The sequence below is a fragment of the Telmatherina bonti genome, assembly GCF_933228915.1.
Source record: "Telmatherina bonti genome assembly, chromosome: 7".
Classification (NCBI taxonomy): domain Eukaryota; kingdom Metazoa; phylum Chordata; class Actinopteri; order Atheriniformes; family Telmatherinidae; genus Telmatherina; species Telmatherina bonti.
In genome coordinates this window covers 35282322-35354410 of record NC_136625.1, presented here as the reverse complement: position 1 = coordinate 35354410, position 72089 = coordinate 35282322, and the positions used below count along the sequence as shown (strand labels likewise).

Genomic DNA, 72089 nt, shown 5'->3' with positions numbered 1-72089 from the left:
AGAGCTTCATTCTGTACATGAAAACCACCAACTGGGCCAGAAATCTGGAGGCAGTGTTGGACTCAGAACTAAATGTTGGAAAACACATTAAAGGAACAACAAAATCAGCTTCATGTCACCTGAAGAATAGAAGAAGGCTAAAAGATCTGATCATGTGGGTTCTCTCTGGGTTCTCCAGCTTCCTCCCACCCTCCAAAGACATGCAGGTAATGGTTACTCTAAACTGCCCATAGGAGTGAGCGTGAGTGGTTGTTTGTCTCTGTGTGGTCCTGTGATGGACTGGTGATCTGTCCAGGGTGTACCCTGCCTTTCGCCCAAAGACTACTGGGATAGGCTCCAGCTTCCCCGCGACCCTTCATCAGACTAAGCGGTCAGGATGATGAATGGATGAATAAATAAAAGATCTGATGTCCCAGCAGAACCTGGAAAACTAGACCAGGCTTTCATCCATTGGCTTGATTACTGGAACAGGGTCTTTATGGGTCTTCCTAAAAAAATCGGTTGGTATTGTAATTGTTATTTTATTTATGCATTTACTTTTTTTTTGTTTGTTTTGAATATTGTCACTATTCTACTTATGTCTTGTTGTATTTCTGTAGTACTTTATATTGTTTTGCGAATACTGTAACTTTAGCAGCTTAGACACACCTTTCTTTTCTCTCTTTATTTTTCTCCCTTCATCTTTTTCCCTCTTACCCTGCCAGGTCAATCCCCTGCCATATCAAGACTGATGATGATTACAAAAAATAATAAAAATATTCAGATTATCAAGGGCAGCTATATACATGAGATGTCTCCCTTGACAGAGCAAATCTGTCTGGCAAAAATATGGCACGCAGATTGCTGTTCTGTATGCTGAGATGCTGGACAGGACAGGTTAAAAGAAAAAAAAAAAAAAACCTGCAACCAAATTCAGGACTCTGCTGCTCCAGTCCTCACAAAGACCAATAAACTGGACCACATCAGTCCAGTTCTGAGGTCTGCTTCTCCATCAGGATAGACTTCAAAGTTCTGTTGCTGGCCTGTAAAGCTCCGAATGAACCTACCAGACCCCTTAAGTCACCTGGATCCGGTCTTTTATCAGTTCTAGAGTCAGGATCAGACCTGGAGAAGCTGCATTCAGCTTCTATGCTCCACATCATGGAGCATAGAAGCTCCATCTGAGGCTCTCTGGAGGAAAACTCCCAGAGAGCCTCAGATCGGCTGAAACGGGTTAAAGACCCTTCTGCTCTCAGCTGCTTTTCACCAGTTTTTATTTTAAGTCCAAACCTGCATGCTTCTTCTAAACTGGAACTAATCAGGATATTTAATAGTTTTTCTGATGGTTTTTCCTTTCTTTGTTTTATTTTTAAATGATGCGTCTTGTTTTTTTATGTTTTAACGTCTACATAAAGCGCTTTGAATCACCCTGTTGTTGAGTCGTGCTGCCTTGCCTAAAGGTGCTTTTTGCAATGTTTTAGTGAAAATAATTTCAACAAAAAAAAAGTTAGGTCCATGGGGAAAATACAAATGGAATTTTAAGTTTTTTTTCCCAATCTAAACACACCATATTTTCATTCCCAACATCACTAACAGAAACACTGAAGCATTTCATTTAATGGAAAACAGGAGCTTTTGAATTGAATGACAGCAACACATCTGTAAAAAATGGACACAAATAGGCTGCAAAAGTAACTATTATAAATATAAACAACTGGAGGAACATTTGTTTCTAAACAATGTTAACTGGCAACAGGTCAAAAACATGATAAACGGAGCATTTCAGAGAGGCAGAGTCAGATTATAAAATAGAAAAGATTATAAAATATTAATTCATCTGACTCAAACTGGATCTAAAGTTGTTCTTCAATACATAGAAAAGTGTTTCTTGACATAATATTACAAAGACTTTGAAGAGGCCCTCACTATCATCACATATCAGGAGGAATATGGAGGAATCTCTGTAGACTGGGGACATAGTAAGGGTCTAAACTGGATGCTGGTGATCTTTCTGTCATCAGGCAGCACTGCATAAAAAAAATCCCGGCATGGACTCAGAAGACTTCCAGAAATCTGCTTGTGGACACAGTTCACCCTGAAATCCACACATCTGGGTCAAAGCTTTGTCATGCAAAAAAAAGGAAGCCATGTGTGAACAGGATCCAGGAAAACGACGTCTTGTCTGGATGAAATCTCACTGAAATGACCCCCGGTAAAGATGGATGAAAATGTGAACTGGCCTGAATTGAGCTAAACAGAGTTTCTGTTTGTAAACTAGCCTGTAATGAGTTACCCTGAGGATCCGTAATACAGCCACACAGGGAGTTCTGGACAAATGACCAGTTTATTGGTGAAGGAGTATGAACAGAAGATCAGTCCGGGGGAATGGTCTGCAGAAGAAACCAGGCAACAGCTGGGAGGTAAACAGGATGGCAAAATACTCGTCCAGGCAACGACAAGGCTCAGAGATCCAAAGACAGGCAGGGTCGGTAACCAGAAGAGCCGAAAAGTTGCGGTGTCCGTCGAGGGCAAGGCAAGGAGGGTAATCCAGGGGCATGAAGCAGAAGGTCGGCAACTGAGGATCAATCCGTAGAACGCTGGAACAAAACTAGACATAGGTCTGATTATTATCTGGCAGAGAAGGAGGGATTGGAGGGAGCTTAAGTAGGCAGTGAGAGAAAAGGAAACCAGGTGAACTGAATGAGAAAGCAGAGGCAATTAGGAAGCCAGCAGGTGGATCGAGTAACCAATGATGAGCGCCAGGAAATCAGGATGGCAAAAAACATGACAGTACCCCACCCTCAAGGTCCGGCACCAGACGGACCACCAGGCATGTCAGGATGGCGGAGATGAAAATCCCGAACAAGGGACCCATCCAAAATAAAACGAGCAGGAACCCAAGAGCGCTCCTCCGGCCCATAGCCCTCCCAGTCAACCAGGTACTGCAACCCACGGCCCCGCCGCCGGGAGCAGAGTAGACGACGAACAGTGTAGGCAGGCCCCCCATCAATGAACCGGGCGGGAGGAGGGGGCCCGGAGGGGGGTGCAAACTGGGAAGAGAACACAGGTTTGATACGGGAGACATGGAAAGTGGGGCAAACCCGCAGGGTCCTAGGCAGTCAAAGACGTACAGCCATGGGGTTAACCACCCTGGTTATAGGGAAAGGGCCAATGAAGCGAGGGGCCAACTTGCTATTCTCAACCCGAAGGGGAAGGTCCTTGGTTGACAACCACACCTCCTGCCCCACTTGATACTCCGGTGCAGCAATCCGCCGACGATTAGCAGCCCGTGAATACACTGCAGACGTCTTCAACAGGGCACAACGAGCCCTCCGCCATACACGCTGACATCTCAGTGCTGCTGAGTGAGCCGAGGGGACTGTGATGGCAATCTCCTGTAAATCAAAGACTGGCGGCTGGTATCCATAAACAGTGTAGAACGGAGAGAGCCCTGTGGAGCTGGAGGGGAGCGAGTTAAGGGAATATTCCACCCAAGGGATGTTCTGTGACCACATGGAGGGATCCCGTTCCCACAACATACGTAGCTTAGTCTCCACCTCCTGGTGGACCCGCTCCGTCTGTCCATCTGTCTGTGGATGATACCCAGAGGAGAGGCTCACTTGGATCCCAAGAAGGTTACAAAACTCCTTCCAAAATCGAGACAAATTGGGGACCTCTGTCAGAGACGATGTCATCCGGAAGTCCATGTAAACGAAATACCTCCCTGGCAAGGATCTCCCCTAATTCCTTAGAAGACGGCAACTTGGCAAGAGGAATCAAATGAGTCATTTTGGGGCGGCTGTAGCTCAGGAGGAAGAGCAGTTGTCCTTCAACAGGTAAGTTGAGGGATCGATTCCAGGCTTCCCCTGAAATGCCGAAGTGTCCTAGGGCAAGACACTGAACCCAAAACTGCCCCCCGATGTGCCTATCGGGGTATAAGTTTGTAGAATGAGTGTGTGTGTGAATGGGTGAATGTGACAAGTAGTGTAAAGCGCTTTGAGTGGTCTGTATGACTAGAAAAGCGCTATAGAAGTACAAGTCCATTTACCATTTTGGAGAAACGGTCAACTATGGTAAGTAGTACTGAATGATTCTTGGAATTGGGCAGACCTGTGATGAAATCCATTGACAAATGAGACCAAGGACGACGTGGAATTGGGAGCGGACGCAGAAAACCAGCTGGCGGTCGATGAGAAGACTTAGCTTGGGAACAGACACGGCAAGCAGCGATAAATTCCTTGACATCCTGGACCAAGGTCTCCCACCAGAAGCGACTCTGTACCACTGACAGAGTCTTGGTCACACCTGGGTGACAAAATAAACGAGAACAATGACAAAATGACAGTACCTCTGGGACAAGGTGCACTGGAACAAAGAAGCGACCCTGGGGACAGTTCTCAGGAATCTGGTGTTGTTGTTGGGTCTCCCTTATCTCTCTCTCTCCAAACCAAGTCTGACGACACCCAGCCGGACAGAATGGGGAAGGATGTAGTCATGTTGACCATCGGACTGTCCCTCCTCCAGAACCTCGTGAAGCCTTGAGAGAGAATCTGGCTTGGTGTTCTTAGTTCCTGGTCTGTAGGATAGGGAGAAGTTAAATCTGCTGAAGAACAGGGACCATCTAGCCTGTCTGGGATTGAGTCTCTCAGCAGATCATAGGTACTCAAGGTTCTTATGATCCGTCCACACAATGAATGGGTGCTTAGCCCCCTCCAGCCAGTGCCTCCACTCCTCGAGTGCCAGTTTAACCGCCAAGAGCTCGCGATCTCCCACATCATAATTCCTCTCGGTTGTGGAGACACCTCTTGAAAATAAGGCACATGGATGAGTCTTGCCATCAGAAAACCTTTGACTTAGAATAGCACCCACTCCTGAGTCAGAGGCATCCACTTCAACAATAAACTGCCGATCAGAATCCGGTGCATGGAGGACAGGTGCCGAGGTGAACAAGTCCTTTAGGCGAGAGAAGGCACGGTCCGCCACTGTGTTCCAAATAAGCCTGTTCTTAGATGAAGTAAGAGCATGCAAAGGTGAGGCGATGGAACTGTAATTTCTTATGAACCTGCGATAGAAATTGGCAAAGCCGAGGAATCTCTGAAGTTGCTTGCGAGACTGGGGAACCGGCCATTCCTTCACCGCTGAAACTTTGCGGAGATCCATGGACATTCTGTTGGGCGAGATGACATAGCCCAGAAACGATATAGAACTTCGGTGGAACTCACACTTCTCTGCTTTTACAAAAAGGTTATTCTGTAAAAGACGGAGAAGGACAGTGCGGACATGGCTCTGGTGCGTGGGGAGGTCTTTGGAAAAAATCAAAATGTCATCAAGATAAACAAAAACATATAGTCCAACCATATCTCTGAGAACATCATTAATTAGGGACTGAAAAACTGCAGGGGCATTGGTTAGGCCAAAAGGCATGACAAGGTACTCGTAGTGCCCTGTGGGTGTATTGAATGCAGTCTTCCACTCATCTCCCTCTTTGATGCGGATGAGGTGATAGGCATTCCTGAGATCCAGCTTGGTGAAGATGGTGGCACCCTGAATGAGATTAAAAAGCAGTGTTCATAAGGGGAAGAGGATAACGGTTCTTTATAGTTATGTCATTTAGTCCTCTGTAGTCAATGCATGGTCTTAGAGTTCCATCCTTCTTTCCTAAAAAAAAAAAACAAAAAAAACCCTGCAGCAGCAGGAGATGAAGAGGGGCGTATTATTCCAGTCTTAAGTGTCCCTTCAATGTACTCCTTCATGGCATGAGTCTCAGGTCCTGACAAGGAGTATAAACAGCCCTTGGGAGGGAAGGTACCGGGTAAAAGATCAATGGAGCAGTCATAGGGACGATGTGGAGGAAGAGAAGTTGCCAAGTGCTTGTTGAATACCTGCTTGAGATCGTGATACTCAGGAGGAACCTTAGAAAGATCTGGGTAGGTCTCTTGACAAACTGGTTCAGCGGAGAGTGAATTAGCCGTTAGAAGACATGTGGAATAACAAGAGGATGACCAGCTCAGGACCTCACTTGTCCTCCAATCAATGTGCGGATTGTGGTGAAGTAGCCATGAAACACCAAGAATAATGGGTAGCTCAGGGGAATGGATGACAAGGAAGGATACCATCTCCTGGTGATTTCCTCCTACAATGAACTTAAGAGGCGCAGTCTCTTCCGTGATCTGGTGCAGCACATGACCATCAAGTGCAAATACTTTCTGCTTTTTAGAGGTGGGTAGTAATGGAATGTTAAGAGATCTTGCCAAGCCTGCATCAATGAATTCCGTATCAGCCCCAGAATCGATACATGCCATAACCTGCTCAGGAAGACCATTTATGAGGAGTTGTGCCTGTAACGAGACTAAAGAGGATTTCACCAACCTCTGACTCAGTAGGAACCTCCTATCTCCTACTGAGCCTGGTCTTTTAATGGACACCGGTGAACCAGGTGACCGCTCTCCGCAATAGAAGCACAATCCCTCCTTTGAACGTCGTGCCCTCTCTTGTGGTGTCAAGCGGGTCCGTCCAATCTGCATGGGAACCACAGGGTCCCCTACTGGAGCTGGAAATACAGGAGATTGTGCCAGGGGATTACATTGTGACACGGGCCTTGATGCAGTGCGAAGGCTGTTAGAGGTTCGGCTCCTCTCCACTCTGCGTTCGTGAAGCCTCTGATCGATCCTGGAGGAGAGCATCTCCAGCTGGTTCAGACATCTCGGAGCTTCCCGGGTAGCCAGTTCGTCCTTAATCTCCTCATTAAGTCCTTGATAGAAAGCGTCACATAACGCCTCATCATTCCAGCGGCTTTCTGCTGAGTGTATGAAAATCTATTATATAGTCAGTAACCCGCCTCTTGCCTTGCTTTAGAGCTAACAGACCCCGGGCAGCTTCTCTCTCAGGTGGGACTGGGTCAAAGACTCTGATGAGCTCCCTTGTGAAGTCCTTGTAATCATAGCAGATGAGCGAGTCTCTCTGCCATTCAGCCGTTCCCCACAGCTTGGCTTTCCCTGAAAAAAGTGAAATCATATAGGCAATCCTAGCCCGTTCTGACAGGAAGGAAGAGGGCTGCAATTCAAAGTGGATCTCACACTGGGTTATGAAGGGCCGACACTGACTCCGCTCACCTGAAAATACCTCTGGAGGAGTCAGACGTGGTTCATGGCGAGGTGAGACTTGGCAAAGAGACGATGATCCAGTAGCTTGGACAGAGGCACCTTCCAGTGGAGCTGTAACTGAGGAGAGGTTAGAGAGCATAGTCATCATGTCCTGCATGCTTGATTCCAATTTGGTGATGGACTTCTCAACACATGAGCGCCAATCCTGTGTGGACGATGGATCCATGTTGGCCAGATAATACTGTAATGAGTTACCCTGAGGATCCGTAATACAGCCACACACAGGGAGTTCTGGACAAATGACCAGTTTATTGGTGAAGGAGTATGAACAGAAGATCAGTCCGGGGGAATGGTCTGCAGAAGAAACCAGGCAACAGCTGGGAGGTAAACAGGATGGCAAAATACTCGTCCAGGCAACGACAAGGCTCAGAGATCCAAAGACAGGCAGGGTCAGTAACCAGAAGATCCGAAAAGTTGCGGTATCCGTCGAGGGCAAGGCAAGGAGGGTAATCCAGGGGCATGAAGCAGAAGGTCGGCAACTGAGGATCAATCCGTAGACCGCTGGAACAAAACTAGACATAGATCTGATTATTATCTGGCAGAGAAGGAGGGATTGGAGGGAGCTTAAGTAGGCAGTGAGAGAAAAGGAAACCAGGTGAACTGAATGAGAAAGCAGAGGCAATTAGGAAGCCAGCAGGTGGATCGAGTAACCAATGATGAACGCCAGGAAATCAGGATGGCAAAAAACATGACACTAGCCTCTTTCACCTCAGACCTAATTACCAGTAAAACATTCATTTTGTCGGAATTTCCAACAGAAAACTTCCCCTTCCCTTCAAAAAATAGTAAATCTTTTGATAGATTAACTTGAACTCTGGATTCCATTAATCTATCACACATAATTTGCTTATTACATTTTTCTAAACTGGTTTATTTCTGAATGATTTCCTCCCCAGTTGTGAGGATTTGATTTAAAGTCTTCTTGCTGCGTTGCTCATAGTTTTCCATTTTCCTCTGGACGTTTGTTTCATGTGTGAGAGTGCATCGCTGTCAGCGTTTCAGAGGAATGTTTGCACCGTAAAACATGACAATGAAAGCTCTTTGCTCAAACAGGAATGTTGGTTGGAATCTTACATAACTTTGTTATGTTTACCACAATATTTGGCTGTGGATATTTCCACTTTCTATGTGATTAAAAACTGTGTGAAAAACACCTTTTTCCTGCCGTTATAATTTAATCTTATCTATATTTCTTCTTAGTTTCCATATACAGGCTGGTTCAGCCTATATAATTTCCATGCGGTTCTTTTAAAAACATGTTAAATATAATGTTAACTAACACTAAATCTGACATTTCAGTGGTGTACATGTTCACTGGTGTCCTTGCGTGACCCTCCTGTGACATATCTGCAGTCAAAGACAATGTTTCTTCAGCGACTCACCAGGGTGAGATAAGATAAACGCTTTGCGTCTGCAGAGATCATGAGTTAGTGTGTCTAATGCATGCACACATCTGGATTGGTTGCTGCTCAGTGTGTTGGTCATATGACTGAACCCACAGCATGCGCTAATGGCAACCAAACTACAATTAACAATATTAGCTCTTTGCTCGCTGCCAGCCTTATTTCCCCCCGAGCACAAAGTGGCTTCTTGGGCATTTTGCACGCTCGAGTGTCTTTTGATGTTTTGGATTCACTTAATAGTGATAAAATATGAAGAATACATCAATTTTCCAGCTGGAGATGCTTTTTTTTTTTTTTTTTTACAAACAGGATAAAATCCTGGTGGGTCTCAGAGGAGGCCACCTCATTATAATGATGCACTAACATGGGTGTGTTCATGTACACACCGCTGAAGTGCTTAGGGAGCAGGTACAATAGCATGCAGGTAATACAATCCCTCCTTTCAGCAGGTTTAACGGTCACTTTTTTGTCCTGACAGAAAGGAGCTGATTAAACTGGCCTGAATATTAGCTGGAATTTCACTGCTCTGGGTCACACTGTGTTGTTAGGTGGTCCAGTTTACCATAAAACCTAAACTGGTATGGTCTATCCTTACAGACAAACCACATGTGCTCCATGTGTGCATGCACATGTGATCCACATACGCAAACGTGTGCTTTTGGAACATTTTCATGGAAGTCACATGTAAGTCAAATATCAAATATCAACCTTAAAAATAGAATATCAATATCAAATATGGCACAACAGAGCGACTAGAGTGAGGTAGTTTGTAAAAATACATTAATGCAAAAAAAATGGTAGATCAGACTGTTAAAGGGTTAATTATTCCTGCATGAAAGGGTCTATTTCAATCTAGTTGCTATTAATACAAATCATATATGCGTTTTTGTGAACTTTGGAGAATAAAACGTAGAAAAAAAAATTAACATTGTGTAAGAATTACTCCAATCTAGCAAATAACGGGTTCTGTAGGATTCTACCTTCTCGAACAAAAACGGAAGCCATTGTGTAGCAAAAGCCTTGACAACGCCTTGGAGCGTTTGCTTAGGTAACAAGGGTCCTGATTTTATTTATTTTTTCTTACTAGTCCTGTCCAGCAAGCAGAATGGTAATCTGGCACCTGTGTCGTGCCAATCCCGAGCAGAAGGTTGCCTCACGTGCGATGATTCGCTGTGGCGACCTCTTTAGACGGACACGCTGAAACTGAACTCCAGATGCTGTTGTTTTGTTCTGAACTTTAGATGGAAATCGCAGAACATACAGCTGTTTACATTGATACATTCTGTGTTGAATTGTGGTCTCTGCAGTGAGTCGTGAGGACCGTTTAACATCCAACTTGAAACCGACTAATTTCAGTAAGGAGACCTCGCTACGCATACCATGTATCGGCGTGTTACTCTCACAAACCAATCAACATGCTATATTTAGCAACACTAGTCTATAAAGGAGGGACTGACCAAGTTAACAGTGATCTGCTGTACAACGCCAGCATGCCGCGACCAAAACGCTCAGTACTGGAGGTCACCACTTGGGGGCAGCACACATCACTAGGACTCTAAACTAGTGAAATCCACTGGTAACTTTCTTTTGTATTTCAGTAAATAACAACATGTTGCTAACTGTTAGGCACAAGTTTTTATCACTAACTAGTATAATAACAATTATTAAAATGTCGATAGTTGCAAACAAGGCCAGAGAAGAGCTCTTCGAACCAATTGTGCATTGTGCTTACCTCCAATCTCTTGTTAGCATGAGCGTGTGTCTCTAGCGCTTATGAAATGAAATGAAATGAAAAATACTTTAATGCCCAAAGAGAAATTCAATATTGTAGTATATAATAATAATTAATTTGAGGAGGTCTTGTTCCGGAGGTTGATGGCTGCTGGCAGGAATGATCTTCTGTATCTTTCAGTCTTGCATCGGACCTTATGTGCGTACGTATGTGCCAAACGTACGCTGAGACCGCGTGTGCACCATGATACATACGTGGATGCATTGCCAGCAGCAAGTATTTCCCAGATCATGGTTTAATTGATCTCTCTAGACTCCCTAGAGTGTTAGTAGGAATGTTGTTTGTTGCCTAGTAACAGCAGGTATAGAAAATGGATGGATAGAGCACTCAAAATATTGTTTGGTCAGCATATTGATCTCATATCAGCAATAATCTAACATTCACCAGTTTTACTGCATACTGTAAATAACATGTCCTAGACAAGGGACTGCTGTCTCCTGTTAGAACGCTGATTAATGACAATAATGAATAATTTTTTTATTCATTTTGGAGTTACTGGCAGCTGTTTGAATCAATCATACAGACAGCTTCTGCAGCAAGTTCCTGCTGCAAAGCAAAAACCATTCAGTTTATTCAAGTACCGCAAACCAGAAACCATCATGTGTGTTGAAAGAGAATCAACCTTTACCTCATTCAGCAAACTAAGATTTATACAGTTTAAACATTTTTTTATATGTTATTTCTTTATTCTTTGTAAAGCTAACTGTTAAAGTTTGCCATGTAAATTGTGTGGGAATTGTTTAAAAAAAAAAAAAAGGTCCACTTCGGTCTGAAACTGCTCATATTTCAGCGGCAGCTTTACACAACTTCCAGCTTTGTTTTCTGTTTTACTTTCAACCATTAAAGAAACCAACCAAACAGGTTTTTGGCATTTCAGCGGTCCCGTCAGAAGACTGTTGGGGAAACAGAAGGAAATTTCAACGCTCCATGGCAATGAGAAGTGACCTTTTTTTGATCAGACCTCACAACTGCTGTAACACTGAAAACTGTAATAAACCTTACAGTAACGTCTGCGCTATCTGAATGAGGTCGTATGCATTTCATGTGTAGCTGATTGGTGTGTAGTTGCTGGCATTTCCTTCTTCCCATGTGCAGCAGATATGGACTGAAAGGGTGTGGTACGTTAAAACCATGGCAGATATGACTGTGTAGTGCAAACTTATTGTTTCTGTATGTTTTTAAATGCCATGATATCAACTTTTTGTGTGGGAATGTTTATTCTTAATCTTTATGACTTGGTTTTTATTTTGTAAAGCACTCTGTGTTGCCTGTGGCATGAAAAGTGCTGAAGAAATAAAGTTTGATTTGGTTTGATTCTATATGGTTTGGATTTTTTTTAAATGAGACCAGCGTTTCACAAATGTTGTATGACAGAAATTCTTGACCAGGAGAGTTTGTGGTTGTTTAGTCCCATCATCCTGTCATGAAACTTCAGATTTGAAGTGAAAGACAGCAGTTCCCCTTCATTTTCCCCAACTGTCTAGGTCAGGGGTCTGCAACCTGCTCTTTGGACCCTCCACAAAGCCTTTTAATATCATTGGCTCGAAAAAATAAGTCAATAACCAGCAAATATTTTTCAATACAAATATAAAATTAAGCAGGTTTTTAGCTTCATTGAATAATTGCTTTGACTAACAATAACACAATGACTCAGATCTTTTCTTTTTTTTTTTCTTTTTTCTTTTTTTTTTTTACATATTTTGAATATCAACAACTCAATAACTCGGATTTTTTTAAAATATATTTTTACATAGAAGAAAATGTCATCTTTTTTTTTTTAAAATTTTTTTAGCAAAAGTGTAATTTTTATCTTTATGTTAGAACCTAAAATAGAAATAAAATTGTGGTTCTTCAAAACAGCAAGTTTCCTATAGCAAATATTTATTTAAAAAATGATAAGTTGTCTTTTTACAAATGGTCATTTGTAGCTGTGAAGAAGTTTTATTCAGCTGGGCTGAGGGCCAAAACGGCTCTTTGGATTGTAAAAACTGCAGATTCCTGCTATAGGTAAATTTCCAGCACTCAAACCACCAGAGAGTCATTGCATCACTAACCTGCTTCACTTTCTCACTCTCTCTCTCACAAACACATGGATACAACCACAAAGTCATACACAAACACACACAACTTGTTTCAGTGCAGCCATCCTCCACCCCCGAGGCTTTGTTGTAAAACAACAGGGGAATCTGGCATAGTGACACTACATACCCTGGTACTTTTCCACGGCTAATACTGAGAGAGAGGCTGAGTGTTGCAACAAGTGTTTATAATGACTTCACTCATTTATTGCCTTGCATTCCATATAGTCAGGGTAGACTATGGTTAATGCTCTCGTTAGTGGAGCTGTTTTGTTCTTTACTGAGTGCAAGTTGGCTACTTATCAACATCTGAAGTTTTCCACTCTCTGTATCATGACAGTCATCGTCATTCCCAGGTGCACAAAACAGGTTATGAAATGATGTACGAGGTAAAGAAGAGCAAATGACACTAAAAAGATAAGATTTAGAAGATTAAAACCTTGAGAAAATAAAAAGAAAAAAACTTCACTGTTGATGACATTTTGCTTTAATTATTTATAAATCTTTGTCTGGTTAATTCTGTTAACGGAGTCCAAGCTCTCAATGTTACGATTAATGTTACGATTACAATACACTTTATTGTCCCCATTGGAGAACTTGGCTTGGAACCATTCTGCTATTTATGCCTCCTTGTTGACATCAATATACCACTTGACATAATATCAAACCCCTGTAATCTACAAACAACCTTCAGCTACCCAGAACACATCGGAGATATGTTGAGCAATACTCATTTGGGATAAAAACAAAAAAAAAAATCATTAAATAAAACACAAATAAAACTAAAAGCTATTGCACAACCCCTACAGCCCAAAAATAGATATTTCACACTCTATGGCAGCGTTTCCATTACTCCTAGAGTTGCGTTAAGACTGAAAATCACAATTTAAAAAATGCTAATGAAAACGCCTACAATTAGAAAAAAAAATCACTAAAAATGCTTACGCGCTCATAAAGTGGTTTTTTCATACCATTCAGTATAGAAATAAATCTTAAAAGTGAAATGGAAATACTTTTTTCACATTTATGTGTCTCCAGACATGAAGTGGGGGGGGGGGGGGTGTGTGTGATGAGTCTAAGAAAAAAAAAAACTCCTTTTGTACAGACTGCTCACAAATAACTTCATGTACATTAGGGGAAAGTTCATTCTTGGAAGCATATTTGATTTTGGTGCAACAAAGCCGCCATTCATGACCAAGCCCCCCCCCCACCCCCCCACCCCCCCACTTTCCCGAGGCATTCTGATAAAGCCTGTCCTCTAGTGACCCAGGAGATGATCCAAATAATGTGATCTATATTTGGTTGGTGTTGAAGAACATTGCAAATTTGGCCTTGTGCCTGCGTGGACTCGCTCAGTAGCTCATTGTCCAGCACTGCATCAGAACATGTTTTGATGATTTCTTACCGTTAAGTCAGCTGGTGAAATGTGACATCTTGTTGTTTGTAGTTTAACGATGGATCCTTTGTTTAGGATGTGACTTAAATGCTCTCAGAGTTGAGCTCTGAATCCAAAAGAAGACTTCAACTTTGACAAAAGTAGCAGTAAGATGAGGAAAATTCACTGATCATGATGGTAAATAAGACAAGTTTATTTAAACAACACATTCAAAACAACTACAGTTGCCTCAATAATAAAACAAATTCTCTGGCGTCTCGTCGTTTAGGTATGTCGTTACCACTTCCAAAGCTGCGGAGGGTCACAAATGTGAAAATGTCAACATCTTGCATAATTTGGAGTGTCCAGTCAGGTGATGAGGTACAGGACAATACCTAGTTCTGTTTTGTTATTGATGCTGATTAGTTACACGCTGTCCTTTATGTATTTGGTACCAAGCTACTGCTAACAGCTAATGTCATCGCGCGACTAGAGGGAGGACATCAACCCCACCCCCCTTGACAAATCAGTTGAAATAGATGATAAAACATGAGGAAAAACTCTGGGAAAATCCATCAGAAAGAAAGAAGTGCACAGTGGCCTGCTGGTACGACTTCAGTGCAAACTGCCTCAACGGAGCTTTTCCACTGCCGGCTAGCTAACAAATTAGCATCTCTGCCATTTTATACAGGAAGGAACAGTAACTGATGCGACTCAAATGGGAGGATAAAGTAGCTGTTTGACTACCTGCCCTGTTTTTAACATAACGCCAAAATAAACTTCACTGTTAGATAAAATTACCTTACCGGTCCAGCAGAAAGCTGTGACCTTCATCTCAGTTCTGAAGTCCCTCATTAACTGTCTCCATCTGGTAAACGCTACACCCCCGCAAACTCTCCTTTTCTCCCAGTTATTTATTTTATTTTATCTTTTCTTTGCCATTTTTCCAACCCTTTTGGGGGGCAAAGTGTATGGATGTGCCTCCATTTCAATGAAAAATTATAAGTTGAATGATCCGCTGTTTTTGCTTGTTTCTCCATTGATCAAGGAGGAAGAAGAAGAAGAAGAAAATGGAGCTCACTGATTGGCCAGGACTGAAAACAGCTCACTCATTGCAAGAAAACAATGGAGCAACAATACATCTTTTTACTTTTGGAGTTCCTGCTTCTATTTGCTGTTTAGACCTAATGGATTTTCACAAGAATCTGTCAGTAGAAGAGGCAGTGAGCTATCCGACATATTCCTCGTCTGATGGCACATCCTACATCACTTCCTCTTTTTAAATCATTGGATGGTACTTTTCACGCTGTACAGACAAATCCAGCAAACAGTAAATCTTCTGCCATTACTGAGGTGGCATTTCTGTGCATACCTGAGCAGAGCAGATAAGAATCAGATTATTTTCTTAACAATGTCAAGGAAATGTGGAAGAACTTCCACATGGTCATTCTAACAGCAACGGAAAGCTTTAACTGTTGTTAAAAAAACATAAATCAAAAGGAATTTGAAGAACACAGAGCTTTATTTCAGATTGCTGCTGTCTGTGTGACACTGGGAGGAGTTGTTGACACTGTCTTCTGATGGCAGCGTGTTAGCATCAAGGACTAACAGCGGCCAATTAGAAAGCAGAGGAGAAATGACAGGTTGTCATGGCAGAGAAAACACTGGATTTTATTCCCAACGACAAAAACACGCACATAAAGGTAAACAATCAGTGAAACTAAATTATATGTTTCTATGTTGCTTTCCAGATTGACACAACATGCTATGTTAGTTAAAGCTAACGGAGAAAGAGACAGGGTGAAATGATCGGAGAAAGGACCCAAAAGCAGCACAAGAGATCTGGGCAGATTAACAGTTTTTATTTCAGCCACTTGGTGAGGTTCGATGCTGGAGTTGAACTCTGGTTCCCAATGAGTAGAGCAGAGCAGGGCAGAGTAACTTTCCTCTGGGCCGACAGAGTGGACACCTAGCACAACAAGGTGAGTGAAGATCCACAACTCACGGTTGGGGGTCCTCCAGGACAGAAACCCAGTAACCACTGGGGAGCAGGCTCCAAGGGCAAGGCAGGAAGCGGAAGTCGGGGACAGATCAGGTCGGTAACGGGCAGGCAATTGCGGTCGGAGTGCTGGAAGGTCAGGCATGAGAGCAATGACAATCTGGCAGTGAGTGAATGGTGGAGGCTGCATATATGCGCAGGCTGAACTGATGGGGATTGTGAACAGGTGGCAGAGGCAGGTGAGAGCAGTGAACTGATTAGGGGTGTGGCAAGCAGCAATGCTGGAGGAAGCAAGGCTGATTGTGACACAGGGGGTTACAATGGTGTCCTCGTTATAATAAAACTATGCCAAACATTTGACTAAATAAAAAATTAACAGCCTCTGAAACTATTTCTTTACCCACTTTTCAACAAAAAATTATAAACAGATGTGCGTTAATGCATTATCAAAAGCTATTTCTGTTAAATGTACCGTAGGTAAGGATTAAACAACGAAGAGCTGTGCATTAAACGGTTATAATGCATGACGCGGAGTTTAGAACATCACGACGCACAGCAGAGTGCATTATAACCATCTAATGTATGGGTCCGAGTTGTTTAATCCGCTTGTATCATGGTCCCACAAAGTAAACATTTTTGAAAAAAACTGTATTTCTTTTTTAATAAACTTGCTAGATATAAAGTATAGGAACTATTTCATGCTGTATCGATGTACTTTTTATGCCAAACAACCGCTGCCAAGCAACAGTGTGCTTCTCTCGTTCACCTGTCAAAAACTTGCTTATCGGAATCAGATGATTAACCTGTTGCTCTGGCGAAGCCCAATAATGGAGTGATATTACAGTGATTTAACTCGCCAAACTACGTGTGCGTATATACAAAAATAATGCACAGCCATTCGCATCAGATTTATCACTGACCATGGTATAACTTACATTAATGCACCACTGTGTAGCTGACATGAATTATTTTAAGATCTCCAGTTAAAATACCCGCATCAGTAAAGGTAAATCACTGTCCAACGTCATCAAGTCCAAATACTGCTACTGTCCATGGCGACAGACAGCTGAGAAAATGCCAGAAGGATTTCACCGACCCGACTCGGTTTATTTGCCTCCTCCTATTGAACAGCCGAGAAACAGAAAACTGTTGGTGGAAAATGTTGTGGATAAAAAAGCCTTGGATCACGCAAGGAGCAAAAACCAGAGGGGGAGGAGCCAAGGAGCTACTTTCACATCTTGCTAGCTCCCCAAAATTACCTACCCCAGATTTATTACTTATTTTCATTCTGTAACCTTGTACCTCTTTCTTCTTGCCCTGTCAGCTGTGACTCAACATTTTTGGGTTTTTCACATTTGATTGACTTTATCAAAAAACTGAAGTCACATCTATTAATTTAGACAGATTTAAAAGACAGAACAAGTTATCCTTCTTTGTTTACTTACTAACATTGCCCCTGCAGTGTCCCCAGGGGCAATGTTTCCTGAATAAATGCAATTGTACATGTTGATCTGTCTTTCATGTCGTCTCCACCCCAACCAGTCGATGCAGATGGCTGCCATCCCTGAGCCGGGTTCTGCCTGAGGTTTTCTTCCTGTTAAAGGGGAGTTTTTTTCCTTCCCGCTGTTGCCTTGTGCTTGCTCAGGATGGGGGATTGGATCCAAGTCATGATTTGATGCAATCAGTTGGTTTCTATTATAGGAAATGTATGAATTGGCTTGAAATGATGTGTATGTAAAGCGCCCTGTGACAACATTGTTGTGAAGTGGCGCTGTACAAATGTTTCCCCAAAACAAAAAAATCAAAACTCTAGTATAGACAGTGGAGGGATGATTAAGCTTTGGAAAACTCAATTACAGGCTCTAAAGAACTAACTGACTTATATCTAAGATGGACTAATGTTAAATGTCTCACACGTGTGCAGGCATGAGGATCTAGTTGTAGATCTTTGAGTTCTCCTATCAATAATTAGCCATAATTCAACAGAGGAAAAGAAACGGCTTGCCTGGGGGTATCTAGCTGCTACTATCATCTACTTACTGTAAGTGGACACAAAGAAGAGTAAAAAGTAGAAGAAATACAGCTATGCATCCATGGTGTATACAGCTGTTTGTTTGCATATCTGCGAGGAAATAGCGAAAGTATGTTCCCTCTGACTTCTCTGCTGCAGAGCGAAGCTCTGAAAGCCACAGATATGTGAACCATAAAAAGCGGGATTAATGTTTGATGCCAAACAAGCAAACTGTACCTACATTCATTTTAATGTCAGACTTGTGTCTTACGTCTAACCTTGACAGACCAAACCAGAAGTTATTCAGACAATAGGTTTATTCTCAATGTTCTATTTTCCATGTTATACCTTTGAAGATTATTTCTTTACATGAAAATGCAGACATTTCTATCAGTCAATTAAGTACTGATATTTTCTTTCAACATTTTCTTTTTAATTATTTTAATTATTTAATTACTTTCTAAACTCTTCTTTCATTGAAATTAAACTGAAAATGACAACAAATAAATAATTATGAGCAGATTGAAAAAAACGAAGACCTACATTTTCCAGGTTTTGGTTTTTTTTTCAGTAAAATCTGTGCTAATTCTTTCTGAATTCAAGATTTTAGCTATATTTAGCTATGCATTTCTGATAGGAGATGGATCTGGACTGCAGGAAAGTCAAATATACACATACTGTCTCCAATTCCACGTCTATGCTTCTGGCTCAAAATGTCACTGATGGCAACAATTGAGTACAATGCTGCAGCTGAGGCTACATGAATGGGTACAATGAACTTTTTCCTCACAGATATCAGAAAAATTCTTCCTGTTTATCAGCTGTAATGTACCACATGAAGACTGTAACTGACAGCAACAACCTGCAGACAAAAAGAGACAAGATCTATCGATTTCGCCATCTCTAAAACAGCTTGTGGTTCATGCTGATTTAGGCTGATGTAACGGTCATGTGCATAATCATAACTTAAATGATTTATATCAGAAAATTATGATTGTCAGGAATTATGGTCCAACAATGTCTGCAGGAGGCCATGTACTGCCATCCGTTCATGTTGTCATCATTATAGGCGTGTTTTTTTTTATGATAGTTGCAGTAAAAATGATTTAACTGACCTGTTTTATGTGTACCCACATGATGAGTTTGGTATAAAATAAATTTGTGCCACCGTAAGTATGAAGTATAAAAGATTTCAAGCAGCTCCAGCACTGGTTCACAACCAAAACTGGTTTGGTTTTTAGACTACCAGAGAACCACCTCAGAGCCTTGTCATTATGCCTCCTGGAAAACTTGTTTCACTCTCAGCTCAGTGTGTTTTCTGTACAAATACGACAGCATTAGTTTCACCTGCAAAGTGTTGTTTCAGTATCACCAGTGCAGCTTTAAGACGCTTCGATGGCGTTCATAGATGCTCTTTGTAAAGTTAAATGACATTTCCAAACGCGAACCAGTATTCATGTAAGACAATACAAAGAGAATTTATAGAAGATATTTTGACCTTCAAATAAAAAACCCCAGCAAACTGTATGGCTGAAATGGCTTAAAATGAATCTGCATGGTTTATAAATGCAGCTTTACAACAGGACCATAGACCGTATATGAAAGATGGACGGAGTTAAAAGTGAAGCCTATGCGGAAGTGCATTAAACTGCAGTTCCCCCTTCATCCACTAGGGGCTGCAAAACAGAGAGAATCCCCATAGACTCCCATGTTAAAAAGACCAACTTCACAGCAGAAATAAACTTGTTTACAGCCTGGTTCAAAAATCCATTTTAGGTTTAATAGGTCAGGTTTACCTTCATGACAACTGTGGGGGGACTGAATTTTTTTCTAACTTGCTCAATTAAAAGTAACTAAATCTCGAAGTTCGTCATATTTAGGGGCGTGTCCTTTTGATTGACAGGTATCCAACATCCTGCTTCAAGTAAGAAGAATGTAGAACAACCGCGGTTTTTAGCCGGTTAACAACGTGACTTAGATTTAGCCCGCTTACCTCCGTCAGCTAGTTAGCTCCTGTTATCTCCAGGTTAGCTCGGCTAGCTCCTAGCTACAGGCAGCTCGGAGTTTGCTCGATGTCAATCATCCACCATGACGCTCACAGTCCCCCTCTCAGCTCCACCTCTTTGTCCATATTTGTATTTTCCGGGCGAGACGACACGCATGACCCTGCCAAGATGGTGATGGTAGGAACCGCCCACCGAGCTTCAATTCAGCTCTTCAGAAACCTACGGGTGATGTCACGGAGGCTATGTCCATTATTTTATATACAGTCTATGAGTAGGACGCATCAGGCAGCGATCAAGACACAACTGGCCCGCAGAAATGATGAAATGGCAGAAAAAGGGGACTAAATCCAAGCTCGTTTTTTGCTGCTTTAACTTCACATCTATTTGAAGCTCATTCATTCATTCATTCATTATCCTAGCCACTTAGCCCAATTAAGGGTCGCGACGAAGCTAAGCCTATCCCAGCTGTCTTTGGGCAAAACACCCTGGACAGCTTGCCAGTCCATCGCAGGGCTATTTGAAGCTCAGTTTTATCTTTTCTTTTTATTCATTCTTGAATTAATGAGATTAAATGCTGCACACGCGTGTGTTGGAGTTGGAGCTCAGCAGTTAAAACAGAAAAATATGTTCTAAAGAGCTCATTGCAGATAACATTGCAGCAGCATTTCTACACATACATTATGGCTTCCTACTGTTAGTCTTGTTTACATGAAATCAAATTGAAATGATTTATACGGGTCTGTTCATACCAAAGAGCAGTGCAAAGTGATTTACATAATAACAGCAATGCTTAAATATATAATTAAAATAATTTAAACATCAAAATAAAAATAAGCCTTCTTGTACCCAAGCATATAACCAACCAAATTAACGACACAGCTCTAAGCATTCATCATCTCTCACCCAGACAAAGCTCACAAAATGCCCCCACACCCACCCACCAGTCCCTTTTTACATAAACAAACTTCCGTCCCTGACATCACTAATATTTGACCATCAACATATTTGGGACCAATCAGATAATTGTAAATAGCAACAACTGATATTTCTAGTGCTAAAATGCTAAATTTGAAACATTTTCCAATCCATTTTTAAATTTCTTTCAGGGTACGTGCATATGTACGCAAAAATACGCACATATGTAGCGATGCAACTTTTTAGTTTTAAAACATGGCCTTAGCATTAGCTTCTAATGTGGGAGGTTATGAACAACAAATCTGAATAAGTCTTTTAATTAGTTTATTTCCAACTTCCCACCACGGCTTCCGACACTTCTTAATGGAATTGTTGGGAAATGGATGTGACTCAGTGTTTTTACACAAACGCAAACGTAAACGATCTAAATAAATCAGGCTAATGGTTCCAGGTTACATTTCTGGATGCAGCAGCAGACTGTACTGAGTTGGAAATGGTTTTCCAAGGAACTCATTAGCCCACTTGGCTGTGTTAAACATGGAGACGTAACAGTTTCTAATGACTTGAAGGTGACACTTTTGGAAAAGTTTCCAAACATTTTCAAACTTTTTGTGTTGAACTTTGACCGTTTGTTGCCAAGAAATATATTTCCTGAAACTGATTCATTTTTTATGAAGTTTGGCCACTAATGGTGAGCTGCAATCCACTCTTAGAAAGATTATGTCTTTGATGACTTCTACTTTTATACTCAGTTCTGGCACCCTCACCAGTCGTTAATTATCTGGGTTACTTGTATATCTCAAAACTTTTTTGTTCTTTGCCTCTCTCCCAACTTTTTTCTCCTTTTTCATGCATTGCCAGCATCAGATGCCTTTAATTTTTTTTTTTACATTTTATGGTTAAAATGAAGTTAATTTGTGTCATATTTTTCTCTATACTTGTGTCCATTGTTGTACTTTTGGTAAACACTGACTTCTTCCGGAAATGGCAGTTGTAGTTTCTGTGCATTTGGAAATAACTTTTCCTTATCTGCGCACACCAACACATTATCAGTAACTTGACATACTATACTTGATACATCAGGGTCATCTGAAGTTCACTTATTACCACCTGCAGTTTAAAAATATACTTGTTGAGTCTCACATGAACTAAAGCAGTTCAAAGTTCACTGCTTTGCTCAAATAGACCGTGAGCAGAGTTTTCATTGGTTGCCGGCGGTGTTTTTAACCACCGCTGGTAAACACAACACAGACATAAATTATGCTATAATAATTTATTTTTCTGTCACTTCTACATGTTAATATCGCAGGTTTTTAGCATGAGCGTTGGGAACAGACTTCATGTATGTTGCCAAGACAGATTTTTTTTTTTACTGTAATGCATGCTACACCCCAAATTCAAGTGCATGTTGCTAGTTCAACAGGCATGAATACTTTGCTCTTTTCTCCTTAAAAGAAAAAAAAAGGGGGGGGGGGGCAAAGACTGAGTAGATTTCAGAGTCATATTTTACTGACATGACCTTTGATCCCTGTCAGGCAACCATGTGCCTGGATCATGTTTTGGGACAGGCATGTTGCTATCCGTCTGCGTCTAGGCCCCAGGTCAGAGGAGTTCATGAGAGGGGGTGGGGAGTACTTGTTAACACACAGTGCAGCCTCTTTAACTGGCCGAGCAGGAGAGAGGAACAGATTTGTTCCAGGGTTGGCTGGAAAAAAAAACTCTGAAAAGTGCTGTTTTCATGACACGCACTGCATTCTTTAGCTGGATCCTGCAGAAAGATTAGAGAGGAGAGAGGTTTGCTTGATGAAAGGAGAAACTAAATGCAACTCATGATGTTTAGAAACAAGCAGCATGTTTATTTCATGCTATTTATCTTTTTTTCACTCACTTTTACAGGGCAACTTAACCTGTTTCAGTGATAACAGTCTGTCATGGTCATTACCACTCAGTCATTGAAAATCGTTGTGAAATACAGTTGTTGCTTCTGGAAGACCTTTTACAGAATAAATATGATGACGTCATAAGGATGTCATCATGGCTATTTAAGACGAGGATAAAAGTTTACAACAGAGTGCTAGTTTTAAAGCACAACAAGGCATTTACCAGAGGTCCAATGAGAGAGGGAGTCATGCTGCATCATGGGAAACACATGATGAAGAGGATGTTTCATGTAAAAGCTTAAATAAACCACCTTTCAATCGAAGCTCAAGTGCAAAGTATGCATTACAGTAAAAGCAACGATGCTTTTTTCTGGTGCAGCAAAATGACAACTTCCTTTAATGGGGAAAAAAAAGACAGAGGTAGATTTTTACCCTGCAAAATAAACAAAATCTGCCATGTCTGTGCGATGCTATCGTGTCTGATAGCTGCTTGTGCAGATGACTACGACACGCAGCGTTTGGTCTGCTTTCACAAGCTCGCAAAAATCCTTCATCTGAAGCTGAAGATGATGTGCTGATATAAGCAAGCAGGCTGGCTAATCACATCTATGTGCATCCTCCTCGCTCGCAAGCAACCACATCAGATGTTTATATTTTCCAAAAGTTCGACAGTCGACTGACCAAGCTTAGTCTGCTCTTATTCAAACCGGAAAATACAGCCTGGTGTAGAGGATGTGGAGATGAAAAACCCACAGAAACTCGGGCCACTAAAGATAACCACAGGGACAAGAGAAGAAAAAAAAACTCTCAGTGGTAAAAACATGAACTAGAAATAGACCATTTTGTTGCCATAGCCACCTGAATTTATACCTGTAGAGCTGCGCTGTGGATTTATTTCAACCAAAAGAGTTGATCTGTTTTCTCACACGTCCTTATGTCCTCCTAAATGATCCTTTATATCGTCATCTCCAAACGGCTCGTGCACTGCAGGCCATACGTGTGAGCTTGCCGGATTTAAAGCTGCACTAAAAGCATGCATGAATATCTGAACTTCAACATCAACTGAACATCAAACAAGCCATTTTTATACAATTTAATTGTATTAAAAAGGAAAGTCAGTCACATAAAGCGATCATGTCCTTGTTTATAATCTGCCAGAAGTCAAAACAAAGGCAATTTAATTTAGGGCGACAATACAGTTTCCGTGAAAAACAGAGGAGTAATTTACTGTGAACCATCATAATTAGTTTCATATGAGGCGGCAGCGTAAGAAAACCGTCCTGCACATCACGACACTGGACGGGTTTTAATAAGGCACTCATGTTTTATGCATCTGAACATGTTGGAATGAGTAAAACTTTACATAACAACACTTAACATGGAACTAACAAGGCCAGTGCCATGCTTACAGGGGCCAAAAACAGCAGCAAAAACTGTTTAATAAGAAGTTTAGTAGCAGTAAAATGTTAAGAGTTACCTGATTCTGTCAGGGTCATGTCACAAGGAGAGGAAGTACATGTATGACATGTTACCTAATATGTAGCAGCCTGCTCCAATATATGATCAGATATTGTTAGAAAAATAATACTTACAATGCTTCTGAGTGATGCTCATTCAGAAGCATTTACTTCCCGGTGTGTTGTTACACCACAGTGTCGAGTCTGTTGCTATTGGTACCACTGGCTGAGAGATGTTGGAAATGTTGTTTCACAATTAACAATTTTCACATTTGGGAGTTTTAATTCCTGTTTAATTCCAAATAAAAGTTAATTCTGCTTTAAACTGATGAAAAACAACCATGTAAACACTTAATTCCTAATGCAAATTCAACTTTATTCCGATGTAAGTGTCTGGTTTATTCGCATTTTAATCCCGAACTATTTAATTCCTCTGTCATGTAAACCTTCATTCCGCTCTAAGTTAATTCCGGTCGTTCTGAGCATGCTCGTTACCTTGTCCTGTCCCGATGACGCGCGTTGTTTTACCTCCCGTGTTCGGTGGTCTGTCTTTCTTCTCCTTCTCAGTTGCTGCAGAAACTGAAGTAGTATGCTCGTGTTGAGCTGCTACTTCACATTTATAATAAAAGTAGCGGTGAAACTGGTGCTTATTATGTAGTTTTTACAAGTTACGACTGAAAAGACGAGAAGCAGGGAGACACTTTGCTTATTTCCGGTAACTGTCATACGTCACGTGCTCCCTCTGTCCAATCAGAACCCTTCCCATCCCGCCGCTCTGTGACAAAGTGGGTAAGGTGCCACCACTTGTCACCGTTAACACAAAAACAGCTAACCGTTTTGTATTTGAGTTACTGATACTCTTTTTTATCCTCTCAGTGGGAAGCAGACACCAACTATTCTGGGTTTGTTTGTGTTTTGTGTTTGAGCAAAGTTAAAATATACAACCAACAGAAATAATTTGGTTTAATATTCTCTTTGCTGTGTTAATGAAATGTTAGTATTCTTGATTTACTTATCATACTTATGTTCTAGGACCAAAAGGAGGAAGAGCTGCTCATGTCCTGCATTTAGAGGGTTTTACCCAACTGGTGATGTCACTGGATGGTACCAAGTATGGGAAGGGGGGGAGTTGTATTGTGTTACAGGAATTGGTTTGTCTTTTACAGGAGATGTATTGTACCAGATGTTTGGGGATGGGGAAACAGTTTGGAGAGTTATCTGTGGCAGCGGGGAAAGAATGACTAAGACATTATTTAGTGCGCGTACCTGAAAGGTGGAAGATGCTGGGGATGTTGGGATTCAGGTGTGAGGGTATTTAAGGCGGGCATTTTGTTTGTCCGCGAGAGCCGATATTGATGTAGCAGGGTGCATGTTAGCTTACTTTAGGCTTATTCGATTTCAGTTATGTTTAGTGGGTAAAATGTAATGTGTGTAATGATAATTTTCCATTGTGGGTTTCTATGTATTTTAAGACAACATGCACCATTGCACAATAAAGTCTCAACTTGTTGGAGGACGTCTGCTGACTGCCATCTGTTAGCCACTCTGGCCACGCAACCTACAACACGCTCTGAAGTGGAATTAAGGGTTTCATGTAAACCTTCATTCGGAATTATTATTTTCATGTAAACTCATAGGATAATACGCTAATTCTGAATTATTAATTCCAAATTAAAAAACATCATGTAACCGTACCCAGTGTGATGGTGTGGAACGAGGCCCCTGGAACACTCTGGGCCCAGGGGTCTGTGCTCTTTTAATCCGGCCCTGGTGTCGGCTAATTGATTTATCTGAAAATCATAAGTTTCTTAAATGACTACAAGTGTTTAATACACAAGAACGAGCTTTAGGGACACTTGAGGACTGATATATAAACACATATTCTATATGCATGACATGAAAAACAGCATTTAGTGCCTTAGACACACACCCACACACGTGTGATCCACTTTCTCACACACACACACACACACAACATAACTTGCGTGGATTAAAATACACATTGACGACCAGACATCCTGTCTGAGAAAAGTAAAGCACGCAACGCCACGCATGTACTGAGGGAAAAGAAAGCCCCGTTACATATGAGCAAAGAAAGATGATATAAACCTTGTTTACTCTGGGTGAAAGGACGACTTTTCAACCATTCAACTGATCAAACCCTGAGACAGTTCAGCTACACTCCTTTTCTCCACAGTATTTATAACTCAGTCAGGTGACCTTGCACTTGGACTCATCCACTACGTGGTGGTACTAGTTGGTTCTAACATAAAACAGTTCTCCATAGTTATTTCTAAACAATAAAAAAAAAACAAAAAATGGTTTAATTTAACCACTTATTGTGAGTTTTAAGCAGACGCTTCTGTAAACTGGGAGCGCTGTGTTGTTGGAAAGAAAGACACCCCCTGCCTTGCTGGGAATGGTTCAGTCCTCTGTTGAAATTCCGAGAATCAAGCTGCTGTGTTTCTTAGAACTGGATTCTCAGAACTGGTGATGCACAGAGTTTCGAGGAAACTTTTACAAGGTGACTTTTTTTTTCTCGCCTTCCTCTTTTCTCAGCATTTGGTCAGAAGTGTTGTGAAGTGAAAGGTGCTTCGTGTTGCTGCTTAGACTGAAATAGGGCTGATTTGTTTTATGCTTTAAATGGTCTTTTCCTCCCTTTTTCTAAATGTTGTGTTGCTCTTTGCTGAAAGTACTGTCTTGTTGGAAATATGGTGGTTGATTCTGACTAGATTGTAGGCGGAAGCACACACTTTTAGTCGGTTTGAATGTTGCCATTTATACATGTGTTTAGCTGTAAAAGGCTGCTGTTTGTTATACAAAGTGCTGTTTGCCATGTTGATCTCAAGCCATTATTAGTCGTGTTGTAAGTGTGTGTCGTTTTCTTCCTTTGGACGTGACACACACACACACACACACACCTCACAAGTTTGACGTTCAGCGGTGGCGCAACAGGCTCTCCGCGTTTCCTCCACGTCTGTCTCCAACGGGCTTAAAATGCTTTTATTCATTTATTTTTAATTTATTCCTACTCTAGCATGAAACTGTTGTAAACAAAGAGAAGATAAAGATAAATATGCTGGCAGAGCTCGTGCAGCTTTGATGTTTTTCCTCTAACTTGACAGGACTTGCTCCGCAGACTGACTCACAGCCGGCAACCAAACCACTCCTTGAAATCACTAAACTATTTTTTTAAAAAAACATAAAAGAAACAAAGAAACAAAAGTCAGATTTTCTCAGTTTAATCGGTTATGGACACGTATGGAGAAAAGTCAGGTGTCTGTGTTGAGTAAAAGGGAAGTGAAATGTAAAATGAGATAAGTTTATACTGGGAGGGGGGCAGGAAACCTCTCCATGTACTGGCAAGTTAATCTGAGCAGGCAGGACGGAATGTGCTCAATGTCAAACACGCTTCCAGGCTGCCAGCACACACTTTGCTCTTGTTTGTGTGCAGTCTTTGCATCTGATCCAGTTTGGATGTTTTAATGGTTTTAACACATTCAGGATTCATGCCTGCAGTGGTTGTGATCATATAATGCCGCATAATAATGTGTTTAAACTGTTTATAACTCTGATCGTATCCTGTTTATTACACCGTCATTAATTCCTGTAAAGATAAGGAAAGTTATAAAAGACTGGTACATAACCCCCCCCCCCCCCCCCCCCCCCCCCCCCCACACACACACACACACACACACACCCACACACCGTAGTGGGTTTTTCCTCTTTGCAGTGGCGCCACCTTCTGTTCAAGTACCGTAAAGACACTTGTTTGTTTCAGAGACCGCTGGCTTGTATTATTCTGTAATATGAGTGACGTAATACCCTCCTACGTAATCATAGGTTATTATTTTTGACTCTGAGGGGAATAAAATGGAAATTTTAGTCTGTAAAGATTCATTTCATCATTCAAAGTAAGATAAAAAATAATCTTTGCATGTGTCTGTGTGAGTTCCTGCTGAAGTTAAGCATCACTGATATGTTGCTTTTTGCACAGATTGCAACAGCATGGCCATGACTGCAGATGGCTGCATTCAATTCACACGCCATGCAGGCGACGTCCTGCTCAACTTCCACAGCCTGCGCAGCCGAGACATGCTGACCGATGTCACCATCCATGTGGACGGGCAGCATTTTCGTGCTCACAAGGCCATCCTAGTGGCCTGCAGGTACCTGTTTTCACCTTATCTCATGCTGCAGTTCATTTGCAAACGTCCAATACTGTGAAATAACATGCATTAATAATTATTTTTTAATCTCTCTGCAGCGGCTTCTTCTATTCAGTGTTCATGCAACCTGAAAATGCAAACCTCAGTGCCATCAGCTTGGACCCCAAAGTGGACCCCAAAGGTTTCGCTCTCCTGCTGGACTTCATGTACAGTTCCTGCCTGAACCTTAACGACAACCTGGTCTTGGCCACCTTGCATACAGCCATCTACCTCCAGATGGAGCATGTAGCTGACACCTGCCACAGGTTCATGACGTCCAGGTAAAGAACACGAGAGACACGTTTTACCGTTTCTATGACAACTTGTCAGAATCTGACTTGGTGTGGGCTTTGTTTCTTCAGGCGTCTGAATGTGCACGTGGAAGAGGCACAGAATAACTCAATACGTCATGCTGATGACGTCTCTGTTGTGAGGCCTGTTGAAGAAAAGGAGACAGATTTTAGACACTCATCGAGCTTGTCCCAGCTGCAGGAGAGCCGAGCTTTTATCCCCAACGTTTTCAGGGGAATCAACACCTCCGGCTCCTATCATGTCTACGGCGACCTCTCCGTTCCTGCTGGAAACTTTGAAGGCTCTCAGAAGATCAGCTGCTTGCCCAGCGCAGCCCACCGGGATTCCACCTCCAACATCTCTCCCTCCACTTTCCCCTCCGCCATCATCCGAACAGCAGGAGCCCACAGGAGCTTTCAGGGCCCAGCTGCTCCCATGGACGAAGACAAGATTCATCACCCACAAACTGGCCACTTCAGATCATCCCCCAGCTTCGGCAAAAGCGTCATCTGTAGCCCCCAAAGCCCCCTCAGATCTGACTGCCAGCCAAACTCCCCGACCGAGTCCAGCAGCAGCATAAATGCCAGCATGAGCCTCAAACAGCCCACAGACTGCCCCAAAGACGCCAAGGCCCGCAACTGGAAGAAGTACAAGTTCATTGTCATGAACCAGACCTCTGGGGAGAATGGAAAGGAGTCTCAGGGGAGCAGTGGAGATGTCAGAGCGCCGTCGTCGCCCTCCCTGAGCCCCTCCGGGAGTAGCCCAGCAGGCGGACATGCCGAGCTCCAAGCAGAAGATGGAGACAGTGACCACAGGGAGGAGCTGGCTTTGCATCGGAGCGCCCACCGCTGCAGCAGCAGCAGCAGCAGCAGCAGCAGCATCAGGTACCGACAGTAAATCAGCTCCTAACGTTAACCTGTAAATGAGACAAAGCCTAACTTTCCTCCTGAACTCAGCCTGCACAGATGCTCCTCCTGTAACTGCGACAGCCCTCAGCGTCTGGAAGCTGGTGGCCTCTCTCCGGACTCGTACGGCAGGGACGACGCGACAAAGCTGCACGCTGATTATTCTTCTAGCTGTGGTGAATAAACTCACTAAGAGTTGTACGTTTAACTCGCATTACGGCTTTAAAATGAATAATAATCACATCCTTTTTCTCTTCCTTTCACTGAATTCTCTCTGAAGAAAATAATTTCTTCTGTAACGGGTGCGACTCCAAGTTCCCGGAGGAGGATTCCCTCAAAGACCACATGGCTCAGGTCCACAGTGACAAGCCATATAAATGTGACTGCTGCCAGGCCGCCTTCCGCTACAAGGGCAACCTGGCCAGCCACAAGACCGTCCACACCGGTACATACACCCCCCCCCCACCCCCACCCCCTTTTTTTTTTTCTTTTTCTTTTATTAAAGTCCAAACAATAAGTTCATGAGCATTTCCTCATCGTTGCTGACTTTGTTTGCAGGAGCGAAGCCGTATCACTGCAACATCTGCGGTGCTCAGTTCAACCGACCGGCCAATCTCAAAACACACACGCGCATCCACTCTGGAGAGAAGCCGTACAAGTGTGAGACGTGCGGCTCCAGGTTTGTCCAGGTAAGAAGACGAAGGAGGAAAACGTCCACATGAAAAAAAAAAAAAAGAGTCCAGGCTGGGGCTTCTTATTTAAATGTGGTTAAAATCTTTTAATATTTCCATCCAGGTGGCTCACCTCCGTGCACACGTGCTGATTCACACAGGAGAGAAACCGTACCCCTGTGAGATCTGTGGAACGCACTTCCGCCACCTTCAGACGCTCAAGAGCCACATGCGGATTCACACAGGAGAAAAGCCTTATCATGTAAGCTTCCTACGTATCCTGCATGCCTTTTGTCTAAAAGGAGAGTAAATCCCTCCGCCTGCGTGATTCATACGCCTATGAAAAGTTAGAAGTCCCGAGAGATAATCCAAAGGAGCCGTGAACTGTTGCTGCAGCATCAAGAGGTGAAACTCTGGTTCGAAATCACGTTTCTTTTTCTTTTTTTCCAGTGTGAAAAATGTGACCTCCACTTCAGACACAAGAGTCAGCTCAGGCTTCACCTCCGACAGAAGCACGGCGCCGTCACTAACACCAAGGCTCAGTATCGCCGGTCCCCCAGCGGCATGGCGGCAGGCCTGGCCAACGCCTGCTGAGGCGGCGGCATGGCGGCAGGCCTGGCCAACGCCTGCTGAGGCGGCGGCATGGCGGCAGGCCTGGCCAACGCCTGCTGAGGCGGCGGCATGGCGGCAGGCCTGGCCAACGCCTGCAGACCTGCTGTTTGTCTGTCACGACGCTGTCAATACAAAACCCAGCAACTTAAATCTAATATATGCCTTTCATGTGCTTGTAAATGATGCACATTACTTAAAGTAAGCTCTTTGATATTTCAAAGACTCTAATGGCTTCGTGTTGAATGTCTACCAAACAGAATGTACGTCTCGAATGTGAATTTTTAAGCTGTTTTGTTACTAAATGTCTGGACAGAGCGGCCCGGCTCAAGAATCACTGATACACTTAGGTCTGATTGTTTGCCCTGTAATGTGGTCTCTCACGGCCGTTTGCAGATATTTTGCATACGGCCGTTTCTGTAAATAAGATAATATATTTTCAGACTTGCCGTCTGCCGGCAGGGTACGAATATATTTACACAGAGTACGTTGGGTTTTTTTCAGTCGGTAACACGAGGGCTTGTTATTTTGCCGTCTCGGTTTGTGGTACAGGCTGTATTATGTACAGATTTGTTAAAGAATTTGCAGCATATTGTACATATTTTCCTTTTTCAATCATTTTTCAGGTTGATGTTTGTATTTTGCACATACTCTTGATGCTGTCATCTATGTATGTTTCTACTTTTCATTCAAGGATTTCTATTTAAAATGTTCTCAGCAGCTGTTAAACCCCATTCCCGGCACTTGTGGTCTTATTCTGTTTGTACATTTTCTCTGCTCTTTCCTCTGACATGTGGTGCTGACACGCGATGATCCACTTTCACAGTGGGATCATTAAACTTTGATTTTTTTTTTTTTAATATAACCTTAATGCTTCATACTGCATTAACATATCTAGCACAGTCATAGCATTCACGCTATTGTTTATTTCCCCAGACTGATTATTAATGCATTTTAATTGTGACATTATAGAAAACACCCCAGCAGTTATTAGCTGCTTGGATGAAACACATGTTCATATCTATACATATCTATATATATCTATCTCTCTCTCTCTCTCTCTCTCTCTCTCTCTCTCTCTCTCTCTATATATATATATATATATATATATATATAATGTGTGTATGTATTGGTACTTGGTCCTGTCATACAGCACAGAGTATGAATATTAAGGTACTATTAGTTTGGATGCATATAGTTTTATGTGTGAAGCTCTTAAAATGCAGACACCAGGCCTCAAGCTAAAACACTCAGGAATGTTAGTGATATGGAAGCAAATGTCTTTGTAACAGCAGACAAATATATATAAAGTGAATTATATTTATATGTATAATGGTAATAAAATGCACATTACATAACAGGTGTGTCGCTTTGGTTTGTTATGTTGAAGTACTGGAAGCTACCAGCTGGGATGTTTGATGTTTTTACATGATATCATGTGTTTTTGTGGGTGAATGGAAAGTACACAAGTTTCACAACTCATACTGACTTTCTGGGTGTTTGAAGAAGCTCGTGGGGTTTCACTTTGACTTATCTGGCTGAAAATGACTACGTATGTAAATTAATAAATAAATAAACATCTCACATTTCCTTATTATATGTGACAGGAGTAAAGAAAACGGGTGAAATGTGCAAACATAAGTGGATCTATGTGGTAAAGAAAAGGATTGTAGAGTTATAATAAGCTTGCTTTCTTTGAGTAGCAGTAGTGCAGACATCTTTACGAAGCTCTTCTCTGCCTGTTGTTTTCTGTCCATATTTTAACGTGGCAAACCTCCGCCTTCTCTCCTTGTTATGCTTCCTTAAAGGTGGAGAAAGTAAGAGTTTCTATATTTTCAAAATAAATTAACTAAAATAATAACTACAATCATAATTAGACTTTTTTTAAACATGTAGGTTCCAGTCTGTCCATATTTGATGTGTTGTTAAATTACAAGTTTAATTAATGACAAAGACCCTTCTTAAATGTTTGCCTACCAGTAATAAAAAGGTGCTTTTTGTCATTAATTAAACTTGTAATTTAATAACACATCAAATATGGAGAGACTGGAACCTACATGTTAAAAAAAAACTTTCTAATTATGATTGTAGTTATTTTATCAGTTAATTTATTTAGAAAATATTGAAAATCTTACATATTCCACCTTTAAGGATGGCATCTTGACAGCCATGTTTCCATGGAGACCATTTCCAACACGGCTTCTACGGTCTTCAGCTAAAAGCTTTTTCTGAATGATCAAAGATAATATTCCTTATCAAACCATTTTATCTACTGTGTTTTCATAGCGGGAACTGAAATGGGAACGAATGTTTTCTTTCTGGCTGCTGGTAACTAAGACTGGGACCAGAAATCTTTGCTTGTCTGCACCATTATACATAAATATGTAAAACTGGACCCTGATGTACACAAACATCACAAACATCTCCAAATTAAGAAAATATTGATTTAAATCTTATATATATATATATATATATATATATATATATATATATATATGTATGCATGTATATAAATATACATACATACACTACTATCAGATTCTTCCTTCTTTTCCAGCATCGTGTAGGTTTCAGCGCCCCCTGCTGGATGATCAGGTTCAAAGCTCCAAGTGATGCGAGGCTGGAAGAGTCCGAGACGTATCAATAAATCTATCTGTATCTCACCATCTCATGTCATGTTGTCCAGCTGGGTGTAAAAAATACAGTAGAAAACGTGAAATCTTTTAACACTTATAAACTAACGGCTATTATTAACTGGAAGTTCCTCAGTAACTCCACGGTTGTAACTGGTCTCAGGTGTCGCAGCAGATCTGCTACTGGGAAATATCTCTCTTCCAGGAAACATGAGATGCTTCGTCATGGTAACCGCGCTTTTCCATCAAACAGTAGACGGATGTTGTAATCGTTTTATTCAGATGCCAGACACGTTATTCATCGTCTGTTCTGTGAAGACTGAACTGGGTCCTTGTCGCCAGGTCACACATCTATTTGGTCTGAAGCGCGTAGGGCCGCTCCTCATGGCGTTACACTCTGAAGACATTAGTGATGGAATACCATTTTTACTTTAAGTGTTTTTGACAAAGAGTCTCTACGCAGCGACACATTTAACTCCAACAGAAAGGCCTCAGACTGATGATGGAGGAGGAGCTGTGAGACAAGAACTACATGATCACAAGCGGCTGCTTGGCATCTCTACCTTCCCATCCATACAAACACGCCTCATGTACACATTCACAAATAGCGCAGCATTTACAAAAGTCATGAGAATAGAAAGGAACAACATAAAAACTCATACAAATGGACATTTAAATGTGTTAGAAGTAGAACTGCGGCTGATAAAAGGAAAAGTAAAATGTAAATGAATGTTGCTGGCGGCCGCAGGAGCTCAGCCTTCTTTGTCGAGGACGGCTTTCACATCAGCAAACACCTGGAAGAGAACAGCAGGAGGGCTTACTTGCATTAGTCAGGACTCAAACTTGCAGTCTTTTCACTTGTTTTATAAGCGTGTTATTTTATATTTTTATTTCTATTCATGCAAGTCGCTGCATTTACACACACAGACACCTGATGGGGTCTTCATACACAACCATAAGCAAGGTTCTAAAAAACAGAGAAAATATCCAGCAAGCAGCAGTTTTCTGCTCCAGAACGTCTTGTTGATGTCAGAGGTCAGAGGGGAACGGGCCGGTGGAGGAGGCGGAAAGGCAACACGAAGTCGAAGAGGCGCCGATTCCAACCGAGGTACGCAGGATATCGACTCTGACCGCAGTGCTTCACTAGGTACCAGTGGCAGCCAGCTATGTGGCCCAGCTGCTGCACGAAGTAACCCCGAAAGACCACCGAGGTCAAACAGATGCTCTTTACAGCTGCAGAGGGTTTAAAGTGGATCGGGTTTAATAAGGAACCCCTAAATTCATCCATCCATCCACTTTCCTAACCGCTAAGTTAAAGGTCGCGGGAAGACGAAGCTCATCCCAACAACCACTGGGAGAAGCAGGTACGCTCTGGAAAGGTCACCAGTCCATCGCAGAGCTCACACAGAGAGACAAACCACCATCCACGCTCACATTGACTCCTAGGAATAACCAGTCATGTCTTTAGACGGTGGGAGGAAGCCGGAGAACCCGGAGAGAACCCACACATACGCAGGGAGAGCATGCAGAGGGCTGCGAGGCCACGGCGCTAACCACTACGCCACCATGTTGGCTTTAAATCCTACTGCAGTCTCAGCACCATCAGGCTTTCATGTTGTAGTTTCTCGGTTTTTTTTTTTGTTTGTTTTTATGCTACTGAAATTATTTCATTCTACGTTGTTTTTGTTTTTTTTGTTTTGTTTTTTAAATGAACATATAAACCTCTAGTTGTTTTAAATCTGACCTGGAAATTTTAAACGTACGTCTGAAACGGCTAAAGCAGGGAAATATAATCCTCCAGAAATGTTCAGATAAAGGAAGAAGACAGGCTGTCTGCAGTGTTTACGATCCAAAGAGCCAATTTCATCATCGGATTAATAAAACTTGTTTAGAGCCAAAAATTACCTTTTGAGAAAAAAATAAAAACTTGATGAAATAACTACGATAGTAAATGTTTTCATTTTAACAACCACCATTTTCTTTCTATTGTAGTTTTTTTTTCATTAAAAAAGCAAAGCCTTTGCAGGGAGTATAGATAGATTTGCTCGAAGTAATAAAGACCGCTTTGGTCCATAGTTTCCTGTATGTAGCATCTTCTGATGGAAACTTCCAGCAGGATGATGCACCATGTCACAAAGCTCACATCATCTCCACCATGACGATGAGTTCACTGTCCTCCAACGGCTCCACAGTCACCAGATCTACATCCAGCAGAGCAGCTTTGGGATGTGGTGGAACGGGAGATTCTCATCGTGATGTGGTGGAACGGGAGATTCTCATCATGATGTGGTGGAACGGGAGATTCTCATCATGATGTGGTGGAACGGGAGATTCTCATCATGATGTGGTGGAACGGGAGATTCTCATGGTGATGAGGTGGAACGGGAGATTCTCATGGTGATGAGGTGGAACGGGAGATTCTCATGGTGATGTGGTGGAACGGGAGATTCTCATGGTGATGAGGTGGAACGGGAGATTCTCATCATGATGAGGTGGAACGGGAGATTCTCATCATGATGAGGTGGAACAGGAGATTCTCATCATGATGTGGTGGAACGGGAGATTCTCATGGTGATGTGGTGGAACGGGAGATTCTCATGGTGATGAGGTGGAACGGGAGATTCTCATCATGATGAGGTGGAACGGGAGATTCCCCTCATGATGTGGTGGAACGGGAGACTCTCATCATGATGTGGTGGAACGGGAGATTCTCATCATGATGTGGTGGAACGTGAGATTCTCATGGTGTTGAGGTGGAACGGGAGATTCTCATCATGATGTGGTGGAACGGGAGATTCTCATGGTGATGAGGTGGAACGGGAGATTCTCATGGTGATGTGGTGGAACGGGAGATTCTCATCATGATGAGGTGGAACGGGAGATTCTCATGGTGATGAGGTGGAACGGGAGATTCTCATGGTGATGTGGTGGAACGGGAGATTCTCATCATGATGAGGTGGAACGGGAGATTCTCATCATGATGAGGTGGAACGGGAGATTCTCATCATGATGAGGTGGAACGGGAGATTCTCATGGTGATGAGGTGGAACGGGAGATTCTCATGGTGATGTGGTGGAACGGGAGATTCTCATCATGATGAGGTGGAACGGGAGATTCCCCTCATGATGTGGTGGAACGGGAGACTCTCATCATGATGTGGTGGAACGGGAGATTCTCATCATGATGTGGTGGAACGTGAGATTCTCATGGTGTTGAGGTGGAACGGGAGATTCTCATCATGATGTGGTGGAACGGGAGATTCTCATGGTGATGAGGTGGAACGGGAGATTCTCATGGTGATGTGGTGGAACGGGAGATTCTCATGGTGATGTGGTGGAACGGGAGATTCTCATCATGATGAGGTGGAACGCGAGATTCTCATGGTGTTGAGGTGGAACGCGAGATTCTCATCATGATGTGGTGGAACGGGAGATTCTCATCATGATGTGGTGGAACGGGAGATTCTCATCATGATGTGGTGGAACGGGAGATTCTCATCATGATGTGGTGGAACGGGAGATTCTCATCATGATTAGGCGGAACGGGAGATTCTCATCATGATGAGGTGGAACGGGAGATTCTCATCATGATGTGGTGGAACGGGAGATTCTCATCATGATGAGGTGGAACGGGAGATTCTCATGGTGATGAGGTGGAACGGGAGATTCTCATCATGATGAGGTGGAACGGGAGATTCTCATGGTGATGAGGTGGAAGGGGAGATTCTCATCATGATGTGGTGGAACGGGAGATTCTCATCATGATGAGGTGGAACGGGAGATTCTCATGGTGATGAGGTGGAACGGGAGATTCTCATCATGATGAGGTGGAACGGGAGATTCTCATCATGATGTGGTGGAACGGGAGATTCTCATCATGATGTGGTGGAACGGGAGATTCTCATCATGATGAGGTGGAACGGGAGATTCTCATCATGATGAGGTGGAACGGGAGATTCTCATCATGATGAGGTGGAAGGGGAGATTCTCATCATGATGTGGTGGAACGGGAGATTCTCATCATGATGTGGTGGAACGGGAGATTCTCATCATGATGAGGTGGAACGGGAGATTCTCATGGTGATGAGGTGGAAGGGGAGATTCTCATCATGATGTGGTGGAACGGGAGATTCTCATCATGATGAGGTGGAACGGGAGATTCTCATCATGATGTGGTGGAACGGGAGATTCTAATCATGATGAGGTGGAACGGGAGATTCTCATCATGATGTGGTGGAACGGGAGATTCTCATCATGATGAGGTGGAACGGGAGATTCTCATGGTGATGAGGTGGAACGGGAGATTCTCATCATGATGTGGTGGAACGGGAGATTCTCATCATGATGTGGTGGGAGATTCTCATCATGATGTGCAGCTACTGTGTGTTGCTTCATGTCAACATGGACAAACTCTCTGAGGAACGTTTCCAACACCTTGATGAATCTATGACACCAAGAATGAGGGCAGTTCTGAAGGAAAATGGGGGTTCAACCGGTACTAGCAAGGTGGACCTGATAAAGTGGCCGATGAGTGTATTTTACAAGTAAATTATTTCCATTTTGTGCTTATTTCTTAATGATTCTTTTGACTTGTCAGCTCTTTTGCTGATCGTTAAACAGACATGATTTCCATTTCTGCTGAACCTGCTTGTTTGTATTTATCAACAGCTCCGAAAAACATCACCATCTTCGCACATACTCACCTCATCCACAGAGCGAGAGGCGTCTATAGTGCGCACCTTGCCGTGCTTTTCATACAGCTCAATGATTGGTCGTGTAGACTGCAGATAGGTTTGGATTCTGCATGCGAAGAGAAAAAATATGGCTGGTTATCGGGGTCGTACGACACAGGGGACTCATAAGAGACGCAAATTAGGTCAAATACACATATTCAGGTATCTAGCAGGCAATTAAATGGGTCAGAAGAATCTATACTGATCATGCACGTCTGGTAGAGGACAGAAGGAAATGATACATGGATTTAAAAGCTTAAAGAAGCAGCAGCACTTAGAAAGCAAACGATCTGAGACAGGCTTTTAATCAGGCCTTAAGCTAAAATAGTAAGTCACAGTTTAATAAACAGCTTCCTGAAACAGACTCTGAAGGGACTGAGGCTGCCATGAGGCATGGATTATAAATAATATCTATAATCTGACTTGAGAGCTGAGATGCGAGTGTCAGAAAAACAGCAGCCGACATAAAAGAACAGGAAACGTCTGAGGCGGAAACCAAGAAAAGGACTGGTCAGAATTGCAGAAATGTGAATAAACTAGACATGATATGACATAACTAAACACAACACAACACAACACAACACAACACAACACAACACAACATAACATAACATAACATAACATAACACAACATCATAACATAACATAACAACATAACATAACATAAACATAACACAACTAAACATAACACAACACAACATAACATAACATAACATAACATAACATAACGAAACATAACTAAACATAACATGATACAACATAACATAACATAAAAATCTCAATCTTCATTATAATTAACGGCTCAAGTCTGGTTATAAAGAAATCAACCAGTTTAATGATGTATCCACTGGGAGGAACAGATGACCACCACCATCCAGGTGGTTTAGAGGAGCTATAACACACACCTTCAGTACTGATGGCAACACCGACATGCATGTCATCTTAGCAGCATATACCCGCAAACACAACAGGTTTTTTACTTTAACTTGTTGAAAAGCATCAAATCGTTGGTTTAGTTTGTTTTTGTCAAACTATGCGTTGTTTAATCTCGTTGTTTTGTTTTACCAGTACTGGGGAAGTAAAGTAGAAGGTGTACTCTGAAATGAAGTAGTTTTGTATGCGAGAAGTGCTGTTTAGGTCACAGAAATCCCAGCTCCATCCCAAGTTATCTATCTTATCTAACATAAACGTTGTTTATTTTCTTACATCTGTGAGTTGTCTGTTTACTTCTTTTGTCTTTAATTATTATTTATTTACAGAATGTGTTTAACTGCTGGGATTTGCGTATTAAATGACATGTAAGTATTTGTTTCCCCTTGCATGTCAGAGTGATCTCATCATGTGAGCAGTTTCTCACCAGACTTTCTGAACTGAATCCCTGTTCAGTTGTGTAGAAAATCATCTCCATTGGGAAGGTGCGACTGCGAAAACATACTACGGAGCGCATCACAGAAGCCCGCACTAGTTCGCCTAAAACCGCCGGTCCTGCTTGGCTTCAGGTGGATCAGATGCATTTACCTATTCATTGTGAATATCTGAGCTCGTAAGTGTGAATACACCTTTAATTTCCATCGTTTCAGGTGTGCGGGGTCAGTTTGAGGGTCCAAGCTGGATCCTTGAGGGCCGCGGTCCTGCAGGTTTTGGACGTGTCCTGTTGCAGCAGCTGAATCAGATTTGTGCTTCGACCCGGTTGGGCTGAACCGTTCAGTTTGAATCAAGTGTGCTGGATCAGCGAAACATCTAAAACCTGCTGGATTGTGGCCCTCCAGAACAGGAGCTGGACTAGTCTGGTCCTCGGGAGCTGCCGTCCTGCAGGTCTCAGATGTTTCCTGCTTCAACACACCGGATGTCAATGAATTGGGCAGAACTTGACAAGAAGCCAGTGATTTGTAGGGAAACATGGAAAACCTGCAGGACACAAGCAGAGCCGGCTGGGCGTGAAATAAACTGTCAGTCTGGAGTTACTTTGTTGTGATTTATCATTACTTCTGGTCATGTGACTTCTTTTAATGGCTCTATAGTTGGTTGAGCTTTGATTTTTGTTTTTTGAGGTAACCTCGGTCCCTCACCTTTACTCTTTTTAGCCCAGAGGCGTCAAACTCGTCCTCGAGGGCCAGTATTTGGCAGATTTTATTTGTTTCCCTGCTCAGACACACCTGATTCAAATCAAATGCATCCAGCAGCTTATTGTCAACCTGTTTTGGTAAATGTTTTGGACATAGACCGTATACCCTGAGCCGTCACCTTATCGTGGTTTGTGCGTCCCGAAGATCCTAGCAGCTATGTTGTTGGGGGCTTTATGCCCCTGGTAGGGTCACCCATGGCAAACAGGTGTCTAGGGGAGGGACCAGACCAAGCACGGCTCATCGACCCCTATGATGACGACAAACCTGGGCATGAATGTTCCCTTGCCCGGACGCGGGTTACCGGGACCCCCCTCTGGAGCCAGGCCTGGAGGTGGGGTACTAGAGCGAGCGTCTGGTGGCCGGGCCTTCGCCCACGGGGCCCGGTCGGGCTCAGCCCGAAAGGGTTACATGGGCCCCACCTCCCGTGGGCTCACCATCTGCGGGAGGAGCCGTAGGGGTCGGGTGCAATGTGAGCTGGGTGGCAGCAAGGGGCGGGGACCCTGGCGGTCCGATCCCCGGCTGCAGAAGCTGGCTCTAGGGACGTGGAACGTCACCTCTCTGGTGGGGAAGGAGCCTGAGCTTGTGCGCGAGGTTGAGCGGTTCCGGCTAGATATAGTTGGACTCACCTCGACGCATGGCTTGGGCTCTGGAACCAGTACCCTCGAAAGGGGCTAGACTTTCTTCCACTCTGGAGTTGCTCATGGTGGGAGGCGCCGAGCAGGTGTGGGCATTCTCATCAGCCCCCAGCTTGGTGCCTGCACGTTGGGGTTTACCCCAGTGGATGAAAGGGTAGTTTCCCTCCGCCTTCGGGTGGGGGGACGGGTCCTGACTGTTGTCTGTGCTTATGCGCCAAACAGCAGGTCCGAGTACCCACCCTTTCTGGAGTCCTTGGAGGGAGTGCTGGAGGGTGCTCCTTCTGGGGACTCCATTGTTCTGCTGGGGGACTTCAATGCTCACGTGGGCAATAACAGCGAGACCTGGAGGGGAGTGATTGGGAGGCATGGTCCCCCCCCTCTGAACCAAAATTGTGTTTTGTTATTGGACTTCTGTGCTCGTCATGGATTGTCCATAACGAACACCATGTTCCAACATAAGAGTGTCCATATGTAAACCTGGCATCAGGATTCCCTGGGCCGCAGTTCGATGATCGATTTTGTAGTCGTATCGTCGGACCTGCAGCCACATGCCTTGGACACTCGGGTGAAGAGGGGGGCAGAGCTGTCAACTGATCACCACCTGGTGATCAGATGGTGGGGGAGGAAGCCGGTCAGATCTGGCAGGCCCAAACGTGTTGTGAGGGTCTGCTGGGAACGTCTGGCTGAGTCCCCTGTCAGAGCGAGCTTCAACTCCCACCTTCAACAGAGCTTCAACCATGTCCCAATTGAGGCGGGGGACATTGAGTCCGAATGGGCTGTGTTCCGTGCCTCTATTGCTGAGGCGGCAATCCCAGGACTCGTTGGTGGACACCAGCAGTGAGGGATGTCGTCAAGCTGAAGAAGGAGTCCTATCGGGCCTTCTTGGCCTGTGGGACTCTGGAGGCAGCTGATGGGTACCGACAGGCTAAGCGGCATGCAGCTTCGGCTGTTGCCAAGGCAAAAACTCGGGCATGGGAGGAGTTCGGCGAGGCCATGGAGAAAGACTTCTGGACGGCTTCGAGGCGATTCTGGTCCACCATCCGGCAGCTCAGGAGGGGGAAGCAGTGCTCCATCGACACTGTGTACAGTGGAGGTGGGGAGCTGCTGACCTCAACACAGGACATTGTGGATCGGTGGGGGGAGTACTTAGAAGACCTCCTCAATTCTACCAACACGTCTTCCGATGAGGAACCAGAGCTGGGGGACTCAAGGGTGGACTCTCCTATCTCTGGGGCTGAAGTCACTGAGGTGGTCAAAAAGCTCCTTGGCGGCAAGGCCCCGGGGGTGGATGAGATCCGCCCGGAGTTCCTTAAGGCTCTGGATGCTGTGGGGCTGTCCTGGCTGACACGCCTCTGCAGCATCGCGTGGACATCGGGGGCAGTGCCGCTGGATTGGCAGGCTGGGGTGGTGGTCCCCCTTTTTAAGAAGGGGGACCGGAGGGTGTGTTCCAATTACAGGGGAATCACACTCCTCAGCCTCCCTGGTAAGGTCTATTCAGGGGTCCTGGAGAGGAGGGTCCGCCGGATAGTCGAATCTTGGATTGAGGAGGAGCAGTGCGGTTTTCGTCCTGGTCGCGGAACAGTGGACCAGCTCTATACCCTCTCTGGGGTCCTGGAGGGGGCATGGGAGTTTGCCCAACCAGTCTACATGTGCTTCGTGGACCTGGAGAAGGCGTTCGACCGTGTCCCCCGGGGGCTCCTGTGGGTGGTACTCCGGGAGTATGGGGTACCGGACCCCCTTGTGCGAGCTGTCCGGTCCCTGTATGACAGGTGTCAGAGCGTGGTCCGCATTGCTGGTAGTAAGTCGGATTCGTTTCCGGTGAGGGTTGGACTCCGCCAAGGCTGCCCTTTATCACTGATTCTGTTCATAACTTATATGGACAGAATTTCTAGGCGCAGCCGAGGTGTTGAGGGGATCCGGCTCGGTGGCCTCAGGATTGGGTCCCTGCTTTTTGCAGATGACGTGGTCCTGTTGGCTTCATCTGGTTGTGATCTCCAGCTCTCACTTGAGCGATTCGCTGCCGAGTGTGAAGCGGCCGGGATGGGAATCAGCACCTCCAAATCTGAGACCATGGTCCACAGTTAGCTCCTCGCTACAGAAAGCTCGGAGTTCGCTCGATGTCAATCATCCACCATGACGCTCACAGACCCCCTCTCAGCTATACCTCTTTGTCCATATTTGTATTTTCCAGGCGAGACGACACGCATGCCCCTGCCAAGATGGTGATGGTAGGAACCGCCCACCGAGCTTCAATTCAGCTCTTCAGAAACCTACGGGTGACGTCACAGAGGCTATGTCCATTATTTTATATACAGTCTATGGCTTTGGAGCATGGAGAAAATAAAGGCCTGCAGGATAATGGGCCTCGATGACTGGAGTTTGACACCTGTGTTTTAACCCCTTCGTCTCCTTTAAACCTTTGCTATCTGCTGTGAAACTGTTGTCATCCAACGATCAGATTCAAACAGACAAACTGAGGATTTCTAAGCCTGGTTTATTCTCCACGTCACGTGAAGCTTGGTGCCAGTGACTGTCCGTACTGGTCACCAGAACAAAAGAGTCACAGTTCATGAAAGGCTGGTGATGGAATCACATAAACACAGAAGCAAACTTTCCAAAGGAAGAGGATATGAAAATGGAAAAACTGGAACTGTACATGAAGGACAGAAAAAAACATTTAAATATCAAAGTCATGCAGAAATCTGATATAATTATTAGTTATTATTGGTCATCCTGGGAGTTTCCTTAATATATGTGCCAATATATATGTGTAGACTTGTAGAATTTATTCTTTAGCTCATTACATGTGAAAATACATCTGATTCCTCTAAAAATATAATAAGTCAAATAAAAAAAACTAGGTAACTTGTTCTGGACTAGAGTGAAGTAAACAAGCTGTTTGCAGACATCAGGAAGCAGCAATGCTTACATGTAGCATACCATAATAACAGCTGAAAGACTCCACCGAGCGGCTGGTGTCCAAACCCAGCTCAAAACCAAAGCAGTTTAATGGGAATGTAGGAGCTCTGTCCGCTTTACAGCTTCTGCTAATTCCTCCACACAAGCCAGGTGTCATGTCAACGCAGACATCCGTTTCATCAGCGTAGGACAGAAACTCTGGGAGCGACCAGCCAGTCATAAGTCATGTCTTTCTTTTTGGTTTGTTTGTGGTGAAAAGTTTTATTCCAGCTCTGAATAATATTCTACTAATGCGTCTCCTCTGACACTGATAGGAATGGACCATGAAGGTCCTGTTAGTTGCCATGAAGATGAAGGAGGCTTCATAGTGAAATTTTCACTCTTCCAGATACATACTATGTTGGACTTCACTTCTATCTGGATCCTCATGGTCTAAGCCACTGTTTCTCAAATAGGGGTTCGTGTATCCCTGGGGGTACTTCAAGGCACCAGGTGGTATGTGAAATTTTCTGAAAACATACATCTTTTTATGTTTTCTTGAAAAAAGCCTTTAACCACTTAACAGTCACCCCCAAATTGCCAAAAACGCCTGAAAAAGACATACCCAAATTAAATTAGCTGCTGTTCTTGAACCCTTTGAAGTATATTCAAAAGTATGGTCTCTTTATAAAGAAAATATTCTAAAGTTTTACCCTGAGCTTTCAAGTGTATTGTAACTGTAACCAGCATAAAGTTATTGAAGTTGGAACACAAGGAAATTTCAGGTTTTTTCCCTCGTCTGAATTTCTCTTCTACTTTGTCGACATGCTGCTCATGGAGAGATGGAAATATGGACTGGAAAATCTGATGTAGCTGTAGCATGAAGCCTTTCCTTTGACCAGTTAAAATTTGGTGACAATAGCAGCCACAATGATTATTCTATGAGGGCTTTACTGTAAGTATGTTCATGCGCTCCCCAAAGTGGCCATTTGGAGTCTCCAAATGGCCACTTCTGATATTCCAACTTTAATAAGTTATAACTCCAGAACACTTCAACATACTGTCATCAATGAGACCTCTAATGAAAGGTGGCATCAAGAACAATCCTGCTGTATATTCATATTTAATTACAGTAATATTGGGTCAATCAGAAGGGGAGAGCCTAACGGTGCGTCATGAGTAGTTTTATTGAAATAGGAAACGTCTAAGACATTGTAGGAGCGTAATATAAAATAAAATACGCCAGGCCGTCGCCGGTTAAGGAGTTAATAAAATAATATAAAATATAATATTCTATAAATGTTTGATATATTCCAAGAAATGTAAGTTTACATTCATAAACTGAATTTACATTAAGATTAACACCATTTCCTTCCTCCCAAAATCCCACATTCCAACGTGAATTGAACCCAACGTGTTACGAGCCAAATCATATCTGTCAGTCACTGTTGCCTTGACAACGCAATGGCGTCCTGGTTGAAGCGTAGCAGAGATGTGGCAAAAACAATTAAAGTTCAATGAGCCAAACACTAATGACAAGCGGCTGTATTTCACTTTTTTCTGAACCAGAAGTACGTTGCAGTGGTTAGGAGGTACTTGTCTGAAACAATATTTTACTGTGTTGCAAAAGGTCGAGAAGTGCTGGTCGTAGCTGAATGTGTGGTCTGTCCTGGACTCTGACCATTGATCAACATCAGGTGTCCCTCATCAACATTGACCAATGGCTTCCTGAGATATTTACCTGAGTGACACCTCCATCAAAACATCTGGAAACTGTTCAGGGTCACGTTGTTGCAGCTCTTCATCAGACATTATTTTACTTGTTCCGAGATGAACTGGGCTGCTTTCCTCTGATTTTCTGTGAAAGTAATGTTTGTCTTTTAGGAGGAGATGCCTGTTTATATTTTCTGCTTCGTTCCAGGTGAATTTACTCCGATGTAGTAATCCGGATTCTTTATTCTCACCAAGTCCTTGTAGTTGTGAAGATATACTTAATTTATTTTCATTTTATTTTAGACACAATGCAGAAGAATCGTCCTCATGAAGAAGAGATTCGAGTGGCCTGAAGCGAGCTCAGCTCTGCATCTCTGTGGTACGTTTAGATTAGGGTTTTTCAACCTTTTTTGAGCCAAGGTACACTTTTTTTTCCACTAAAAAAATCACAAGGCACACCACAAAATCCATCTTGTCAAATTGTCTTAAATTAATCAGATAAACACAAGAAAAAGGTATTTTGTTATCTTTCACCTGGGCCGGTTGAATGAACACAGCGCTGCTTTTCAGACCAATCAGGTGAAATTGGATCATTTCTCGTGACACACCTGACGATCTCCGACAGCACACTAGTGTGCCACGGCACAGTGGTTGGAAAACACTGGTTTAGATTCATGTTTTGAAGAGCTGCTACAGCGATGACAACATCCACGAAACGTCACGTTAGCTGGCATTCTGGGAGGCTTCTTTTCAAACTCTATTTTAATTCAGGAGTCGCTGTGACCTCCTCCCTTTAGGCAATCAGCTTCAGCTTCTTCAGACTATTCTAAACCAGAACTGAGTCTGTGTTAAAAAGCTTTAATCTCCGTCCTGTACTTAGACAAAACCAAAGTCAGACTGCACCTTTTCTCCAAGCTCTCCCAGTTGTCGTCTATGCGTCCGCTGCTCTTCCCTCTTTCTATACATCTGTTGATGCAGACCTGCAGACAAAAAGAAGCTCAGCGGGTTTCAGAGGCTCAGCCGGAAAAAAAAAACAAAACAACACAGCTGGAGGGGTATTAGCTCTCCGCTTCCCATGACGCACCTCATTGCCACAGTCAAAGAAAAGCACAAACTTGACATCTGCTTTGCCATCCATGACTCGGGTCCAGCCCTGCAGGTTGTCCTCGTTACGGGGGAAACCGTCTATGAGGAAACGGAACTTTTTCTCGTCTTGCTGCATGGTCTCCTCCATGGCCTAGCGAAGCACATGAAACATTGTAAATGAAAAGTTTGACAACTTACTGTCGGGCTAAAGGTTTGCATAAAGCATGGTGATGGTGGTTTAGACAAATAAAACCAGTACAGTCCCAAGCAGCATCTGGGAACGGTTTCACGCTTTCAGGAGACAAAACAAAAGTCCAAACGAGTTCAGACTCTGGTGCAGCCGTGTTTATTACATTGAACTCGCATTACCAATAATCTTTGTGTTATTAAAGCAGCGCTGCTGAACTTTTTCCCTCTCTGAAGGACAACTGATTCAGTCTGGTCTTCATCCTGTCTCTTCTCTGAGCGCTCTCCAGACAGGAAAAGTCAGTCTGATGTTGACTCTTGCCATATCTCTTCTTTTCTCCTTTTCACTCATAATATCCTTTTGTGTTTCTTTCATGAATTGGCCGCAGCGTGCTTTCCAAACAGCCAGTGTGTTGACGTCCAGCTGCTGGCGTGCGACGCGGTAAAGTAAGAGAAAAATGTGTGGAGTGCGGTTTCTCAGTCTTTAGGATGCTGAAGGATGACGACTTCAAGACTCTACATAAAGAATGTCGGTGAGGCATTAAAATGAGTCTGAAGCAGAATTTAAAGTTTTTCTGATAAATGTTATGAATAAATATTAGTTTCACAATAAAACAAAGAAGCAAAATAGCTTACGGTAAATCCACAAAGTCTGGAGAAGCAAACAGTTTTCTGCATTTCTTAAAAGTTTTTAAAAAATGCATAATAATAGTTTAATATCCCCTTAAAGATAAACTGATTTGATAGTTAAAGCATCAAGAAAAATTCAGAAAAACTTTTGTTTAATGCAAACTAAACAATGTGGTTCATATTCAGTAAAGCCCCGTTTCCACCAAGGGGTCCGGCTCGGTACAGTTAACCTTCATCTCTGTCGTGTTTCCACATCCAACATGTGATAAGCAGGGTGTGTGGCTGGTAGGCGGCGTACAGGCCAGATAGGGATAGATGCACCAGCTGCGTGATAACACATAACAGCAATGCGACGTATCCACTGACTTATGAAGAAGACTGTGATGCAGAAACAAAGGAGAAGGATGGCGGACATGCAGCAGTTGTATTCTTTCCTCTCTGCATGTGGCTCTAAACAACCAAAAACATCCATTGTACACACCCTGAGCTGTTCCTGCTTTGACCTTATTGCAGAGTCACACATGAAGTGATGATTATTTTGACCAATCAACATATTGCAGAGGGTCAAGCTCCATTTGTCAGGAGAGAAACAGCAAGACTGGGAGCCCAGCAGATTAGATCAGATAATCTGTTCAATTTTCCCAGATTTGACCAGTGGAAACACAAAAAAGTACAAAGCAACCCATTTCATACCCAGTCGGAAGTGTTGGTGGAAACTAGGGGTGGGAAAATCCAATCGAAAATCTGGATTTTTTTTGCTTCACAATTTTAATATTTATTTTTTGTGGAAAAAATCCATTTTTTCTTCAAATAAATAAAAATAATCCATTATAAAATCTTTCTCATTTTTATTGTTTTAATTGATCTTTTTACTTTTCTTCTTGGGCGTTATAGCAGCAGAATGACGGTCCAGCTACTGTGTTGTTTTTCTTAATTGAAATCAAGGAAAATGAAGAGTAAAAAAAGAAGTTTTATACATTTATTTTGTTTTTAATCTACAAAAGTCATTCATTTCAAAAAATTGTGAGAATTGCAATTTAAATCGAATCTGCACCCAAGAAATCTAATCGAATTGGGACAGAAGCACATTGTCACAGCCCTAGTGGAAACGGTTCTTGTGTCTAGCCGGACCTGATAACAGGTTCTGAATCCGGTGTCTGACATGTGGCAGACACATCCGGATTTTCCTGTAGCACATAAACATTGTCCAAACTTCCAGCCTGCATCTGATACACACCTTCCTCAGTAGGTTGATGGTAATATCCACAGGGACGATTTTTCCTTCCTTGATGCAGGTCTCAATGACATGTCTGTCCTCCGACCCTTCTCTGGCTCGCTCTGCCCTGAGCAAATCCCCGGCTGACAGATGAGTGTAGTTGTAGCTCTGGAAAGCATCCACACACACAAAATAACACACATTTTTCCTTTGACACATGTATCTTGTGTGTTAAAACAGCATATACACATAAAGACAATCATCAAGGGAATTTCTGGTGATAAAAATTAGCAGTTTTTTTTCCACATAAATTTGCTTTCTAGTAAGTAAGAAGTCTTTCGATAGACAAATCTCCCTCCAACCAGGAGAAGTTGGCCCTTGTGTTCAGAATGAAAGGAGTCTCTGTGGCTGTCTGCCATTCAGGTCGAGCCACTGCACCTGAGGCCTGGTGGCCAACACCCAGTAACGTCTGAAAAGAGAGGTCTCTCATAAAACTGCTCTCTACCAAACAGACACACACTTTAAATTAGACATGTGTGTATAAAAAAACATTCAACAGCCGAAACAACTTAAAGATAAACACTAAAACAGCATCCTGCTGCAGAGTTCAGGTTCTTTCAGCTGTATGGATGGCTTGTTAAACGTTAGTTTCTGACTATCCCCGATGATACACAACATATTTACCAATGGAAATATTTGCCCCGTTCTGAAGCTAAAACCAGAACCACAACTTAATGGCAGAACTGGTGACAATCGCTGATCACCTGATCATTGTAAATACCTCTGATGAGACAAAATATGACAATATGCCACCATGTAGGGCGCTTTATGTACGCTTCAACTGGAAACCAAACTAATCTGAGAAAATGTTCAACTTCCATCACAGGATTAATAAAGTGCTTATCTATCTATCCATCTATCTTGCTGTCTATCTATCCATCTATCTAGCTGTCTATCTATCTATCTATCTATCTGTCTATCTATCTGTGTGTCTTCCTATCTATCTATCAATCCATCAATCAGTCTTGGACATAATGAATTTTTTTTTTTTTTATCTAAAAAGATGAAACCACAATCAATCATTTACATCCTAGTCTACATTTAATGTGACCTACAACACAATTTACAAATCTGGAATTTCTGGATGTGACAACTATCTCCTTTATTCTCCACGTCTAAACAAAAGGGTTGAGTTGAATGTCAGAAGCCTTTTCTGACAAAGAAATACCGCCAAGCCCGACAAAAATCTGAGAGAAAAATTTAATAAAACTAACAAAAACTTCATATGTATGTATCCATGAATATGATATTTTTTTATCTGATGAGACTGAAGCTGAACGTTTTGAACACAATTCCAAAAGTAAGATAAGTTTTTATTCCCAGAAGAACAACGTTCCCACAGTGAAGCACGGTGTGGAAGTATCATGCTTCGGTGCAGCTTTTCTACAGCTGGATCAGAGTCTTTAGTCAGGGTGGAGGATTTCTGAACAGCTCTAAACACCTGATTCACCTTTGGTCCAAAATGTTCAGATATTTGCCAGAAAAGAAGTGAATGATAGGATTCAATTCAAAGCTGATCCAACAATTTGTTTAAGGTTGTTCACACCAATACAATCAGATTATTGTGTATTTTTTTGTATTGATATTGTTCTACTGACAGATTTATTTCTTCTCCACAGACATTACCATGTTTTAGGTCACATATAAGGTGGGAAAAGAATCATAGGGGTGTGGACTCTTTATATCTAATTTGTCAAGAAATATCTCTTGATGATATCTCTGTTCAAAGGTGATCATAGAGAAGTCAGGTTTAATCCTTACATAACTCCAGCTGTGTGGATAAATCAATAACAGGGTTACTGCCCTGAAGACGTGTCAATAAGAGACATCCTGCTGGGTATGTTTGTTCTGGGTCAAGTTCAACAGATGTCGATTTCTTTCTTTCTATCCTTTCCTTTCCTTCCTTCCTTCCTTCCTTTCTCTTTTTTCCTTCTTTCTTTCTTCCTATCTTTTCTTTCTTTCTTCCTTCCTTTCATCCATTCATTCATCCATCCAGGTGTTAGCATAAAATAACTTAGGGAAATAAACCACATTTCATGTTGTCTTCTCTTTTAAACAAAATAACAAAGAAAAGATATCCAAGACATACTTTGTAGCCCACGTGAGTCAGTGTTTTTATGTTTATAACACACACCAGTGTCTCCTGTGTGGCTAGCTGGCTAGGTGGCTAACATGCAGGTTCATTTTTAGAGGACAACCGGAAGTGAGAGAAATCTAGTAATTACATCATAATAATAATGTAAACAAAAGGCTCCACCATTCGTAATTTAGCGAAACATAATTATCACCACGATCTGATCAATCATAACCCCCAAAGTGGACAGTTTTCATTGTCCTATATCTCCTACCTCCACGATTTTTGAGCACTGGGTCCCTTTCCCGGCGCCGGGCCCGCCCAGAACGAACACAACCTGCGGCTTCATGATCTGCGACACCCGCTCCAACAAGCTCGGCACCCTCTGGGACACGTTAGCAAACAAGCGGCCAAACATATACCAGCACCGGCACGATAAAGCAGGGCGCCGTGATGACCGGTGAATGCGTGTCAGAGTCGGCTAACAGGCCAAACCATAGACATACAGAGACGCCTCATGAAAAGCTGGAGGGTGAACCGGCATCGCCGCCATATTGGATGGGTCACCGCCATATTGGATGGGTCTCCGCTGTCGACTTCTGCTGCAGATTCAACGTAGTTTCCCCACAAAACTGTTTTCTGTATATATTGCACACAAACAAAACACTTTTCTACATAATTGGTTGCTAAATAATGTTAACCCAATGCGTAATCTACTAAATGCAAATGATAAATTTTATACCTATGAGGTGTTTATGGAAAAAGATTATATTGATGCTTCACAAAGAGAGTTTTACATGGTAGCATAATTACCTCCACCAAGGAGGTTAGGTTTTTATCGGCTTTATTTGTTTGTGTTCAAAATAACTTATAAAGTTCTGGACGGATTTTCATGGAATTTCCGGGACTTGTTGGAACTGATTTACTTTTGGTGGTGATCCGGATCACCGTTTGGATCCAGGAACTTTTTAAAGGCCTTGGCGGAGGTTTGCGCTCTCCAAGTGTTTTGAATTGCACGGTTTTGATACAATACTTTGTACAACTGTATCTCTATATTGATCAATTAATAAATGTAAATAATAGAAAGAGTCAACCGTAGTAAAGAGAAAGCAACTATTCCTGTATTTTGTTCAGCATATGGTTGCAATAACAGGCAAAATATTGAAAGTAGATTTGAAAATGATAGATATATCCAAATGCATCAATAAACAATCAAACATGTTAGTATCAAATTAATTTATACATTTTTTTATGTTGTAGCTACCTTATCTCTTTGTTAAATAGCATTATAAAAAATATTTTAGCATAAAAGCACATCGTTTTTTAATATTTTACAATGATCGGTATCATAACAATATCTCTTTCCTTTGTAACAAACTAAACTGTGAGGAAAATTTGTGAAATTATTGTTGTGGTTGGACCTACACCTTAATAATAAATGCACTAGAGGCGCATGGGAGACCCATCCGGGATGGCAGCGCGATGATGCAGCGTCTATATATATATTGTCTATGGGCCAAACGCCACCACTTCCGCTATTGACTTCAGCGACCAATGGGATTTAGGATAGAAGTGACGCAACCCGTAACCACGCCCATATACACTTGTTTTGTTTTTTTTCAACGCAGAGGTCGGGTGACGCCCCTCCCCTGCCTCTCTCCAGCATCAGCACCTCAAATCCGAACAAGGCGACCCGCCGCTAGAAGAGGATGCTCTCCGGTCTGGTGTGCTCAGTAGCTCCAGGAGACATGCTCCGACCATGAGACGGCTCCCCGGCAGGCTGACGGTACGCTTCCACGCACGTTTGATGCCGCCTCACTGCCTCCATTCATGGTACACCATTCATGCATCCCCGCGAATGGAAAACATTAAAATAGCTCGCTCCAGTCCCGCTTGCTCGCCTTTTTCTTCCGTTTGGTGACGCTTCTTTTCATGTAGGTCAAAATAATGAAGACCCCGATTTTGTCTTTTTGAGGGCGCCGTGTGAATACAGGGATCATACCGGGAGGGGGGGAAAAAAAGCCAGGCAAACAAAAGGCATCCAGCCCTCCTCCTCTGACGCACCTGGCTGCCCTGTCGCTGCTTGACATGACAGCGCAGAGCCGGGAGCAGAGCAGCAGGATCAAGGGGCACCGACGTGCGGCCGGACGCGCGGACTCGACCAGGAGCAGAGGAGCCTGCGGACGCTCGGCGGACAGGAGGCAGCAGCCCAGGAGAGGCCGGATTGCAGTTTCTGGGGACGAGCGCCAAGGGCAGTGCGGCAGTCAGCAGACAGACCGGGGGGAGGAGGCTGCAGAGATCTGTGATATACTCCCCCCTCCAGTCAACCCTCCACATCATCCTTAAAATATGATGGTGTTTGTACACTTGGTTGGTGGTGACTGTGATACTCTATGTTCTCTTCTGCCTCTTCCCAACCAATCACTGATGATGTGCAATTAAAAGATTAGATCTGCTCTTCAGGCAAGGGTGGAACCCTGAGGGGACTGATGAGCATACTGGCAAGGTATCACTTGCTCCCTTCTTCTCTGGCTTTGCTCATTTTGCTTGTCGCCTGCACCATGGGCTGTCTTCAGAGCATTGCATGCAAGCCCCGCATCAGACGGGAGAACATTGTGGTGTACGAGGTGTCCGCCTCTATTGACCAGTGTCCCACAATCATTGAGGAGAACTCGCCGATTGTGCTCCGTTACAAGACGCCCTACTTCAGGGCCTCAGCCGGAGTTGTGATGCCCCCAGTGCCCCGCAACGAAACCTGGGTGGTGGGCTGGATCCAAGCTTGTACGCAGATGGAGTTCTACAACACCTATGGTGATATTGGCATGTAAGTGCATACAGCAGAAGACACGTTAGGCCTTTAACTTGTGTTTAGATGTTTCAAGTCATACGACTCATACATCCCTGTCCCTCCTCCACAGGTCTAGCTGGGAGCTGCCGGAGCTGCGGGAGGGCCGGGTAAAAGCCATCAGCGACTCCGATGGGGTCAGCTACCCCTGGTATGGCAACACCACAGAAACAGTCACTCTAACCGGCCCCACATCCAAACCATCCCGACTGACGGTCAGCATGAATGACAACTTCTACCCCAGTGTGACCTGGGCAGTCCCCATCAGCAACAGCAACACACCTATGCTGACCCACATCACCAGGGACCAGAGCTTCATCACCTGGCTGGTGGCCATGAACTCTGTCACAAAGGTGGTACCAAAATGCGGAGAACAGATTGTGTATTTCTTTGTGGAACTTTCGGTTTGTTTTCTTTTCATATCAACAAATCAGATGTTTTATAGGAGTTTGAGCAAAGAGCAACATGGGCATCGGCTTTTCACACAGGCTGGCTGTGATGTAATCACTTATGTGCTTTTTCCTTTCTGGTGTGAAGTTACAAATCACTTCATCGTTTACTCAATCTCCTCCAGGCAGACTCTGCAGTGGCCATAAAAAGTTAGTCTGGCTGCAGCTGAGAGAGAATACTGTTTAAAAATAGATTTTCTCGATGATCAATGAGCTAATAACAGGTGTAAAACACAGTATGGTTCCATTTACATGGATCTTCTGCAGTCAAAAAAACTGTGAATAACTTCTGCATCTAGAGAAATGACAAGGGATTGTTTTATCTTCTTCTGAGCGTATTTTCCACACATGTATTCGCAGCTGAGGACATAATAATGAAAGTGATGAGGAGTTAACGGTGTTATAAATGCAAACTGGGGTGTTTTACACTGCTGAACTTTAGGAAGAGATTTCGGGCATTAATGCAGCACTTGGTCAGAATCTTATTTTATCTCATCTCATCTCATTTCAACTTATCTAAACTTATCTTACCTTTTGTCTTTTCTCATCTTATCTTATCTTATCTTATCTTATCTTATCTCATCTCATCTCATCTTATCTTATCTTATCTTATCTCATCTCATCTCATCTCATCTCATCTCATCTTATCTTATCTTATCTTATCTTATCTTATCTTATCTTACCTTTTGTCTTTTCTCATCTCATCTCATCTCATCTCATCTTATCTTATCTTATCTTATCTTACCTTTTGTCTTTTCTCATCTCATCTTATCTTATCTTATCTCATCTCATCTCATCTCATCTCATCTCATCTCATCTTATCTTATCTTATCTTATCTTATCTTACCTTTTGTCTTTTCTCATCTCATCTTATCTTATCTTATCTCATCTCATCTCATCTCATCTCATCTCATCTCATCTCATCTTATCTTATCTTATCTTATCTTATCTTATCTTATCTCATCTCGTCTCGTCTCAACTTATCTCAACTTATCTTACCTTTTTTCTTTTCTTTTCTTTTCTCATCTCATCTTATCTCATCTCAACTTATCTCAACTTATCCTATCTATCTTATCTCATCTTATTTTATCTCATCTTACATCATCTTATCTATCTTATCTTATCTCATCTCATCTCATCTTATCTTATCTTATCTTAAATGATCTTATCTCATCTCAACTCATCTCATCTCTTCTCATCTCATCTCACCTCATCTCATCTCATCTCATCTCATCTCATCTCAACTTATCTCATCTCATCTCATCTCAACTTATCTCATCTCATCTTATCTCATCTCAACTTATCTCAACTTATCCTATCTATCTTATCTCATCTTATTTTATCTCATCTCACATCATCTTATCTATCTTATCTTATCTCATCTCATCTCATCTCATCTTGTCTCATCTCATTTCATCTCGTCTTATCTTATCTTATCTTATCTTATCTTATCTTATCTTATCTTATCTTATCTTCCTCCTTTAGGAGCGTATTGTTTTGCAGACAGTGCGGTGGCGGATGCGGGTTGACATTGCTGTGGACCCAGACATGCCTTTGGGCTCTCGGGCCTCATTGGTGGGTCGTCCCTACCAGGAACAGCCGCACATCCTCAACTACCAGGAACCCATCCCTCCCAATGCACTAGGGAGACCCAATGCTAATGATGCCCAAGTGCTAATGTGGAGGCCTCGGAGAGGGGCGCCACTCGTGGTCATACCTCCTAAATAATGGCACTGCAATGGACTGAAGTACAGGTATTACCATATAGGTTAAAAAAAGGGGGATGTAATTGGAGAAGATGGCAACGAGGTCACAAAGCCTCATTAAAGCTGTGGCTCCTTATCTCCGAGTTGTTCAAGTGGACCGTTATGATAAGCCAAAGTGGATATCTTTGATCTGACACAGCACAACTTCAACAAAACAACCCTTACAAAAGCTACTGTTAAGGACCTGGAGTGGCACCTGGGCTTGTTCGAAGCCCGCTAAGTTTTGGACCGCATAAAAAGCTCTGCCTGCATTTTAGCAAAGAAAAAACACTTTTTAGAAGCAACACAGAGGTATTAGCCTATGATGAGAACTGCATCCTGCATCCTTACGTAGATTCTATTGCATGAGAGCAAGATGAAGACCATTACAAGAAAAGAAAAAACTTTGCTGGAAGAAGTCTAAGAAACGCATTTTTGTATACCTTGATACCTGAAGACATTTTGATTGAAAAAAATCAGCCAAAAAAAAAAAAAAACACAGACGCTGCAGGCTGGTTAAATCACATCTGTGCCAACAAAGGCCTTCAGCACAGTCAGTACCAGTATTGAAGGATATATCAGATCATTTACAAAGAGACAGAGTATTATATGAGTCTTTATAGGTTAAGATTAAACTCCTACATCCATCAGATTGTATTAAGACCACCCACTTTGCATAAAAAAGTGATTAAGCGAAAATCTGCTTGAGTTTTCAGTGGAGTTTTTTGCTAATACACCAAACTTAGGCACATACATCTTAGCAACACACGCCTCTGTTGTGCATCTGCTGTTGTATTCGGGATGGGTGACAAACCATCAGAGAGACGAGCTGGCTCTGTTACTGCATTAAATAAATCTTGACAGACATGCTTTCAATAAGTGTGGTGTAAATGACTTGGAAAGCAGCCATACAACCTATTTAAAACAGGAAGGTGATAGTCAGGGCACATTTATCACAGCTGGAGCTCTTCTCAGAACAAGTTTCAAACGGGATGTGGGGCTAATCAGGCCATGTCGCCCATAAAGTTACACCAATCTTCTAGGGGCAGGGACGGTTGCACAGTTTGGCACTGGCCGCCTCTGGAATTGGTTTTGACACCCCCGTAAGTGCTGCCTCCTGTGATTGATAGGTAGCTGGAGGACAGAAAAATCCCTTCAGGCACATGGATCACCAGCATCCCTATACCAGTCTGAGGTCAGTTTTAAAGTAATTTCCTCATTAATCATCCTTTAAAAATATTGGTTTTTGGTAGCACATTTCTAGACAAGATATTGTCAGTAGAAGTACAACTACCAGGGGTGTAGCACCAAATTTTGGGCCCTGTACACTCTCAATGTCAGTGGGCCCCTATCCATACCAGTGCTCAAGGCACGTGAGCAAATAAAAAAGAAGGGTATTCATTTAAAATAGAAAAGCATATTACGCTACAATCATATAAAATTATATTGATGAGTGGTTTTTTAATTTACCTGAATTGATGTACTTGGCCTACATATACTCAAATATCTAACCCCCCCCCCCCCCCCCCCCCCCCCTCCCCCCCACAGAAAGTTCAATATGTTGAGAGGACTGTGTGACATAAAGTTCATTCTCTCAGTTGATGCTATCAATATATTTTAAATAAATTATGACACCAATTAATTTGAGGGCCCCAATTTATTGGAAATAAAAACTTTAAAAAAAAAAAAACATTTAAAAAATTGGATTTTCATGGTCCCCTCTCCCTACTCGGGCCCTGGATAGTCAGGTCCACTTTTCTCCCCACTACTACGCCCATGACAACTACTAATGTTTTGTAAGGCTGTTACCCTCATGTTAGCACGAGCAACATTGCAGCGCTAACTACATCCTAGCTTCATTTTTTAAGATAAAGCAGGGAAACGCATTTAGTTCTCAGTTTTGTTATGGACTAAATGTAAACTTAGTTAATCAAAATCTTCACACGTTGAATCTGAAAATAAACTATATTGATGTTTCAAGTCCCTCAATATCCACATGCCCTCATGCTGACGAAGCTAACGCTACTTAATCCAGCTTCAAAAGAGGAGACTAGCAAATCTGTTAAAGTGTCTACAGCAAGAAAATGTGGACATATATATCCCGGCTTGTTTAGGTTGACATAGGAATGAAGAGAACTAAGATGTTTCTAAGGGTTTTGTGAAGAAGAAGAACATTGTCAGAAGCCCTGACAGCTCTCAGTGTGGAACTAGTCACATGTTGTCAAGCACCGCCACCATACAGGAAGGCTGCTAGGTGATCCTCCTACAACCATGTAGGGGGAGTCTTGCCCATCATCTGGCCACCATCTCAAATATACAAGGCTAACTCCACTACTGCAATCGTCCTGTAAAAGTGTAATCTTAATGTTTTTATGGAAGTTTTCCTGCTGTGGAACTGAACTGCTCATTGGTTAAGTTATAATTAGTCCAGGTCTCTGCCTGCCACGCCACATGCAAGTCACATGACTTATGTGCCATCTGTGCTTCCTCTCCAGGTTCCTGCCTCACCTTCCCATGTTGCTTCACTTCTCCCGTCTGTCCACGCCGTCTCTCTCTCACACACAAACACACACACACTATTGTGGTGTGGCAAATTCCCAAGTCCTCTTAAAAAAATCTGATGCAAACATATCTGCTGAACACAGCATGCCACAGCTTCAGTTCTGCCTCATTGTTGGATAAAAATTCTCCGAACTACCATGTCCAACTTATCAGGGGTTAAAATAAGCCCCGTTAATTCAGCTTGTCTACATTTGCCACAACACCTCGGCTCTTTCAGCCATCTGTTGCTATAGAGACTGGTCTGTTTTTCCAGAGCACACTGCAACTGGAACTGAAAAAAATATAAATATTCATGGGTGTGCCTGGCTCTGTATGTGCATGCATCACTCTGAGTGCACACACACACACACACACACACACACACACACACACACACACACACACACACACACACACACACTTTGATGTGAGAGGGGATCAAGGCATGGCTGTCTTTTCTTTAAACATGAAAGATGCTTTAAAGAACTCATTTATAAATGGTTTATTATGCATTTAAATAACTGCACAACAAGTGTTTTGGATATAAATATAAAGACTGTGAGCAGTGAAGCGAAAGCAGTAATTTTCCTTTCATTTGAGATTTATTTCATCTCATCAACAAAAAGTAAATGACATTCAGTGTCTTTGGTTAGGGGAAACTCCACCTTTTTGCGGCAGGTTTGCTTCCCATTGCACCACCAGATGGCAGATTTGTTCTTCCCACTTTGACATGAGCATCACCAACCCCCTTAAAGCTGGGGTAGGTAATGTTGCTGAGATACATTTTACTCTGGGTGAAGTGGTTCCTCGTCCTGATAGTAGTCTGTACATTTTGTAATCATGAACAATAAGAAATATAGTTAGACCCCTCAGTTTACTGTAAATCTGTAAAAACTCTGACCAATCCAAACATTCATTCATTCATTTTCTGAACCGCTTAATCCAATTCAGGGTTGTGGGGAAGCTGGAGCCTATCCCAGCTGGCTTTGGGCGACAGGCAGGGTACACCCTGGACAGCTCGCCAGTCCATCGCAGGGCCACACAGAGAGACGAACAACCACTCACGCTCACTCCTAGGGGCAATTTAGAGTAACCAATTAACCTATCATGCATGTCTTTGGATGGTGGGAGGAAGCTGGAGAACCTGGAGAGAACCCACGCATACACGAGGAGAACATGCAGACTCCACACAGAAAGGCCACTGACCAAAAAGGATTGAACCAGTGAACCTCTTGCTGTGAGGCCACAGTGCTAACCACTGTGCCACCGTGCAGCCCCAATCCAAACATTTGGACCCAAATAGAGTTGTTCATTTCTTTTATTTCGTAAGCTTCTTCTCCCAGCTCCCCTCCTCCCCCTCCAGCAGCGCATACCTGATAGCCACACCCTGCATATAAACAGCGTGTTAGGATGAAAATACAAAGTAGTGAAGAAGGAACTCGGAAGGCAAACATGGCTGAGAAAATGCAGGAATGATTTCCCGACCCGGCTCGGTTTATTTTTAAAAAATCCTTGGATCACGCAAGGAGCAAAACCAGAGGGGGAGGAGCCAAGACAGGGCACCACTTTCACATCTTGCTAGCTCCCCAACATTACCTACCCCAGCTTTAATACCACTTAAATATAACATACAATATAACCCCATTCCCAGTCTTCCCATATCATATGAATACACAGCTCAAATACTGAACTTGTAAAAAACAACAACAAAATAAGAATTTTCAAATATTTGCCTCCATTGTTTGGGCAAAGCAGCACCACAGATGTGGTCATGTAGCAGTAAAACACAGTGATACTCTTCATTTCTTGCCTTTTTCTGTTTTTGTTTTTTTTTTTAATTAGTTTTTGCTTCATTGAAGTCCATCAAGCCAAAGTCTTGGTAACAGTTTGTAGAGTCCTGCTCCGTCTGTTAGGTGGTGTAGCTCCCAGAGCTCCCAGATTACACCTTGGTGGAGCTAATGCTGCTGCTGGCAGGTTTGCCCTGGTAGCTGTACAGAAATGTGGCAGCGATAACCAGCACTGCCCCGAAGAAAAACAGCCTGGAGAAGAAGCAGGAAGAGAATGAAAAACATTACAATACAACAGAAGAATCGTATATAAAGTTATTTCTGTGTTAGGAAGATTACCCAGTAGGGTTGAAGTCCCTCAAAAGGAAATATGAAATGAGCGTTGAAAAGATGATTGACAGAGACGTGGCAAATCCTTTAAGGATGTTGTCCGCATATTTAATCACCACCGCAATCACCAGCCCGCCCAGAGCCTGTGGACAAAGATAATGCCTTCAAAATTCTCTCAGCTTGAAACCAGCAGCCACTGCTGCCGTTGTTCATTTTAACCACAACTTTACAAACATCTGTCAACAAAATGAACATAAGTTTATCGTCCACGATATCAGGTCCACCTGTTCAACCGCTTCTATGTACAAACATCTGATCTGCCAGTCACATGGCCGCAACTTGTTACAACATGCAGACATCAGAATGACAGACTTTGAACGTGGCATATTGTTGGTATTAATATTTACTGGATGTTCAAACAACCATCTCCAGTGTTTCCATAGAGGGTCTGAAGAAGGGAAAATATCCAGCGAGCAGCAGTTGTCTGGACCAGAATGTCTTGTTAGAGGAGACTGGAGAGACTGGTTGGAGATGATGGCTAGCAGATGGTCTCCAGCAGCAGAAGACCACAGCGGGTTCCCTCCTGTCAGTAAGAACAGGAAACTGAGGCTACAATTCCCACAGACTCACCAGAACTGGACAATAGAAGATGGAGAAACGTTGCTGGTCTGATGAGTCTCCAGTTCAGCTCCACATTCACATGGTAGGATCAGAATCTGCTGGAAACATCATGACAACATGGATCCATCCTGAGTCCTGCTGCTGACCATGTCCATCCCTTTATGAGTAGTGTAGCATCTTCTGATGGAAACTTCCAGCAGGATGATGCACCATGTCACAAAGCTCACATCATCTTCACCATGACGATGAGTTCACTGTCCTCCAACGGCCTCCACAGTCACCAGATCTACATCCAGCAGAGCAGCTTTGGGACGTGGTGGAACGGGAGATTCTCATCATGATGAGGTGGAACGGGAGATTTTCATGGTGTTGAGGTGGAACGGGAGATTCTCATCATGATGAGGTGGAACGGGAGATTTTCATGGTGTTGAGGTGGAACGGGAAATTCTCATCATGATGAGGTGGAACGGGAGATTCTCATCATGATGAGGTGGAACGGGAGATTCTCATGGTGATGAGGTGGAACGGGAGACTCTCATCATGATGTGGTGGGACGGGAGATTCTCATGGTGATGAGGTGGAACGGGAGACTCTCATAATGATGTGGTGGGACGGGAGATTCTCATGGTGATGAGGTGGAACGGGAGATTCTCATGGTGATGAGGTGGAACGGGAGATTCTCATCATGATGAGGTGGAACGGGAGATTCTCATGGTGATGAGGTGGAACAGGAGATTCTCATCATGATGAGGTGGAGCGGGAGATTCTCATCATGATGAGGTGGAACGGGAGATTCTCATCATGATGTGGTGGAACGGGAGATTCTCATCATGATGTGGTGGAACGGGAGACTCTCATCATGATGAGGTGGAACGGGAGATTCTCATGGTGATGAGGTGGAACGGGAGATTCTCATCATGATGAGGTGGAACGGGACATTTTCATGGTGTTGAGGTGGAACGGGAGACTCTCATCATGATGAGGCGGAACGGGAGATTCTCATCGTGATGAGGTGGAACGGGAGATTCTCATGGTGATGAGGTGGAACGGGAGATTCTCATCATGATGAGGTGGAACGGGAGATTCTCATGGTGATGAGGTGGAACGGGAGATTCTCATGGTGATGAGGTGGAATGGGAGACTCTCATGGTGATGAGGTGGAACGGGAGATTCTCATCGTGATGAGGTGGAACGGGAGATTCTCATGGTGATGTGGTGGAACGGGAGATTCTCATCATGATGAGGTGGAACGGGAGATTCTCATCGTGATGAGGTGGAACGGGAGATTCTCATCGTGATGAGGTGGAACGGGAGATTCTCATGGTGATGAGGTGGAACGGGAGATTCTCATGGTGATGTGGTGGAACGGGAGATTCTCATGGTGATGTGGTGGAACGGGAGATTCTCATGGTGATGATGTGGAACGGGAGATTCTCATGGTGATGTGGTGGAACTGTGAGATTCTCATGGTGATGAGGTGGAACGGGAGATTCTCATGGTGATGAGGTGGAACGGGAGATTCTCATGGTGATGAGTTGGAACGGGAGATTCTCATGGTGATGAGGTGGAACGGGAGACTCATGATGATGTGGTGGAACGGGAGATTCTCATGGTGATGAGGTGGAACGGGAGATTCTCATCATGATGAGGTGGAACGGGAGATTCTCATCATGATGAGGTGGAACGGGAGATTCTCATGGTGATGAGGTGGAATGGGAGATTCTCATCATGATGAGGTGGAACGGCAGATTCTCATGGTGATGAGGTGGAACGGGAGATTCTCATGATTAGGTGGATTGGGAGATTCTCATGGTGATGATGTGGAACGGGAGATTCTCATGGTGATGAGGTGGAATGGGAGACTCTCATGGTGATGAGGTGGAACGGGAGATTCTCATGATTAGGTGGATTGGGAGATTCTCATGGTGATGATGTGGAACGGGAGATTCTCATGGTGATGAGGTGGAATGGGAGACTCTCATGGTGATGAGGTGGAACGGGAGATTCTCATCGTGATGAGGTGGAACGGGAGATTCTCATGGTGATGTGGTGGAACGGGAGATTCTCATCGTGATGAGGTGGAACGGGAGATTCTCATCGTGATGAGGTGGAACGGGAGATTCTCATCGTGATGAGGTGGAACGGGAGATTCTCATGGTGATGTGGTGGAACGGGAGATTCTCATGGTGATGTGGTGGAACGGGAGATTCTCATGGTGATGATGTGGAACGGGAGATTCTCATGGTGATGTGGTGGAACTGTGAGATTCTCATGGTGATGAGGTGGAACGGGAGATTCTCATGGTGATGAGGTGGAACGGGAGATTCTCATGGTGATGAGGTGGAACGGGAGATTCTCATGGTGATGAGGTGGAACGGGAGACTCATGATGATGTGGTGGAACGGGAGATTCTCATGGTGATGAGGTGGAACGGGAGATTCTCATCATGATGAGGTGGAACGGGAGATTCTCATCATGATGAGGTGGAACGGGAGATTCTCATGGTGATGAGGTGGAATGGGAGATTCTCATCATGATGAGGTGGAACGGCAGATTCTCATGGTGATGAGGTGGAACGGGAGACTCTCATCATGATGAGGTGGAACGGGAGATTCTCATCATGATGAGGTGGAACGGGAGATTCTCATGGTGATGAGGTGGAACGGGAGATTCTCATGATTAGGTGGATTGGGAGATTCTCATCATGATGAGGTGGAACGGGAGATTCTCATGGTGATGAGGTGGAACGAGAGATTCTCATCATGATGAGGTGGAACGGGAGATTCTCATGGTGATGAGGTGGAACAGGAGATTCTCATCATGATGAGGTGGAACGGGAGATTCTCATCATGATGTGGTGGAACGGGAGATTCTCATCATGATGTGGTGGAACGGGAGACTCTCATCATGATGAGGTGGAACGGGAGATTCTCATGGTGATGAGGTGGAACAGGAGATTCTCATCATGATGAGGTGGAGCGGGAGATTCTCATCATGATGAGGTGGAACGGGAGATTCTCATCATGATGTGGTGGAACGGGAGATTCTCATCATGATGTGGTGGAACGGGAGACTCTCATCATGATGAGGTGGAACGGGAGATTCTCATGGTGATGAGGTGGAACGGGAGATTCTCATCATGATGAGGTGGAACGGGAGACTCTCATCATGATGAGGTGGAACGGGAGATTCTCATGGTGATGAGGTGGAACGGGAGATTCTCATCATGATGAGGTGGAACGGGAGATTCTCATCATGATGAGGTGGAACGGGAGATTCTCATCATGATGAGGTGGAACGGGACATTTTCATGGTGTTGAGGTGGAACGGGAGACTCTCATCATGATGAGGCGGAACGGGAGATTCTCATGGTGATGAGGTGGAACGGGAGATTGAAGGAGTTTTGAAGGAAAAGGGGGTCTAACCAGCTACGAGCAAGGTGGACCTGATAAAGTGGACAATAAGTGTAGACCATAAAGTGAGAATGAACTACAAACCTGCAGTAGTATAACTGTGCAGGTAATTGCGCTGTAGCCCTGAAACATTCCTGATTTCATCACGCTGTGGCCGTCATACGCCATCATTCCTATAAAGCCAAACACAAAGCTGAACACACCTAAAAAGGAACAAAAGAGAGCAGCGGTGAAATGTTTGTCAGAGCAGTTTAACAGCCATGTAGTAATCCTGCCACCTCTGCCCTGAAATGTCACAAAGTAGACACATCCCTTTTCTCCTCAATGTGAACATGAATTAAACCAGAAAACCCTTCAAGGTGAAAAACCTGTTTTGTCACACCTAACGCTGGTACTGTTCATTGGAACAGACACAAAAGGACAGACAACAGAGACGTTGAAGCTTAATTCAGTTGTGACCCAGTTATCAAGCCAGGTGGTTATCTTAGGCGAAGTCACCTTGATGCCGCGAAGAACATGGCAGTGAAATACAAAGTATTTAACATGTTATACTGAAGCTCAAGACTTTGATTTTTTCTGATTAATTAAATTTAGGTTCAGTGGTGGATTTCACAGGGTTGATTTTTACCTGAGTTTGTAGGTGGCATTGCTTTTTTATGATTATATTCTATTGCTCATTTTTCATTTTTGCATTTCTCACAAAATAACAGATTCTTTATAGGTGAACACACATCATTTCGGCCTGACACACACTCACCCAGTTGGATGTTTCGGACCCACACGCTCTGCTTTGTCTCCTTCAGGATCCTCTCAAAGTAAACTCCAGCAAAACCGCTGGACACGCAGGCCATCAGCACAGCTATGAGTCCCACAAACTGGGAGCCGGCCGTCACGATCTTCTGCTCCACGTCTTCTCCAGAATCTGCAGGCCACTAAAGAGGGAAACATGGATAACAACACCCAGGAGGAGTGAACATCCATATTCACAGACCTTTTACAACCCCCCACCTGCCGCATGCTGAAACTATGCTTGGCTTTATTATATTTTTTGCTGCTTCTCATTACAAAAGATGAATCCTGGCTGGTCCATAGTTAAGTTATCCAAATACAGTCTTACTTTTATTCTTTTCTTTTGTCACAATAAGAAGAAATCATCTGCATCGTGGCCTTTACTAGACATGTCCCTCTTTCTTGCCACATTTGCCAGCTCATCAGAGGGGATCCTGAGCCGTTCCCTGGCCAGTTGAGAGATATAATCACACCTGGACGTCTCCATGGTGAAAAGACCAAGAAGATGTCCAGGAGGCATCCTAACCAGATATCTCAACCACCTCATCTGACTCCTCTCAATGAGGAAGAGCAGCGGCTCTACTCTGAGCCCCTCCTGGATGACCGAGCTTCTCACCCTATCTCTGAAGGAGAGCCGCCACCCTGCATAGGAAACTCATTTCAGCCGCCTGTATTTGCCATCTTGTTCTTTCAGTCACTACACACACAGTGACCGTGCAAACTTAGCATTTTACCAAAAACTCCGGTTTTATATAAATTAAACGCCCAAAATTATTTCCACACCTAGTTTAGCTATATTTGTTGGAAAAGTTGGAGAACTTAGCTCAGTTCCTTGCAAAAAACATGGTATTAATTCTTTGTATTTTAACATAGGTAATATTGTTGGGTGGGAAGGGAGAAAAACAAACAAAGAAAAAACAAAAAAACAGCCTGTAGCATTTCATGTAAGAACCTGCGTCCAAATGGACAGTGTACCAGTACCTTCCTACAAAGTCCTCTACTGTTTGATTTCATGCTTTTTGTTCTCACTCATATGTAAGTCGCTTTGGATAAATGATTGTAGAATAGAATAGAATTTTAAAAATTAAGTGAATAGACCTCACTCGTCTCTTTGTGGACAGGTGCTGGCTCTGAAAAGTCAAAGCTTGGGGACCCCCAAAGGTCCAGGGATCCCAGGTTAGAAAGCACTGATCTACACTATTTACAAAAGGTTTAGAGATATTTTCCTTTTTGTATATCAGCGTGAATCTAAAATATAACATTTACGGGTGGACTTGATTTAATTTCTCTAACCTTTAAACCTCAAACACAATTCTGTATGTTTTACCCATAAGATGAATATTCCCAACTTTTTGTGAGCAGTGAATGCGTTGGCTTTTGCTTGTTACCTGCACCAGAGCAACTCCAGCCATGAGGAGGAGCAGGGAGAGCCACTGGTTGAGGCCCAGCTTCTTCCCGAGCATGGAGACGGAGAACAGCGCTGTGGTGAGGATCTTCAGCTGATATGTGACCTGTACACACCAGAGACACATATGACCACATGTTCACCAGCAGGTTTGTGTGAACATATATGGGCAGAATAAGTTTTAGCATGGAAAACATACAAATAACTAGTCTGGATGACATAAACTTGGCTTCCAGCACATTTAAGAGTTATTTTGGACTAAAATCTGACCTTAAACTCATAATAAGAACTCATAAACTCTAATTCTAATACTAATAAATATGTTATTTAGCCAAAATGAGGAACATCCTGTCTAGTTCATGTACTTGGTACTTTCAGATTTAACTGCTGAAAAATTCAAAGTAGAATTTACATTTTTCTCCTTGCATATAAAATTTTTAGAAACCAAGCTCCACTGGATTGTAAATGTCTCATAGTTCCACATTTTCCCAAACAGAGCACTGTAATCTCAGAAAACAGGCTTACTTGTGGTTCGTGGAGTCTCTTAAACCAGAGTAGGGGGCAGAACTTTTAGTTGTCACATCCTTCTCCATTGAACCAGCTCCCAGCATGGCTTCTGATTAAAGACACCATCTCTACCTTTAATACCAGCTTAATCTAAAGTGGGATAAAATGGCAGCATATCTAAAGTTTAGATATGCTGCCATAAACTCAGGCTGCCAGAGGACGTCCCATTATGCACTCGGCTCTTCTATGCTCACTTTAACCTTCATGCATGAATATCTCACGCTGTCGTTGTTGCTCTTTTTTTGTTTTCTGTAGTGGAAATTTCATATTGTTTCCTACTGAATGTGGTATTTCATGTTACATGTATTCACATATATGTAATTATGGAAATATTTATACATTAGTTCACTTTTTATGTTAAAAGGTTTTCTCTTTGTGTATTCCTAATCTAAGCTCGGGTCGACCTAAACTACTTTCTAAAGGGACACTGTCTATCAACTATTTGCTTGATCGTTTTCATTGACGTAAAGCATGCATGGTGACCTGTGATGACAAGTTACTACCCATAAGGAACTACTCAGAGAGACGTAGTTTATGTCTTAGAAGGTTTAATCTCTTCCATCTGAAGAGGGACCTCTATGTGATGAGAGGTGCCAGAGAGTCTGGATTTATGACGACTCAATGACGTCTTTCTTACTAAGGTTTAAAAGAGGTTCTTATCTGCTCTCAGATCAGATCCCCCCCCCCCCGACAGAGTTCTGCTCCATCGGACTTCGGAATGGTTTCTTCAATTGGTTCCGGTTCAGATGGAGGTTTTCCTTCCTGCATCTGGTTCAGATGAAGGTTTTCCTTCCTGGTTGTGGGTCTGGTGGAGGTTTTCCTTCCTGGTTCTAGTTCAGATTAAGGTTTTCCTTCCTGGTTCTGGTTCAGATGGAGGTTTTCCTTCCTGGTTCTGGTTCAGATGGAGGTTTTCCTTCCTGGTTCTGGTTCAGATGGAGGTTTTCCTTCCTGGTTCTGGTTCAAATGGAGGTTTTTTCTTCCTGGATCTGGTTCAGATGGAGGTTTTCCTTCCTGGTTCTGGTTCAGATGGAGGTTTTCCTTCCTGGTTCTGGTTCAGATGGAGGTTTTCCTTCCTGGTTCTGGTTCAGATGGAGGTTTTCCTTCCTGGTTCTGGTTCAAATGGAGGTTTTTTCTTCCTGGATCTGGTTCAGATGGAGGTTTTCCTTCCTGGTTCTGGTTCAGATGGAGGTTTTTCTTCCTGGTTGTGGGTCTGGTGGAGGTTTTCCTTCCTGGTTCTGGTTCAGGTTAAGGTTTTCCTTCCTGGATCTGGTTCAGATGGAGGTTTTTTCTTCCTGGTTCAGGTTCAGATGGAGGTTTTTCTTCCTGGTTGTGGGTCTGGTGGAGGTTTTCCTTCCTGGTTTTGGTTCAGATTAAGGTTTTCCTTCCTGGTTCTGGTTCAGATTAAGGTTTTCCTTCCTGGTTCTGGTTCAGATTAAGGTTTTCCTTCCTGGTTGTGGGTCTGGTGGAGGTTTTCCTTCCTGGTTCTGGTTCAGATTAAGGTTTTCCTTCCTGGTTCTGGTTCAGATGGAGGTTTTCCTTCCTGGTTCTGGTTCAGATGGAGGTTTTCCTTCCTGGTTCTGGTTCAGATGGAGGTTTTCCTTCCTGGATCTGGTTCAGATGGAGGTTTTTTCTTCCTGGTTCTGGTTCATATGGAGGTTTTTTCTTCCTGGTTCAGGTTCAGATGGAGGTTTTTCTTCCTGGTTGTGGGTCTGGTGGAGGTTTTGCTCTCCACCGTCCTCTTTTAGCAGTTCCAGATGGAGGATCGTATCAAAGAAAAGTTAAATAAGAAATGCCCATTTTTAGTTAAAACTCCAATATTCTGCCACATCTGCTGAACAGAAGCTGATAAAAACTCATGAAACGAAAAAATATGGAAGCTTAAATTTCATGTCTCACATAGTCCAGTAACTCTCCTCCCCCCTCCTAACATAATGACTTCCTGTAGACAAGTCTGTACTCTCAAGCCTGAAAGAAACCCAACTCATTCAGTGACACACAGTGAATTTGCAGCTGCATGTATGTAACCTGATAAGTGGCTGCATCCAGGTTGGACAAGGCAACATAGAGCAGATTGTTTTGCAGCGTGTAGATCCCCGCAGGCACGGCCAGCTTCATGGTCTCCACAGGCTTCTTCACAATCTCCTCCTTCAGCAGCAGGTTCATGGCACGCAAGCTGAAATCTGACAGAGAAAACACTGATGGTAGTTAAATTCAATGTGTTGAAAAGACAAGGTAGCTTTCATATAGAGTTGTTCTGTCAGATCAGATAATTAATGATTCATAGGTAAGTCGCACACACATTCCCTCTCTTTCTCACTCACTGTTCTCCATGAAGACAAGGCAGGTGCATGCAAAGATCTTGAGCACTTCAGCTGACACCACAGCAGAGGAAGCCAGGTATCGAGGACCGTCCTCCTTCAGTGTACGGGAGTAGCGCATTGTGAGCACCAGTGAGGTGGTCTGCAGCACCAACACCCCTAGCGACAGGTACTTTAGCCTCGAGGAGTGTGATGAGACCATTTTGGGGAGCCCTTCTTCTGTGTTAACAAGCAACGGATGAGTCTTGAGGATGGACACAAGACAAATGAGACAGATTCAGTCAGAGGAAAAGTAGGTCTGCCTGGTTTTGCCACTCAGCCTAAGTTTGTCCTCCCAACAAGCTCAACTGGTCTCTGTCCAAGAGAGATCATCTGTTGGACAGCCCGGGCTAAACTTCAAACTGCACTTAAAGATACATTTTTAACCCAAATCAAAATGTAAATGCCAGAAAAATGCAATTCAATAATCAAAAACTGTTTCTAATGGGACCCAATCACTTTATTAAAAGACTTATTATGCTTTTATTCTCTAGAATGAGCTATTTATGTCTACTTAACGTAGGACCACATACCTGACAGCCACCATATTTGTGCAACCAGTTTAACGAATGGACAAAGAACTCAGTGTATGAAGTGAGAAGCCTCTGAGTTTTAAAACTGCAGTACCAGCTTTATTAGATAGGTGCTAGAACATTGTTTGGGATGAGTATTGCCTTGAATGAACCATAGAAGAAAATAGAACACATTAGAGGTGGTCTTTAGGCACATCAAGATTTAATTAATTTGATTCCGATAGTCTTGATCAGATTAGACAACAATTACGGATGCATCTTTTTCCCCTGTGTGACTCGACTACAACTACTTTTATAGTGAACATGTGAACCATTGTTTCTCATGCTCATTGTGACAAACATCAAAGAAAACTTTTATTTCCTCCACATAAGAGCAAAACATGCAGCTGCGTCAGATCCTTGCAGTCTTGGGTTGATCACATTTCTAACTTTTACCAGCTTTTTACATATATGACAATAAATTTCTAAATAGGGTGGATTGCCCTCTCCGGGTCGGGAGTCAGGTCCTGCCTCAAGTGGAGGAGTTCAAATTTCTCGTATACAGGCGGCTTTTGTTTTGGTTGCGTTTATCCCCAATGCCTTGTGTTGAAGCCATAATATCCTCCACATTGTAGTCCATTTCCTGCATTTTGTTCATTTGAAGCTACGCTATGCTTTTTGATATGCATCCGAGTTTGTTTTTTCAAGCAAATGAAGCCAAGCAGAGAAGCTGGAGTATTTCCACACAGTAGCCTTAAACAGAGAGGGTCAGATTTGACGCTCAACCATCTTTGTTATGTGCACACCACAGACTACACTTTCCCCTTTTTGTGTTCCTCAACATTTTGTCTTTAATAATTAAAGAATCAATTTTTAACATCTGCAATGGACTGGCGAGCTGTCCAGGGTGTACCTTGCCTTTTGCACAAAGACTGCTGGGATAGGTTCCAGCTTCCCCGGAATTGGATTAAGCGGTTAGGAAAATAAATGAACAATGAATTTTTACCATTTGTAAATCATGTCACAACTGTCTAGATTTGCATCACGACCAAGCGGCAACCTGCAGTAGTAGCCTTTGCAGAACTGCCAAAAACTTGCAGTTCCCCCTTCATCCACTAGGGGCTCCAAAACAGAGCAAATCCCCATAGACTCCCATGTTAAAAAGACCAACTTCACGGCAGAGATAAACATGTTTACAGCCTGGTTCAAAAATCCATTTTAGGTTTAATAGGTCAGGTTTACCTTCATGACAACTGTTGCGGTAGTCCTTTTTTTTTTTTTTTTTTTTATAACTCATCCATCCATCCATTTTCTGACACTTATCTGGGGTCAGGTTGGGGAGTGGGGGGCACCAGCCTAAGCAGGGAAGCCCACACTTCCCCTTCCCAGCCACATTTGCCAGCTCATTGGGGGATCCCAAGGTGTTCCCAGTCCACTCAAGAGATATAATGTCTCCAGCATGTCCTGGATCTCCCCCAGGGTCTCCTAACACAGGGACGTACGCGATGACACTACAGAGGTGTCCAGGAGGCATCCTAAGCAGATGCTCGAGGCACCTCAACTGGCTTCTCTGGATGTGGAGGAGCTGCGGCTCTACTCTGAGACCCTCTTGAATAACTAAGCTTTTCACATAGTCTCTGAGGATGTATTGACTTCAGGATAGTCCGCAAGACTCTGTCCGATTGGGGACTCGGCTCAGTTGTGGGGGGTGTATCCATTCAGACAGAGATCGCATTCACACTGCACTTTGGTCAAACGAGTCAAACCATTAGAATAATAAATCCACATTCCCACCAAAGACCCACCAAGACTCGTGTGAAGAAGAACTCTGTTGCGAGTTAAACATGGAGACGAAACTATGGCTGTTTTGGGTTTTTATTGTGTCTTATGCAAGTATACTGCAGAAATACTCTGCAACAATAGACGCAGTATGAACACCAGGCAAGGCAGAGGACCCTTAAAGCCATCACTATGTATTTACCCACAATGCAATGCTG

The 72089-nt window shown here is 43.1% G+C and overlaps 4 protein-coding genes across 4 annotated transcripts in view; 2 read left to right on the top strand and 2 right to left on the bottom strand.

Moving 5' to 3' along the window:
* Positions 1 to 26542: 26542 nt before the first annotated feature.
* On the top strand, positions 26543 to 30849 carry bcl6ab (BCL6A transcription repressor b). Its single transcript, XM_079243490.1, has 9 exons — positions 26543 to 26582; positions 28056 to 28227; positions 28326 to 28547; positions 28629 to 29441; positions 29514 to 29638; positions 29743 to 29907; positions 30021 to 30151; positions 30258 to 30395; positions 30584 to 30849. Exons 1-9 carry the CDS (start codon positions 26552 to 26554, stop codon positions 30725 to 30727), a joined length of 1941 nt encoding a protein of 646 aa, XP_079099616.1. The 5' UTR covers positions 26543 to 26551; the 3' UTR covers positions 30728 to 30849.
* Positions 30850 to 33650: 2801 nt separating this feature from the next.
* On the bottom strand, positions 33651 to 51214 carry cmpk (cytidylate kinase). Its single transcript, XM_079243286.1, has 6 exons — positions 51006 to 51214; positions 48619 to 48765; positions 46564 to 46716; positions 46383 to 46459; positions 38078 to 38174; positions 33651 to 34169 (listed from the first exon to the last, which is right to left on the bottom strand). The coding sequence occupies exons 1-6, from the start codon at positions 51147 to 51149 to the stop codon at positions 34128 to 34130; spliced, it is 660 nt and encodes a 219-aa protein (XP_079099412.1). The 5' UTR covers positions 51150 to 51214; the 3' UTR covers positions 33651 to 34127.
* Positions 51215 to 53220: 2006 nt separating this feature from the next.
* Positions 53221 to 55753, top strand: fam78ba (family with sequence similarity 78 member Ba; the record flags this gene model as incomplete). Its single annotated transcript, XM_079243960.1, has 3 exons — positions 53221 to 53555; positions 53650 to 53929; positions 55511 to 55753. 3 exons carry the CDS (start codon positions 53221 to 53223, stop codon positions 55751 to 55753), a joined length of 858 nt encoding a protein of 285 aa, XP_079100086.1.
* A 3356-nt stretch (positions 55754 to 59109) lies between these two features.
* Positions 59110 to 72089, bottom strand: part of slc35a3b (solute carrier family 35 member A3b) — a 14673-nt gene continuing 1693 nt past the window's right edge. The window contains exons 2-8 of the mRNA XM_079243362.1: positions 69545 to 69785; positions 69249 to 69403; positions 66640 to 66762; positions 65220 to 65394; positions 64547 to 64665; positions 60438 to 60571; positions 59110 to 60350 (exon numbers count right to left, since the gene is read on the bottom strand). Coding sequence (XP_079099488.1) covers positions 60251 to 60350; positions 60438 to 60571; positions 64547 to 64665; positions 65220 to 65394; positions 66640 to 66762; positions 69249 to 69403; positions 69545 to 69785 — 1047 coding nt within the window. The 3' untranslated portion in view covers positions 59110 to 60250. The remainder of the gene's footprint in view (positions 60351 to 60437; positions 60572 to 64546; positions 64666 to 65219; positions 65395 to 66639; positions 66763 to 69248; positions 69404 to 69544; positions 69786 to 72089) is intronic.

Bases quoted from the DNA above. Each gene is read 5' to 3' on its own strand.
- bcl6ab (XM_079243490.1), top strand. From the start codon at position 26,552: ATGCACAGAGTTTCGAGGAAACTTTTACAAG. The intron at 26,583-28,055 runs GTGACTTTTTTT...CTTTTTGCACAG, and splicing joins TTCGAGGAAACTTTTACAAG to ATTGCAACAGCATGGCCATG. The intron at 29,908-30,020 runs GTACATACACCC...CTTTGTTTGCAG, and splicing joins CCACAAGACCGTCCACACCG to GAGCGAAGCCGTATCACTGC.
- cmpk (XM_079243286.1), bottom strand. From the start codon at position 51,149: ATGTTTGGCCGCTTGTTTGCTAACGTGTCCCAGAGGGTGCCGAGCTTG. The intron at 46,717-48,618 runs GTGTGTATCAGA...GTGCTTCGCTAG, and splicing joins CCATCAACCTACTGAGGAAG to GCCATGGAGGAGACCATGCA. The intron at 38,175-46,382 runs GTGCAGTCTGAC...CTTCGCATGCAG, and splicing joins TGGGAGAGCTTGGAGAAAAG to AATCCAAACCTATCTGCAGT.